At 41.3% G+C, this 71,236-nt stretch overlaps 4 protein-coding genes across 5 annotated transcripts; 2 read left to right on the plus strand and 2 right to left on the minus strand.

The window, feature by feature from the left end:
• Nucleotides 1-1,537: 1,537 nt before the first annotated feature.
• Nucleotides 1,538-11,238, minus strand: selenoi (selenoprotein I). 2 transcript variants are annotated; one of them, XM_030720972.1, is made up of 10 exons: nt 11,033-11,238; nt 8,963-9,031; nt 8,494-8,602; nt 7,772-7,846; nt 6,722-6,984; nt 6,531-6,639; nt 6,402-6,450; nt 6,127-6,307; nt 5,388-5,567; nt 1,538-4,758 (listed from the first exon to the last, which is right to left on the minus strand). In XM_030720972.1, exons 1-10 carry the CDS (start codon nt 11,087-11,089, stop codon nt 4,651-4,653), a joined length of 1,200 nt encoding a protein of 399 aa, XP_030576832.1. In that variant the 5' UTR covers nt 11,090-11,238; the 3' UTR covers nt 1,538-4,650. The 2 variants fall into 2 exon arrangements, with proteins under 2 accessions (XP_030576832.1, XP_030576833.1); XM_030720973.1 differs by having other exon boundaries at nt 4,693-4,758; nt 11,033-11,170.
• Nucleotides 11,239-11,251: 13 nt separating this feature from the next.
• Nucleotides 11,252-12,740, plus strand: ost4 (oligosaccharyltransferase complex subunit 4 (non-catalytic)). Its single transcript, XM_030720974.1, has 4 exons — nt 11,252-11,370; nt 11,484-11,609; nt 12,314-12,451; nt 12,615-12,740. Exon 3 carries the CDS (start codon nt 12,315-12,317, stop codon nt 12,426-12,428), a length of 114 nt encoding a protein of 37 aa, XP_030576834.1. The 5' UTR covers nt 11,252-11,370; nt 11,484-11,609; nt 12,314; the 3' UTR covers nt 12,429-12,451; nt 12,615-12,740.
• A 32-nt stretch (nt 12,741-12,772) lies between these two features.
• On the minus strand, nt 12,773-32,616 carry agbl5 (AGBL carboxypeptidase 5). Its single transcript, XM_030720971.1, is given in 18 exon segments — nt 12,773-14,206; nt 14,318-14,451; nt 15,789-15,976; nt 16,101-16,153; nt 16,286-16,428; nt 21,916-22,064; nt 22,066-22,096; nt 23,276-23,469; nt 23,566-23,783; nt 25,601-25,736; nt 26,018-26,187; nt 26,350-26,881; nt 28,154-28,332; nt 29,451-29,628; nt 29,794-29,960; nt 30,096-30,267; nt 30,364-30,648; nt 32,530-32,616. Coding segments are annotated over 17 exon segments (2,934 nt in total). The 5' UTR covers nt 30,579-30,648; nt 32,530-32,616; the 3' UTR covers nt 12,773-14,131.
• A 1,266-nt stretch (nt 32,617-33,882) lies between these two features.
• On the plus strand, nt 33,883-40,372 carry LOC115774644 (poly(A) polymerase beta-like). Its single transcript, XM_030722001.1, has 14 exons — nt 33,883-34,005; nt 35,207-35,288; nt 35,471-35,580; nt 35,655-35,708; nt 35,816-35,927; nt 36,355-36,484; nt 36,611-36,683; nt 36,795-36,915; nt 37,147-37,231; nt 38,365-38,418; nt 38,589-38,705; nt 38,799-38,902; nt 38,988-39,155; nt 39,944-40,372. The coding sequence occupies exons 2-13, from the start codon at nt 35,222-35,224 to the stop codon at nt 39,152-39,154; spliced, it is 1,194 nt and encodes a 397-aa protein (XP_030577861.1). The 5' UTR covers nt 33,883-34,005; nt 35,207-35,221; the 3' UTR covers nt 39,155; nt 39,944-40,372.
• Nucleotides 40,373-71,236: the final 30,864 nt, after the last annotated feature.

A 71,236-nucleotide genomic window follows, 5' to 3' on the forward strand; every position in this document is an offset into this window, starting at 1 on the left:
GGCCGTGGCGCATTTCTTCTGCAGGCAGCATTTCCTCACAGAGCCGTCTTCTTTTCACTCCTGCACAGAAGCTACTGCTCTCGCTTGGCTCAGCATCAACCTCGACACATTTTCTTTTGTCGGGACGAGTGGATTGTTGGTTAGTGGAATCGTCACTGAACCCTAAAAATGGTATCTCGACGGCCTCCATCATTTCCTCTGATGATGAGGAGTTCAGGGACGTTTCCTCTAAGTTTTTGCTGAAATAATACCCAAACTCAGTCTTGGAGCTCTGACTGTTGCTGTGTGTTCACAAATGACTTCTGCGTTCAGTGTTGGCTTTGATTAGAATTAGAATGACGCCACAAAGTATGTTACCAGTCTGTTACATGGTAACTGAGTTTGTTTTGGTTTAAAACCTGCCAGCGAGCAGGTTAGGGTCGCAGAGTCTGTTACCATGGTAACTGAGTCAAGTCTCCCGTTTTGACGGGAAATTCCCGTATTTTACCCCTCTGTCCCGGCGTCATCCCGTATTTTTACTTTCCCGCATTTTTCCCGTATTTTCAGTTTTCAATTTTCAACTTTTTTTTTTAAAGCATTCCTGTGCCGCTCCAAACTAAATTGTCACGATCACTAGGTTAGTGTCAACAGCCGGAACAACCCCGTAAAAACAACTGGACCTCAGTGCGCGCTTTTCACAGAGTTCGGTGACGTGTTTCCGGTTTAGTTTAGCAGGGCTCAGCGTTTTTGTTTTTTGTTTTTTTTGCCCCATAAAGCGACAGCAAAAATCTCCGCTGTCACCATGTTTTGTGTACATAAAGCCTTCTTACTGTGTCCCTTCGTACGCTTTGTCATCGCCCACACCTCACTTTGTCTCCACCCTCCGAACCTCACTTAAACGCCTGCCCACCCTCCGCTCCCATCCCCGGTCCTCGCTTCGGCTTTTATCAACCTTTGAGACAGGCGACAGCGAGTTTTCTTACACAAGTTGGCAACAGTGGCCCAGATAAAGGAGGAGGGTTGAATGTAGTTAGCAGTCTCACCCCACAGTGTTTTCGTTAAATTTGATATTCCAACATTAAACAATACGGGAAAAAAATTGATCTAGGTAATGTGGGTCTAGGCAAAGCATTAAAGTTATTAAGTTATTTCATAAAGTTTATTTGTAGTTCTAAACATATTTATGGTGGGTTTTTTCTTCACTTTTTGTCTCCAAAGATGTTTTTCCTCTCTTCTGCAGCCTCGATTACAACTACAGTACATTCAAATGAACAATTATGCAAATTAGGTGATGACGCCATATAGAGACCTCTATTTTCAATAATTTCCCGTACTTTTAAATACAAAACTTGACAGGTATGGTCTATAATAAGTGGACTTGGCAACACTGAACCAAGATCCAGTTGTTGTTCCGGGAACACTGAATTCTGTCACTAAGCCTCTTGAAATGAGTAAATGCCAAATCCACCAGAAGCTGCTCTCTGCTACCCTCAGGACACTAAAGAAATGATTGTGGTTACCCAGCCCTCCTAATCAAGTTCAAACTTCAATGAACAGTAAAATATTAAAGAAAATCTATTTTTATTTGTTTCCGGACAGTCCTCCTTTCACTGGTTAAGTACAACATCACAAAAAGCCACACTGAGGCTCTGGAGTGTTTGCCAGAGCAGCATTATACAACAGCTTGGTTCATCAATCTGCAGGGTGGGTGTGGGTAATTAAGACTCGTGTCTCCTTGAAGGTGGCGAGTGAAGCCGAGCAACCCGGAGTGGATTGTAAAGAAACTAAGGAAGCAGCATGATGAATGTTTTGCTCGCTTCTTTGAATGGCAAAGTTGTTTTTTTCCTTCCCAGGAAACATTTTCTCTGATATGAATGAATGAATGAATGAATTCCCTGTTAGCATTAAGCATTGAGCCTGCGGTGTCTGCAACCTGGAGAGGAGGTCCTACTGCTCCTTTCCAAACGATCCCAAAGAAAAGAACTGAAAGTGATTCAATCATTTGATAAACCAGCAAAAAACAAACAAAATAAAAAAAACACCCAAGATTGACACGTTTAAACGCTGCCCCATAAACCATTTTGTGTTTTGTACTGCTGACTGGCATCACACTCTGCTCATCTAATGTGCCATGCAGACAACAATCCCATTTGTAGTTGAAAAAAATAAATAAATAAAAAAAATTAAGAAACAACAATATGTATTTACAGAGATATTCATACACACAGCGTATACACCCATACTTGAACAGAGATGTACCAGTGGAGCTGTACATACCCACACAGTGCATAAACCCAGAAACACAGTTAACTCACTGTGCCGGGGCTTAAATCAGTCACAGTTGTTGCCACGTCACTACAATCTACTTTGTCACAGAGTGGAGCTTAATTAAAAAAAAAAAATAATGCAATCAGTTTCAACTGTTATAACATGCTTACGACTGGAAACAGGGTTTCCCCAGCTGTGTATTACAGCAGATACAGTTACTTTTTTATTCCTCCCAGACATACAGGGACACTGCTGGGTTGTGCCTGTGGTCTCAGTGTTCAGTGATGCTCAATAACAGTTTAAATACAAAACTTCTGCACAAGTGGTAAAAATGCAGAGAGGACGTCAGCTTGTCCTATTCATCCCCAGCACCTCTAATGTTTCCTATGTATACTTTAACTATAGATGACTGTATAAGAGATGATTATAACTATGACTGGATATTCACATTCATCCAGATAACTAATAAACATCAACTCCAAACTGGACTGGCCATTCCTAAGGCAAGTCCAAGGTTTTCCTACAATTCATATTCAGTGATGATCCTTATGTTTGTTGTTGTTTTTACAGCTTATTGGTTCCACCTGTTCCACTTCAAGATGAACAGTGAGGTATCCCAGAGCTTTACATCATCACAATGTTTTTCTTCTGGTGTGGCTGGGTTTAAAACAGACTGGTGGAAGAATAATTTGAGCTGAACTTGTCACCTTTCAACCACAAGGCCAAAAGAGGATTCAAAAGGATCAACACACGACTACAACAAGCCCGCCCCTTTCTTCTTCGGCCTTGCTTTGAAAACCAGGTTGATGATAATCTAAATAGTGCAGCCATGATTGAATGTCCTTCACATGGGAGACATAGTTGGAATCACATCAAGATGAACAGTGTTTACCGGACTGGGAAAAGCAACGAGACAAATTATCCGACACACAGCTGAAAAAGGTGTGATAATACCTGTGCGAGGAGAGCGTGGCGCCAGGCGGCGTTGTGGCGTTTGCGGTGTCCTGTGCGACGACTTGTTCCCTCAGAGTGAGCCCGCTCCGTTAGCGGTTTTTGGACCCACTCTTCATTCAAGTGCGACGCAACTTAACCACACACCGTTTGCCATGGCAGCAGTTGAACAAAAAAACCCCAAAAACAAACCAAACAAAAAAAAAAAAAAAACATGTTAATGAAAAATTCAACAAAAAACATTTAATAAAAAAAAAAAAAAAAAAGAACGAATCAGCATGAAGACGCGACACTTCTGATAGTAGGGAGAGCTGGGAAGTCAGTGCTCAGACAAGAGTCAAAGTGGAAAGTTAGTAAAGGTCACCCTAGTCAGTCAATAATCAACTCTGTTCAAGACAACAGAGCAGAGTGTGAAATTCAGAGGGAAATTTGTACAATGTTTTACAATTTCATTTAGTTAGAAAAAAGATGCCCCTAATCCCCGAACACATACCATTTGTATATATATATCTATTAACATATATCACAGAGATCCAACCGCAAACCATCTGATTAAAAATAAAAAAAGTGACTGAACCTTTAAACGCTGGACCTGGCTGTAACTGTGGGAGCCACACGCAGCCAGAGTTTAATGGCTTGGTCAAGTTAAACAACAGCACTACTTGAGGCATTCCTGTTAATAAAATAATAATAATAAAACTCAAATGGCATTTCCCCAAGGCATATTATACATTCATAATACTTGTGTGTACACGTGTGTGTCTCTGTGGCTGTGTTTAGAATGAGATACCGGCCACAAAATATTATTCATCTGCATTAAAGCAGAATATGTTTTCTTTTCCTGGTAATTAGCTTGTACGTCTATCTTTGTGAAGACCTTGGGAGTTGGGGGGGTGGGGTTGTATTTCTGCCTTTCCTGACTTTGGGTCAGACCGCACATGTCAGGCTGTGTGAGGGTGGAGGCTTAGAATAGAAACAGGTGTGGTTAAGGGTTAGGCATTGACTTGTGATGGGTAATATAAGGGGATCTGGGGATTGCTCTGAGACAATGAGGGTCCCCACGAAGATAGCAGTACAAACAATAGAAGTGTTTGTCTTTGCACGGTTCGTCTGGGCTCCTGTCCTCGCGACCGAAGCACATTTCCCTAGGAAACAATTGCACCTCATTGGCTCAACCAAGTTAGCCAATCAATGACGGAAGCCAGAGCCCCTTGGCCCACCTCATCACTGACACCAGTTTGGTTGGTTGATGGGTTAGGGAATGTGTTAGTGTGTATGTTCAGAGTGAATGTGTGTGTGTGTGTGTGTGTGTGCATTTGTGTTTGAAGATAACGGAAAAAGGAGCCCTAGTCCATTCCACTTGCAGTGTCCTTATGGATGGAGGGGAGGGGAGGGGATGCGGTTTCCGTGGTGATGAACGTGAAGTGTCGGTAAGTCGAGGAGGACAGAAGCCTAAACTTCTGCTCCTTTCAAGCCGATTCGTTCCTCCTCCTGTCAGTCACTGTTAGGCTTCTTGAGGGAAAAGGCAAAGATGCCGAAGTGGTTACTGAGCTGTTTTACCTAGCAATGAAGACAAAAAAAAAAAAGTAGTTAATTCCCATTCAAAGACTGATTTAATTAACAATTCTGTGTAATCTCCAATGTGGGATTTTGCAACAGTTGACAGCACAGGACCGAAGTATCATCAGAGTGTTATCACCTGCACACCTTCAAATATCACGTTAGTCAGTCACGTTTGGGATTACTGTATATACTAAATGCATTGTTTCAGGTCTGCTGAACACTAAACTGAGAAAAATCACTCGTCCCCTCAAGGTTCAAGTCTTGGGTTGCTGCTGTTAAACATGCACATGCTCTCTCCAGGTCAAATCATACATGACAGAAGCATTGCTCATCACAGCTATGCAGGCCACACAGTAAAGGGGTACTATCTATAAAAATGGCTACATAAATAAAACTCTTATCCATTTCAGCATTTTAATTTCACTGCAAACTTTGATCTAATTTAACGGCATCTTCTTTGCCTCAGCGGGTTGTGTGTGACTGCGACTGCCACAACTCCAACTGCTGACTATACTGATAATAAACCACAACGCAGAGCTAGAGCAATTAACACCTTTGTCTTTAGAATAGCTGCAAACTCTTTGCACAGAAGAAAATCAAACATGCTTTTGTACGTGTGCTCTTACCACTGACACGCCGTAGTGTATATGCGCTAATACGACAGCAGCTGTCCACAAATAAAGCAGAAGCGTCTCGTTGGTGAACACCCTGGTGATGACTAACACCACCACCACTGTCATGGGCAGCAACAGGATGCTCAGCGGCTGGCAGCGTGTGTTACTCATCTGGCACACAATCAGCTTACACTGAAAGACAACGAAATGTGCAAAAACATGAAAAAGCATTCGTGCACATTAGGCATGTCACCACAGCCAATATTTATGTTATCTTATGACACCAAAGTTCTGAAAACACAACAGTACTTGTTTTTTTTAGTACCTGAGGTACCAAATGCAGTACCAAATAGTATGTACCAAGTAGGGCTAATAAAGAAAAGAAATAAATCAGAAAAGTCCCAGATTGAAGCTAAAAAAAAAAAAAAAAAAAGTACCAGCATTCAGACAGAAATCGTGACAGTCTACGTCAACGACTCTGATCAGCAAGGGAATATGCTGCCAATTCATCAGAAGCACAGGAAAAACAGGACTATAGCTGAAAACATTTCCACCAGTATTATACTAATCGTTTGTTTAAAAAATAAAAAATGAACTCTTATCCCCCCCAGTATAGAAAATGTGTCGGGCATTTTCCTGGGTACAGAGTTTGAAATTCTAGTGTCGTGACAACCCTAATGTACGTACAAGTGAGGAAACTGTGTCCAAGAGGTTGTTAAAAGTGTAGAAAAAACAAAAAACAGACACTTACTGTGACATTGGCAAAAGCTGTCCCCACCATGAGGTAGAAGAGCCTGGGCTGCAGCTCAACGATGTTGGATGGAGAGTAGATCACCCAAACAGTGGACAGGACAAACAGAAGGAATGGAGAAAGGAAAGGCAGTAAACCTTCATACAGGCTGCTGTGCTTCAGAGTGTTATTCCTGTAAGCCCTGCAAAACCGCAGAGGGAGAACAGTTCACAACACTGGGTAAAAGACAATTAGCAAGGTAAAAAAAAAAAGTAGCTGATATAAGTTGCGCTTACTTCAGAACATTGTAGAGGCTCATAGGTAAAGTCACACTGAAGGAACAAGCTGGAAATCAGCAAACATTAAGTTTAGCACCCGTCTTGGTGAGTGAATGAATGTATTGAGAGTAATCAAACACAGCTTACCAATGATCATAAAGGTGAAAAGGTCTCTGTAGAGAAGGTTAAAAACAATTGGTTTGTACCAGGTTTCCACACCCACTGCAGCAGTGACCAAGTAAACAAGGGAGATAGTCTGCAAGGACACAGGACATAAGACAGGTCCTTAGAAGTCTAGCGTGTTACACTGACCATCACCTAAACTCCCAAAACCTTACCACTTGGCTGATGTCGTATCCCCAAGGCAGAAACAAGATGCCAGTGTTATATTTCTCCCAGTGAGACAGTATGAAGGAGAACAGCACCACCCACAATATGTAATAAAGCGTGACCACACCGACGCCGCTCTCCCCGCGCCCAAATATAGAGTATACGGTGGCCACAAAGAAGATGCAGGCCCAGCTGTCCAGACCGTGGTCAAAAAGCTCCCCTAGTGGCGTGGAGGAGTTGGTGCGACGTGCCTGTTTGCCATCAACACCATCTATCAAAAGACACAGAGTATACAGAGTACATATTTATAGGGATATCTATATGTGAACATATAAAAACATGTCTCACATCTCCACTCAGCTAAGGCTGCTGATCACACTCACACAACTGGTCAAAGTCAGCCATATAATATTTGTCACAAACTGCAAAGAAGAAGCAAAAACCGAGTATGCCCGCTGATGAGAGGCTTTGTTCATGTCCAAACATTCACACGTAACATTACACGCAGTGATTACTGAGGCTGATGCATCAGACATGCATCCTGCTTTAAATGCCTCCAACTATCACACCAAATCTTGCACATTTAACTCTAAACTAACTGTCCTCAAGTAGTCACGGCTTGTGTTTAGAACTTCAGTGAAAGCATTTCAAGATGCTGTAGTGCAAATGCTGCAGTGTGATCCTACTCCACAATCAGAGAATGAAACGGTTGGCTCAAAGCCAATTACTGTATGCTGTAGCTATTAAGTGGGTGGCCAGTATCTACTGCAATCCATTTCCCCAACCAAATTTTTCAGCCTGGATTCTCAAACCTTGTTTCCTGTCTGATAATACTTCTCTTTTTCTGAAACCTTGGCAGCCACAGGTCATACTGCACATCTTAAAAATCTTTTTTTAAATTTTTTTTCCTTTTAAAAAGCAGCTGTGTACATATCTATAAAGTAAATATCCAACACAAAATAATGCTTCTCTTCTCACCCCACGAGTCAGGAAAAAAAAAAAAAGAATACAATAAAAATAAAAACAAGCCACATGGAGCTGCAGAGGTCAGAACTCACCAAGTGTATAGGCTAAGAAGTTGAAGATCCCCGCAGCAACCCAGACCCAACTAGGCACGTGTTCATGTCCTGCAGCTGAGACACAGACAATGTGAGTATACGGCACACCACATGGACATTGTGAAAAACTGAAAGACCGATTTTCCACTTTTCTAATTCCAATGACTAGCCCAAAGGCATCCAATCTAAGAAAATCCAAACAATATTTTAGGAGAACTATTAATACATGTGTACTGTTTGGTTTAGCTATTCATGTAAGGTCTCACTACTGACAGGAAAAATCCTTGTGAGGTCAATTTGTCTGGCCTTCATACTGACTGTAGAGGTCAGAGTGAGCATTTTGTCTGCTTGAGTGTTTCATTTTCTGTCTCCCTGTGTGCAAAAAGTAAGCAGCTGGATTTTAGCTTTGCTTCAGCAACAAACATGCTGGACCAAAGCATCTTAGCAGAGCACTTGCGTTATAGAGATGCAGTCTGGGCACATTAACAGGAACAGCTCACTGGGTGTTGTGCCTCTATGAATGGTGTATTAGGTTAGTGATTACCCTGAGCCACCATAGGCAGTCGAGTGATGGACTTTGCCTTCCATAAACAAACTTACACGTGTCTGAATCACTCTACTCTAGAACGTGGCGGTGGATTCAACTCATGTATAGCATGTTTCAGGACAAAAAAAAACAAACTGAGCAACCCTCAATTTGCAAGACAAAGTGAATGACCTACACGATGCATTGAAGTCAAAGTCGTAGAAGGCCAACATAAGGAAGTTCAACACAAGGAACATAAAGCCTGTAAACGTAATGAGGTTTGGTGCCAACCATGTTGGTAGAAACTGTTGAGAAAGAAAACAACAATTCATTAGCATGTCACTCAGCTCCTGCATAGTTTTCTCATCATAGTAATGGCATACTGAATAGCTGGAGTTTAATTACTGTTGCCACATGGACAAGTAAATAGCTCTTGTGTGGAGGATATTAGGGACAGGAATATGAACTTCTTCAAATTAATCTCAGGTTGCCTGACAGCATTAAAACCATTAAATTCAGTGACTGGTGTGTTCTGACACTGGCAGAGAAATGAGCGCTGCTAGGGCATCACGTTGTGTCGTTACTGTATCACAGCAGACGGCTGGAAATCTCATTAATGATGTAGTTCGCACACAGACACATTAAGCTGGACAGGTCTTCCTCACCTTCACAACAAAGTTCCAGAAAGGATGCATGACGTAGATGGACAGGGGATTCGAGTCCACAGCGCTGTACTGGAAAAAGACACAGAGGTGTGATCACAAAAAGGTCTCCTTTTTTAAAATTTGACACTGTATTTCATATCACTGCAGGCAAAGCAAAGCAACTGCCCCCACGTGTAGCTTGTTAACTGGATCATACTGGTACTAGATAAAAACAAAACTGATTCCTGTGTGTAACTTTATCTAGGCGCGCCAGACATGTGATGCACTTAATCAAAGGCTTTCCTATTAAGAGTAAATGTTGACTCTTTGATATCAATCTTTTGGCAGAGCCATCTCCTGTGATAGACTTTGATCTCAGTGTCACTCCCAGACACTTGCAAGAGGACTGGGATCTTCATTTTCAGGGGATTAGAGAAAGGCTAACTACTGATTATTTTTTATTACACTGTTCTTACAAGAGCTGCGGACTCCTCAGTGTTCACTTCTGAGTTTACAGTAAACACAGTGTAATGCCTAGTACTGCAGCAGCCAGTGAAGGACAAAGGCTAATTTTACTATGCAATGCTCTTGCTCATATGTACCAAGCCTGCACAATCAATTATCTAACCCAGTATGAAAAAATTTAACCTACTACCGCCACATCGACAGTATTAGAATTAAAGTGTCCATTGTGGATAATGATAATTGTACTACGTCACATCAAAATAGTTTATAAAGTAAACAAGATAACCAGTGTGATTATTCATAACCACATGTGCAAAAACAGGCACTATAATCATAATTTTGCACCTTCATCTTGTGCAAATTATAACTGCACAAATTAAAAGCACATGCATACATTAACACAGAGGTAAGTCAATTTCACACCCACTAAGGCAGCCTGGCAGTCTGTGAAGTGTTACAAAAGAATGTGAGAAGCAGAGAGAAAGCGAAAAAAAACAAAAAAAACCAAAAAGATGATCAGCTGAGCAATCTTCAAGCTTTCATGTGCTTCCCATTTGAAGCTTGTGTATATGCATGTTTAATTCACCTTTTCAGAAAGAAACCTGTTTTCAAGGAGAGCCACAGTCCCTCCATTTGCTCTCATTCGTCCTGCTTTGCTGTCTGCTAGAAACCAATGCTTGAGCTACGGTTGTTATTAGACAGAGGAAGCCACTTATAAAGCAATTACTGGAAAAAAAATGGTTTCTTGTGATACTGGAGGAGTGTTTCACACAGCAGTAAAAGCAAGAGGTGTTAGGAAGGAGCCTGACGACCCATGCACCCTAGGTTTTTAAAGGATAAAGACCATGACTGAAATAAAAGAAAATATATAGAAGGTCCTGTACATGTTATAGCACGTTAACTAAATGAGGATCTTTTAGAATCACATTTATTTGTAATAACGGTCACTCCACACCTTCCATACCCTGAAAATGAGAGCATCAGCACTGAAGCTCATCTTTATGGGAATTAACTAATGACAGGTTTAGGTGGCAAGCACAAAAGGGGATTCCGTTTAAAACCCATCAAAACACAATTTCGTGTTCCCCAGACTGCTTATGAGATTGCCTTTAAATGTTTTTGATTCTTTTGTCTTTATTTCCCGTGCCCTAGTGGATTCAGTTGAATGGTTCCCCCACTACATTACCACTGCAGCAGTTCGTTAGCATTTCTCCCCTTATAGTGGCTACAATAATAATAAAAAAACAAACAAACAAAAAAAAAAACAGCTGGAGTTATATTAAACAGGAAACATATAAAGTGTCTCTTAATTGTAAGGTAAAAGCAATGAAGCCTTATTTCAAATCCAGCATAGGCAGAGAAAGAGTCGCTAGCTATTAGCGCATATGCGTCAATGTAAAGTACACCACAGAAAGCAATTACACTTCCGGGCATAACTTTCAAAAAAAAAAAAAGTACTATTCCTCAATACGAGACAAGCGACTTCCCGGCTTTTATTTTCAACAGGAACATGGCAAACATCCGGTACCGCATCGTAAACTCTTACCTTCACACATTTTTCAGGAAAGCACCCCGCAGATCGTGACAGCTAGCTGCTAGCATGTCATTATAATCTATAAATCATACCTTGTATTTATCGAAACCCGCGAGCTGCTCCTGAGTGACATATTCGTAAAGAGCCATGGTGGTACGGTCTGGTTCAAAGACGAGATAAATAAATATCTCTTCCTTTGCAACTGCAAATCCCCAATGTTAGCTGCCGTGTCCAAGTACCATCTAGCTTGGTCGCCTTCGTTTACGCCGGGTGAGGCGATGTCGAACCATAGGAGCCACTCCTACAGAGCGCAGCCCCCTTCCCAGTTAACGGTAACCATAGCTCACTAGCGCCACGCAGGCCTGTATGACCGTCACGCCACAAAACATCACAGGCTTCTGTTGACTGGGGCGAAATTACACGGTGTTTGGTGAGTATTGTGTTACTTGAGAAAAAAAATACGAAACTAACTTTAAAAGTTCCGGGAATATGTTTTATTTCTGATAATTGCTCATCAATAAAACCGTTTCCATGGCGTTCTAGATGTGACGTGGCTTTCCTCTTTGGCCGGAAGAGACGTCACTGTCTTTGCTTGCTTGCTGCTGGAGAGCTGAAGCATTGCTCGAACCGGGAGTAAAAACTGAACAAAACGTCAATTTAAAATAAAATGTAAGTGGTAACATTTGCTAAACTTTATTGCAGTTTGATTAAAAATTTGTAATTTTGTTAAAACATAATATGTAACGTTGCTTATTTTACCTAGTTCAGCCGGTGTGGCTTTTACTAGTTAGCATGCTTAGCATTTCTAATGTTACGTTGATTGTCCACTAAACATAATTTACAGTAAGATTGTTGGTAGATTGTTTTACAACCATACAAACACTGATGTCTATTGATTCCTTTAAAAATCGTAATATGCAAATTTAGGAACTTGCAAAATGTTACCATTATGTGGTTTAGTCTCTGTCATTTAGCTGCTTTATGGTAATAATGCAAACAGCTGTGCGTGATCTCACTACCACCCCCCCTTCTTGAAATGCTGTTCCTACCTCCTTAAGTACAGGTAAATTGTATAAATGACATGCAGAGACTTTAAACCGAAATATCTGAAAATATTTGCAGTTATTACATCGACAGCACGTTCGTTGTTGCTATGTTTTTAAAATCGCTAATGAGGGAGAATAACATTAATTTGAACAAGTGAAAGATCCTGAAAAGCAATCAGATATCTGACATAGCTTTAAAAATCAACACATACAGAATTAACTTTATCTTAAATTTTTGAAAATGCCTTTTTCTCTCATCATCCACTAACACATTTTTTTTTTCTTCATCCCAGCATTTACCTGATTTTGACTCTGTATCCTTTGCAGAATGGTGACAGATGTGCAGCTGGCCATATTTGCCAACATGCTTGGCGTCTCCTTATTCCTGCTGGTAGTGTTATATCACTATGTTGCTGTGAATAACCCCAAGAAGCAGGAGTAGAGTTGTACAATATGACTGCAGAGGTCAGTGCATTTACACTTGGTCGCTGTGCATTAGCAACAATTGGGAAGAATGGCTAAATGTTTTGTGATTTCACGTTTTGTAGTACAGTGGCCTACAAACAGGACCTTTCAAGGTTTAACAACTGTGAAACCAATGAGGCTTTTTTCCCCCCCCTCCCCACAGGTGAGATGGCAGTCAAAGCCACCACATTGGACACAGCATTCCCCCCTATCCTGGCTTCTTTCCAAGAGATGGAATTTCTTTGTTTGCACAATAACCTTTTTTTCTAATAAACATGTTTGAATTTCATTACAGTCTCAGTCATTTCCCCCCATATGCTTTATAAATGCTTGTGTTTTATTTAACTTTAAAATACATGGAATTGAATACAAGTTATTCATACTTCAAGTTTCAACAGTTTTGTCCACTAGTCTTTTTGGCAGAAAACACCAAATCACGAAACACTACAGGAATATGAATATAAATATGTGTGTACGCGAGAGGATATGTATAATAAGTGATCTGATCACACTGGTGCTTATGAAGGACCATGACAGGAAAAGTATTCACTACAACTTTGTGCCTATTTAAGTATTCATTCATAGACCTTGTCATGTTTTATGTTGACTCAAGTGATGTTACACACTCAGCCCAAACAAATCACAGTAAAACTTAGACACGATTGGCAACGATTAGTCTACAAGTTTAGGCCCATGTGAACCTTTTGCCACATGGAACTGACTTAAAGTACATGTAGAAAATGAATACTCTTGTTGGATGCATCATATTTTCCTTGATAACCTCAGAGTATTGCAGCATTAATTTGACCCTCTACTTGTATAAGCCTCACACAAAGTTTATTTCAATCTAGTGTGACTCTCCTAGAAACCACTTACAGCTGTGATAATTTAGGTTTCTTGTACACATAATACATTATTTAACACATGCACTCAGGATAATTTTATAATGTAACATTTGCTGTTTTGGTGAATAAAATTACAAAATAAAAACTGAAAAAGTCCAAGTAGGTGAAAACCTTTTTGTAAACACTATGTGCAAAGCACAGAAAGAATAAAGCACAGTCTTAAGTCACATTTGTTAAATATTCACAATAGATATGAGGTTATAAAGGTGCTGTTGTGCTTATGAGGCTAAATAAAATTCAACTCTTTGCTGTAGTAGTACAAGTGGCTTGCTAAGAAAATATTTACCAGTGCATAACAGTTATTGGTCAGTAACTGGGGGAAGCAGAAAGAACAACGTGACTTAAATCAAAAGAACACAAAATGTGAGGTACAATTACAGTAGGGATGTTTCAAGTCTGGATTCTTGAGCAGCTGGAGAACTTTGGAAAGTTTGAACCACTCCCCCCCCATACAGCTACTAATGTAATGTCACAGGGCAAGGCACTTAACCCTCAGCTATTCTAGTAAAAGGAATAGCTGCTCAGTGGTTGTAATGGGTGGCTCTGGGTTCCTAATGTTGCACAAGGATTAAAAAAAAAAAAAAAAAGTTATATGCTTGCTCAAGAAATGTAATAAATACACATAAAAGATTTGTATTGCACATCATGATTGGCCAAATAATCATCCACCGATGACAATGCCCCCTCTTATTTTGAAGTTTTCATCTGTTTATATGGAATTTTAGGCTCTCAGTAAGTAGAAGGGACACGAGGGTTTTGTTGTTCTGTGCAGTTCCTAAGCTTCTCCACACAAGGTCACTGTCTCACACATGTTCACAGTGTCGGGCACAGTCACCGGTGTTTTCTCCACCTTCAGAGACAACATAATACAGCCTAGTCATGTTTTAGTCATTCACATTCAACAAGTTTCCCTCAAAATGTACATTAATGTTTCACATGAAGCATGCACATCAGTTTTCACCTGTGGTTGTGTTCCCGTGGTCTCTGTTGCAGTTTCTACGATAGTGCTTTCTTTGTATTTGATATTCCTGTCTGTGCTTTTCTTCATTAGAGCTTTAGAGGCCAGGTGTATGGCACCTTCTTTCTCAGATACACCTGTAGAACGAAATAACACGGGGGTGTCAGTTAAGAACACGTGAGGTGTCCTTCATAATGCTCAGCCCCTTGTATGGGAAATGTGAGTATTAAGTCGGAGTCGATGGTGAGTGTAGATTTGAGGACTAGTACTTTAGAAATCGTTACATTTCAATGGTCCCAAAAATGTACAGTGTAGTTATAAAACCCTGCAGCAGGAGGCAGTTTTGGAGATCAATCACTTTACGATTAAGAGTCTGTGTTTCAACTGTTTTTTTTCTACTCTTGTTTGGTTGATGTGAATGAGAGGATTTCAGTATATGGCCACAGAAAGTGCTGGTCCCTGGATTTAAAGAGAACCTGTTGTGGTCATTTCAGCTCCACATTTCAAAGTTTTAAAGCTGAAATTAATCTTTATCTCATACTGGGCCTTGGAACAGCCCTTCAAGCCTTTCACTCAATCAGTGAAACCAGTTCTTCCCACTCTCCTTAAGCTGACTTTCTTCTGATTGGCTGCCCATTGCAAACAAAAGATATGAACAGTAAGAGGATCTGGCTGCTGTGCTCAGAGCCAGTGTTGTGTGCCTGGGATGACCATATTAAACATATCCATTCTGTAAGAGGTTATATAGAACCAAAAGCTTAGGCTTTTGATAACTTCTACATAGATAACTTATACATACACAGGCCTAAGAGAAAGTTTTGCCCATATTTAATATAAGCATTCAGCACTGTAACAGTAAAACATATTTTCTAAGATGGATAAAATAAATGACTGTGTCAAAGCTGGTATCATTCAAAGCTATCCCGGCAAAGTTGAAGAATAAAATCATGAAGCTGGACATGTGCATGACAGGTCCACTTTGAAGTGTCACTATGCTAATGTATGCTAATTACCATTAAAATAACCACTACATTTGCGGCTCAAATTTTCTTTCAAAGATGGATTCAGATGACAAACCACAGTAATTAGAAGGGGGAAATGAACGCCTGCATCCAAAACAGCTGTTGAAATATTTCACTAAAAACCAAAAAAGGCCACCTCATTTTAGCTAGAGTACAGTTCAGGGGATGGCTGAAGTCAACACTTGGGGATCCTGAATTTGTGTACACGATTTAGTGCTGGTCCTTCATGTGGATGTACAGTTTTGAGCTTCAAAAGTGCTAGCGGAAAAGTCAGGGGGAGTCTCTGGGTGTAGGTCAAAGTCATGTCATTACAGTTTATATATTCTGGGGAAACAAAACTGTGGTCATATGTACAAATAAGCCCAATCAAGATCCCTATTTTAACTGCTCATTGGTCTCTGTAGTCTAGGCTATAAATGGCTAATACCAAAGCAACAAGCAAGTGTACATGCCTGACAATGACAGGTGTCTGTGGAGGCCAGGTCTGAGCAGCTTCCACACCTTCATGGTAGCAGACACCTCTTTACCTCCAGGTGGGTTATTGCTAGACGGAGATGCTTTAGTGTTGTGTATGGGAGGTGTGTCAGTTGACCCCATCCTTCGGATGGGAATGCGGCTCACATGTGGCTGCAGTTCACACCTGGGCGGGCAACAGAGAGGTGAACATTTTCACTACTCATGAAAGAAAATGTAGATTTCATTCCATTCTGCAGACGCCAATCTTTGTTGACTGTTTTGGATTAAAGAAGAAAAACTGGGCTTACTTGCTAAATTTGATGGAGGAAAGAATGTGTTCAGCCCCCTGGTCTTTAGCAGTCTGTGACACATGGAGACATTACAACAAGACATTATAAACTAAGTGTATATTAATATGGAATATCTTATTCAAAAACTGCTAATAATGGTAATGTAAATTTGCTCAATGACTGAGCTAGCAAGATAAGCTAACCTCTCTACAGGCTTCTGTGGGGGGATGAGTGATTGTAAGATTTCGGCACCCTCTCCCTATGTGGCCAGGACGTATAGGTACAGGCATTCTGGACCAGACCGCAGAACTGGGTCCACCAGTCTCAAAGTCCGGGCAGCTAAGGCCTGTCAACCAGATGAAGAGACATAAATACACGGAACAGAGAGAAGAAAGGAGAAACAGAGAGTGGAAGATGAAACACTAGTAAAGCTCATAATCCACATCAGCTGTTAACTAAGTGTAAGCAGTTGTTTTTCATGCGGCTTTGGTCTGTTCCTCGACATGAAAGTTGAAAAAATAAAGATCAAGAAACAGAAACAAGAAGAGAGCAAAGGACCCACACACAGTAACTGCTTCACAAAGGGATAGTTTTTATTCCAGAGGTTAAACAGAGAGGCGCTAAAAGACAGCAGCACATTCAAGAAAGTTGACATTTGTAGAGACATTACAGGGACAAACACATAACTGTAGTCTGGTATAGAAGGTTAGCACCACATTGAAGGAAACGGCACAATTCTCGTAAGGAGTAGAAAGCCAAAAGTCCTACTGAGAATGTGACTATGCATACAGTGTTTCCACCTAAAGCTGTTTGTGTCATTTCGGATGAAGATGTATAAGTTTTAGGGTTGAAACAACTGGGGTACAGGACGTACATCATAGTTCACAGTGAGAAAGCAGGAAAGAAAAAACAAAAAAAGAACCTACAGCACACTCCTCTAACATGAGAAATCAAACTCCATCCTTTCCACTCTGCTAAATGCAGTGGGTACAAGCTACATCAAAAACTTTAGCATGGTAATCTTAGATAAAACTAATATCCAATCAGCACCAGACAGCCATCAGATTTCCAGGTTTTCTCAACTACCTCTAACTTACTGATTTGTTCTCAAAGATCTGAAATTTGAAGCTAATGCTGTGTTCAGACTATATGATACCAGCCTGATTGTGGCCAGATCTGAATCACATAAGGGTTGAGAACAAAAAAAAAAAGAAATAGGTGCAGTGGATGACAATAGGGTCTCATAATGGACAAAAAGCTATGCTGCCTCTGGGACAACTCACAATGTCCTGACAAAAAGAGTAGCATATAAGGTAGGTGTACTATTGCATACATTAACAAAACAAAATGGGAATAACGTTTCCAATATAGTTAGGAAGAATTGTGAAAAGTAGTAACACAAGACAACCAGTATCATACACACTCCTTTGTTTGCTGTTGTCTGTTTATGTTCTTTTCCTGGAAATCACCTACACCTCATTCCCAATGATATCACACTCCTTATGAAAGAAGAGATGAAGCAAGATAACTCATAAACACCTAATCTGACACAGTGACCACTGTGACACAATGAGGTATTCATGTAGTCTGAGCCCAGCATAAGTATGAAAGGCTGTTTCTATAAGAGAATAACTGGTATAATTATTATTTTTTTTGCCTAACATTGCTTGAATTTGGAGGAGATTTATGTTGTCAGATCAATGCAACTTAGGTGAGCTGCGCTGAATATGAAAGACAGATGAAGACGGAGGATAGATACCCTATAAGACCACAATATGAGCAGAGCCTTCAAAATCTACTGTATACAACAAAGCAAGGCACAGCTTAACTACAATGCGTAACAGCGCTGGACCAGACAGTAGCTACAGTGAGCAAAGGCCAGATGCTCTGAAAGCTATTTTGATCCCTTAATGATCTGGCTTATTTGCTCCTCCCGAAAACCCCATGAGGTCACAGATATCCTACCTCTGCATCTTCAGTGCAACTAAAATGGCCAGTCCTAAAATACAGACCATCATCAAGTACTTGGATAACAGCACGCAAAAATGAATTACAGACAAATTACTATAATCCAACATTAGCTGAGTAAGGTTTACATAAATTCTGAGACAACATGGTAACTTCTCATGACTGCTTACCACAAGATATATTAAACTAACCATCAACAGCCTAGCACATACCTGCCAAGTTTGATTTACACAAGGAACGTGTTTATCTGAATAAATAATGATCAATATTTTCTTCATTAGTTTAAAGGAAACATGTAATAGAAAAAAAACAAACCAAAAACCTCTACATCATATTTACACCAAACCCAGAGTTAGAATCCCATTAGAAAACAATAAACACCTGCCAGTCAAACTGGTGGGACCATGAGCCAAACAATTTCTTTTCATATCATATTACTTGCTAGCAAACAGCCCCACAAAGCAACCCTAATTATCCCAAAAAACTATAAGACTCCAAGACCCATAAAGAGGTGTCCACACAGCAAGTGAGTACCAATGAAATACTGACCAAAGTAGTAAAGTAAGTAGTAAAGTCATTGACATTCAGTGATAATAGACAAAATAGCCATTAGTGATGCAAAGTGGGTGGGTCCCGAAATAGACTTCTTCAACTTTGAGACAAGAAACTGCAGCTACCACCAATGATAGTGAAGGATACCGTTTGACACCTGTTGACATGATGGTAAATACACTAAATTGCCAAAAGTATTCATCTGCCTTCACACACATTAACTTGAGTGACATCCCATTCTTAATCCATAGGGTTTAATATTGTGCCAGCCCACCCTTTGCAGCTACAACAGCTTCAACGTTTCTGGGAAGGCTTTCCACAAGGTTAGGAGTGTGTTCATGAGAATTTCTGACCATTCTTCCAGAAGTGCAGACAGACACCAAACTGACTTATCCGTGTCTTTATGGACCTGCTTTGTGCACTGGTGTGCAGTCATGTTGGAACAGGAAGGGGCCATCCCCAAACTGTTCCCACATACCAAGACATTTTGGACAAAATGTCTTGGTATGTTGAAACATTAAGAGTTCCTTTCACTGGAACTAAGGGGCCAAGCTCAACTCCTGGAAAAACAACCCCACACCATAATCCCCCCTCCACCAAACTTTACACTTGGTACAATGCAGTCAGACAAGTACTGTTGTCCTGGCAACTGCCAAACCCAGATTCGTCCATCAGATCGACAGACAGAAATGTGATTCATCACTCCAGAGAACACGTCTCCACTGCTCTCGAGTATAGGGGCAGCGTGCTTTACACCACTGCATCCAACACTTTGCATTGTGCTTGGTGATCTAAGGCTTGGATGCAGCTGCTTGGCCATGGAAACCCCTTCCATGAAGCTCTCTACACACTGTACCTGAAGAACACATGAAGTCTGGAGGAAATTCACAATTGGACTTGTTGCACATGTGGCATCTTATCACGGTACCACGCTGGAATTCACTGATCTCCTGAGAGTGACCCATTCTTTCACGAATGTTTGTAGAAGCAGTCTACATGCCTAGGTGCTTGGTTTATACACCTGTTGCAGTGGAAGTGATTGGAACACCTGAATTCAATGATTTGGATGGGCCAGTGATTACTTTTGGCAATACAGTGCACACTAGAAGGTTACCAAGTAATGAGCCACAAAACAATTACTGTGTGGATGCCCCTTAAGGACTTAAACTAATGAGGGTACACAGTTTCTGGCAGCAGGCTATTCTGTGATCATAATGTCATGACCAATGTTAGTCTGACATTGGAATGACGCTGTTTTTAATAGCAATTAGATAATTAATCGATGACTTGCGTACAAAAATTTGAAAACAAACCTTTAAAATGTTACTTTCAATCACAAGAAGTGGAATAAAAGCCATTTTGAATGTTTATCCCTACTTTAAACCAACTCCAAATATGGCATAATGTGATCAGCCTGTGACTCACATTGTTTTACAAATTAACATTAGAGTGCAACCCAAAAACAACAGCAATAAACAACAGAACAGAAAGTGCTTTGGATGGTTTTACAGAAACTGAAGTCTATGTTCAGTCTATAAAAATAGTTCTCAAAAATCAAATAAATATTTCAAAAATTAAATGCAACATTTGTACTACAGCTGATAATGAACAACAGCAACTGTGTGAAAAGAAGAAAAACTCCTGGCTACTTTCAGATGAGCACAGTAATGTGGTAATTCATTTTAGCTTATTACTTGTATACACAAAAAGCTTGCTCTGGATGTAATCCATATTATAATATTATGGTGTCTACAGATAATAACTACTGTATGCTCTGAAAGTCCTACAGAGCAGCAGATGTTAGATAGCCAAGCAAATGTCCCTATTTACTAGACTTCCACATTCACTCACTAACCAGTCTGCTATGTTTATTAAAGATGATTCCCAGAACTGTGCCAGAGGACAGTCTGACAGCTAGCACTTGATTCAAGGTTGGTGGGAAAAAGCATTTCAGTTATAGTTAAAATCTGAGGAACACTTTCACTTTCAAGTGAATATACCATTTACCTTAACCCTCTGTACCCCATAGTGGCTGTGGCCGGCCGCCTTGCATTTCCCCCTAATGGCTGTTTTTCTACTACTGTCAGTGTATAAAAATGCTTTTGTGCCCGCTATATTTTAATAATATCAACACTTCGCAATAAATAGATGGATATATAACAATTCAATATTTTGTGATATTTTAAGTTTTTACTCTCAAGTCACACCGACATTCATCTAGTGAGTGCAGGCTGTGATCACTGCCTCATAATGCAGCGTGTGGAGAGTTCACTTTTATTTACACTGGAGGAGGCTGTAAAGCTCTGTGAAAGGTGCCTGATACAGGTTGATGAGTTGGTGAAGTGCACCTCTGTCAGATGACAGTGATACTGAGGTGAGTTGTAGAGGATTTCCAGATTATCCATCGGTAAGTGCTGTTATTCAAGTAAGCGCTGCTGTTTTGGGCGCTGTTAGTCTGTGTTACTGAAACTTTCTTCGAGGTGGATCTAATGGTGTTAATGGCCCCTTATACAATGTGACAATGTAATCAAACTGTTTATCAAAGGGAAAGTGTGAAATCAAAGGGAAAGCCTAACATTAGCTAGTATACTACTAGCTTATAACCAGCTGTTGTTGTTGATTAACTGGCTCTTTGTCAGCTGTCTGTAAATGGGAAGGTTGCATGTCTGATCTGCTGAAAATCTGTAGTTGGGACAATATTGGGAATAAATACGCATCTTTAAACACATTTTCATGTATTAGAGCCCTGACTTCAGTTCAGGAGATGAGGCTTGAGGTGAGGAGGAAGTGGATGAGATGGAGATGTGGGAGGACAAAGGGCAGTGGTGGAGGAGGCAGATGAAGAAGAGGAGGAGAAAGACATAACGATAGAATGCTCAGGAATCTGGAGCATTCTAATATAATTCTATTGGGGTACAGAGGGTCAAGGTGCTAATACTGTAGCCATGTAATTATCAGGTATGTGCAGAAAGAAAAAAATATACTAGCACCAGTGATGTTTTGCACGCCCGCCCACCCGCACGCACGCGTGCGTGCGCGCGCACACACACACACACACACTTTGACCTACATGGAGCACCAGGCAGGTTTCTGAAAAGACAGTCTTGCTCAATCATCTCGCACAAACACACAGGCCCAGTGTCTCACGGTTTAGGTCATATTCAGTCCGGAGTGGGCCCAGTTGGACTGCTGGCGGCCGGCGGTAAGCTCTGAAGGAGCAGAGGACTCAGTTTGGAGAGCAGCCCAGGGCGGGGCAGAGCCTGCAGGGATGGGAGCAAGGTGGAGAGGCTGGGGGGCTGGAGGGAGTACAGACCTGTCATACTGACGGAGGCTGGGAGGGGACAGGAGCCTGCTGCACACACTGAGGAAGATGAAGAGGAAGAGGAGGAAGGGGGTGAGAGTGGGGGGCGGGCAGGTGTGTGGCTGTTGCTGGGAGACCGTAGGATGGAACGGTGATGATGGGGGGGGGCGTCTCTTCTCCTGGGGCTTAGTGTCTACAGAGAGGGAGACACACACACCTGCTCAGAGACATGCAGGGACTGTGAGGATCTATAAAAGTGGCTGAAATGACCCAGCATGCACTGAGACCAAAGTTATTACAGTTAATGCGAAGCAAGTCCAAAAAACAAAGCAAAAGGATATTGTGCACCCCCCCCAATTTTTTTTTTATTATTATTATTATTATTTTATATATATATTAGGGGTGGGACTCGATTAAAAAAATTAATGGAATTAATTACAAGCTTTGTAATTAATTAATTGAAATTAATCGCTAACTGTGCAGCGGCACTGTCTGAATAGTGGAGCTGTGTATGCATACAGGAGGCATGAAAGTAAAATGTCTATATGCCAGCTGGAGAGCACCAAACCTTATTTAACCCTATTTACATAAAGTTAGGAAGGATATAGCTTACTTTGATTAGTGGACATAAGTGGATGGATACACGTAAAACAGCATTAAGTCATAACATTTGCCTGGTTCTTTAATGCCTTTTTTTAAACCCTTTTCTAGCATTTTTTAAGGGTTAACAGGAATAGTAGGTATAATAAAATACAAATAAAAGAAAAAAAAATCTATAATAATCCTAACTGAGACACACATCATGTTAAATAAGTTAATAATAATGTATCCATCTGTACAAAATTTGGGAGTTTTGCACCAAAACATGCTTCTTTTGGTTTTAATGTTTTTGAAAACAAATTTAAAAAAATAAATTAAAGAGGGTCATGAAGCTTAAATGTCATTTTGAGACTCTAAGAATAAAGTTGGAGGTCACGAAAAGAATGCAGAAACAGCAGCGGGAGGAGAGGTCATGCAGAGGTCATGCAGGGGTAATGCAGATGTTAAATTTTGTTAACATCCATGACAGGAAGTCAATCCCACACCTGGGCCAGTTTTATATCACCATCACAGCAAACGAGAAGCTGTCACACAGACAATGACACATCAACCAGCCATGAGCCTTTCTGAACAGATCCAATACCAACAACAATGAAAGGATGGAGATGAAGGGAGAGAGCCAGAGAGAGAGAGAGAAAAAAAAGACAGAGACCACAAGACAGAACATGTGATACTGAGAGTCAAAGAGAAGAGGGCAGAGGGCCACCAAAGGAGAAGTGAAAAAAAAAATGGCAGCCAGCAGGACAGAGAGATAGTCGGGAGCTCAACTTACCCCTGACTGGACCGAGTGTTTTGTTCCCTCCTCGTCCGCTGCTGTTGTGCAGTGTGTGAGTTCGGGGTGGGGGGCAGCCGAAAGTAAAACTCGGGGAATTGTGCATCTTCGGGGAAGGTGTCTGGCTGCTGCTACTTTGGCTGTTGCAGCGGACGCGGCTGAGGGTGTTCTCCGATACCGATCCAGATAGACAGCTTCTCAGAAAAAAAATTAAGAAATCACAGAAACACCATGACCCAGCTGTTACCTGTGGAGAAACTATTTAAGGTAAGAGATGTGTGTGAACTCACTTGTTAAAGCTCTTTGGTGGTGACACTTTGCTGCCATTGTGGTGTATTCTTGGAGGAGGGTTGGCATGGATGTGTGTGTTCAGTCCTTTGGTGTTGCGGACGTGCTTGAGGATCCAGGCTCGGAGATTTGTCAGGCACGTATGCTCAGACAGCACCAGTCGCGGCCAAGGGTTACACTCTGCCATGTCCAGGGCAGAGATAGCCACAGCACGTCCCACCTGGTGATAACCAAATTTACTTTAAAAATGATATAGATGGATATCTGTTGCCTCTGTTATGTGTAGATAAAATACTGTTTCATCCCTTGAAGTAGGAGCCTTTGTATGCTTTAATGATTCATAGGTCAGTGTTAAGTGGTTTAACAAAACTAAAACATTCATCTGAAAATGGTCAGGTACAAGGACTGGACTGAAAATGAGTTAAAAAACAAACAAACAAAAAAGCCAATGTCCACAGTACTGTATGCACGCTACTTCAAATTTGCTTGACGAGAACACAAGAAAGTGACAGCGAAGTCCAAACTGGGCCCAGGACAGAAACAACTACCCTATTCTAACACAACATGAAAACTCTTCAAGCACGCTGCAACGGCACCACAAAGCTCATAATAAAAGAGTGACACTCAAGCCCAGCATAGAACGACCCTGATGAAGCAGTTAAAGTTTGATTTTCATTAGATAACAAAAGTAGCTGTGAAAAGCATGTTTCTACATGCACCCTTTTCACAGCCAAGATGCAGTTTAGTGTTATATATTAACTAGCAATTATGTGAGAATGCAACTCGGGGGATGTTGCAAAGACCAAGGCAATGCAGCATTTCCCATTGATTTAGGGGGGGGCTTTTGCATACAAGTGATTTTTCCAGTCATTAACAATACAGTTTCTCCTCTGTAAATTTAAACGGATTTGCCAAATATTTGTAAAAATAATTAAGTAATCTATAATCTGCTCTCCAGTAAGTTTGTCATCCTGCCGATTCCATCAGACCGCAGGACAAAGGCCTCTTTGGGGAAGCAGCTGAATGACAGTGAGGGTTGCCACAACAACAACCTGGCTGGTGAGCCAGTTGATCAGTAAAACTAGAAATGGGAAGCACCAGGGTTAGCTCTTCAGCAGCGTCTAAACTTTCAAAATAAGAGCAAGTAGGCTTGTCCACTAGTAAATTGATAGCAATGCTGTTGTTCTCACAGATGATGAGTGCCAGGCACAACAAACTCCAACCACCGGCAATGTTTTAGCTGATATGAACGTCGTCCGTCTCACAGATGTGTCACTCTCCAAACATTAAATAGAGATAACACGTAGGTCCTATTGTCCACGCCCATAATTTTCCAAAATTAAGGTTAATCTTGTTTGTTGATTTTATATATATTCTTTTCTTAATAGTGTAAATTATTATATCTTTATTTATATTTATAATAACTGCGGCTGCTGTTACACCCAAATTTCCCCTCTGTGGGACAATAAAGGCTGTTTCTTCTTCTTCTTCTTCTTCTTCTTCTTTTACCTTTACCTTGAGGTCAAGATTGTGAAGATTCAAACTCGTCCGAGATTTTTAGTAGATGCCTTTATCGTGTGAATCTGAACATCCTAGGTGACATCATTCTTGAATTATCGCGTTCGCAAATTTTTCATAAAAATGTGACCTCTGGCTTTGACCCAGTTATGGCACGAATTTAATCAGGTGATCTAGGGGTCACTGACCATCTTTTGTGATTTTGCTATAAATTGGTCTGGTAGTTTTGCTGTAATATTGTTAACAAACAGAAAATATAACAAAAACAATACCCCGTTCCCCCCTCCAGGGGTGGGGTAATAATAGAAAATGCTAAAATGAGGTGACGGGGGGGGGGGGGGGGGGGGGGGGGGGGTAAAATTCTACGCGATGGACACATAATGTAAAGAGTAGTGGAACAAATCACTTCCTATGGAGAGTAAATAGCTAAACAAGGGCTACACATACCTTTATCAATAATAACCACAACACCGATATATATGTATAATATATTTGTGCGTTATATATGTGTCTTCTTACCTGCTCAAATATTTCTGGAGTGTATTTTGGAGGGAAGGATGGTGGTGGAGGGGGGGTGGCTCGTCCATTGTCATGGCAGGCAGGTGGGATTGTGTTCATGGTTTTTCCTGTGTTATAGTTGCACTCCAGAGTGTAGCTGGTGGGTACCCAATTGCAGAACCATGACACAATATAGAGTTAAAACACAAAAGCACGGCTGTGTTTCTGAAGCTTTTTGCAACTTAATTTGTACTGGACCGAGATAATCTGTGCTTGGATATTGGGGCTGATTCAAAACTGAGTAAAAAACACTGAAAATCACATCTCCGAAAAAAGCTTTAAAAATCCCAAAAGTTCAAAATTAAAAAAAAGAAACATTTCTGTGAACTTACTACACCAAAAATAAACTTCAGTAATGTCATAAATCTGATGTCTGACCTGTGAAGGAGCCCTATTGCCTTGTGAATGGCAACCCGGCCACTGCCTTCTTTAGACTGGCCGTCTCTCTTGTCTCGCGCATACATGTTTTTCTCAGAGAAGTTACAGCCCAGAAAATCAAAGTGTGCAGAATTCACCGCAATCAGCCTTGGATACAGCATGTTCTCGACCTACAACGACAAGTTCTCAGCAATTTAGACGCATGGGACAAAAACTACAAGTCAACTTTAAATCTTACAAAAATGAAAGAAGCCCAAAAACAAAATTTGCATTTTTTTAAATAATTTTGCAAAAGTACTGCAAAGGAATGGATAAAACGCAATCATTTTCACCTGCTGGCTCTCGTCAGGAAGGCTATTCCCATACATGAAACACCCGCGTTTAGAGGCGTGCCCATGCAAGTCAACATAATATGCCACACACCCCTCCTGTGGCGGCACTGACTCCTGTTCCTCCACCTGTGGTACTGCTACATCTCCAGCACCATGAGCTACAGTCTCTGAGGAGCTCGATGAGCTGTTCTGGTCTCCCTTCCCCATCTCTGTTGTAGCCCAGGCGTTTTCCTCCATCATCATGGGGACCTCCGGCTGTGCAGGGTTTGCATCTTTCTCTGCATTCCGCTGGTTTAAGGTGACTTCGAGGGCAGTGAGAGGAGGTGCTTCATGCTGGCTTGCAGGTTTAATGTTGAGCGGAGGGGGTTCTGTGTGGGTGGCGCTGTTAGAATGAGTGCTGGACTGCGTTTTGTGCAAGCGGTTGTGTGTGTGGTGGTAGAGCAACAGTGTTTTGGCTGCATAGATGGAAGGGTGTAGCTCAGGGCTGGGGTTCAAGTATTGTCTATTCAGGTTCACACCCCTGGAGTCCGTCCTTTTTAAAAGAGAAAGCAAAGAACCTTTTATTATTGACACGCCTAAACCCAAAAGAGTCTTCTGTTCACTTCACCTCTACTCAGGGTTTCTGGCATTGTATTACAAATGGTGTCATCTTAAAAGATAATTTTTATTTATTTAACAAAAGTCATGAAGTTAGATAATAAATCTTATTAGTGTACTGTGCTCAAGTATCACACATGGAACATCTCAAAACTGGGGAAAAAAAAAAGTTTAAATATTAATGACGAACCAAGCAAAAACCAGATTGTGACTTAACACCATTTTACCTGCACAGCAGATTGGCTCCTATGTCCAGGTTAACTGTGATTTGGTGCACTCTCATTGGTATAGCCTACATTATTGCTGGAATTGTGAAATAAACTCCCCACTGTCTCTCTGACTCTCCCTCCCCCTGTCTCAGCACAAAAGTAAGGAAAATTGAAACCTATAAAGCTCCACCGCATTATAGCAGATAGCAGGTGGGCAGCTTCACATTAACTGGGTGCAAATGCAGCTGCACTAAATTGCATTTCACTTCTGAGTTAGCAGTAGCCACTGGGCCTAAAATTTTTTCTAGTGAAAACTGCATATGGACTTAAAGAAACCTCATTTTCCAGCTTGATTTCTCCTATAAACAAGCCGATTCGCTGGCCACACACGTGCATAAATTTAGGTCTTACATACTTTTTAAATGTATGCACATGTTAGCAGAGACCTTTAGCTGAAAATGTGAAGGCAACACCACAGGATAATAGGAAGAAATGCTCATAGTTATACAAAACGTAATAAATATTTTGAAAATTCAGACACATTTCCACCATAAGGAAAAACAGTGTGTCATCAATGTAGTTTACAAATATCATATGCCATATCCCAATGACATTGTAAGGTCACCTGGTCTCAGCACTGCACTTCCGTAGAAATTAAAATTTCACTGAGTTGGCAAAAGACAAAGGGTACTTATTTTTAATGGAATATATCCAGGTGTAATTACAATACATGTGGGTCTACAGTGGTAAGGCTTCCTATGTCCAAAAACACAGTTGATCATCTTACGTTACTGTTAACTGCTGTGTAGCCTTTTAACAGGCTCATCATCAAACTGGCTTTGTGTCAATAATGGCAGAACAATGCAGTATGACAATACATGATGTCACAAACCCTATTTATAACGCGTTTCAAAAACAGCCGAGTCCTGATTATTACTGACAGAAAACTCTCATATCTCATCTAAGGCTGTGCACATACATGGGTGTGAAACTCTTACCTGTAGTGTCCGCGGACAACACCGTCTGGGTTCAGCATGGGAATGAGCTTGAACACAAACATGTTACGCAGTGCGTGTGCACGTGGGTCATCTCTTCTTAGGATGAAGTTAAGGAAACCGTTAAACACAAAGGATGAGGGAGTCTCCCCAGGGTGTACCCGACTGCTGAGAAAAAACACCTGGGAACACACACACAGACACACAAATGGCAAGCACTAAATTCCCTGTTTTAGCTGTTATTAACGTCACAATAACCTCAAGAGTTTTATATAGTTATGTATCATTAAACGGTCTCATAATCTGCCATTATAAACCATTAACACAGGAGGGTGTATTAAAGTTAATATTTCACTGTCATTCTGTTGTCTGACAAAAGGATGAAAATGAGAATAGATTTATCAGAATTTTGGCTCTATTAAAAATGAGTGAGTGTAGCTGTAAATGGCAAAGCTTACATCCACACTGGACGCGATTCACAGCGAAGTGGCAACGATAGACCACAGAAAGTAAAGGACATTCAGGGACTTCAAGCAGCTACAGGCAAAACAACCACTGGCGATGCAAAGTGGGTGAAACCCGAGATAAACCTTTCTCAAATCCTAGGCGGGTGACTGAAGGATACTACTGATTGACATATGACCTGTTACTAAATACATTAGAAGGTTACCTAGGCAGCCAGAGCCTGGAATGTCTGCAGGTGACCAGCAGTCAGCTTCAAAGTGACAGATTCGCTTCCAGTGTGGACGCAGCTTAACAGAAAGCCAACTAAGTTTAGCTGCACTAAAGCACATAAAGTGAATAAGTATAAACAGAGTGTAACTCAAATCCAGTTACTTCACTATTGGTCACAAATTGGCTCTTAAAATTTCCAAAATTGATGCTTCTCCCTCAGCAATACATTTTTTCCCAGGGCTCTGACATACAATCTGTGCTAATAATTACGCGACATTAGCCCTGCTAAGCAAAAACAGGATTGTCATATTCCTGTTGGGATACTATCATATAAAGTAATTAATTGGGTTTTCAGTTCTTTAGGTGATGAGAAAATGTAAGTGTTAGTTTGGTGACTTAGGCTATATGTATTTCCATTGCTTTACTTGTGGTCAAGCAGCCCTTTCTGTAAAGCTGGGAGGTGGGATTGTTACCAGGGGGCCTGAAAGATCGCCTGTAGTTTTCACGGCTCATACTTTACACCTAAAAACTTATAAAAACTCTCATAATGCTGTAAAAACAAATTTTCACGATAGGGGATCTTTAAAGGATAGTTATTGTGCTTTTATGTATGATCAAGTGATACCCTTTTGCCAGCGAAGCGGTGTGGTCTTGGAGTGTTGGTGTCAGGAAACAGCTTAGGCAGACGGGCTTCTCTCTCATCCTGCATCCCGCTGCAGTTGGTCACAGTGAGAAGGTCCACCCTGTTGCCATCTAGAGAGTGGCACAGCAACTCCCTATGATAATACACAGTGCCTGGAGTACTAGCAGCAGGAGCAGTGAAGGAAAGAGTTTGGGGAAAAATCTTTTTAGAAAACTGTACTCATTTAAGTGGCAGGCAAATAAACAACCAATTAAGGTACTTTTTTTCATGTAGAAGAGATTCAAGATTTGTGTGTGTACGTAATCATATCATTTGTGTGTTTTACCTGCTCGGACTGAGCTGAGCAGCATTGGGGTAGCTCTCATCCAACTGCTGCAGCATCTCCTGGCACTCAGTGTAAGAGAATGGGTAGCAGAAGGAGAAGTAGGTGGTAGCCCCTCTCACCTCCAATAGCCGGTGAGTGAATGAAAGGATGAACTGGTTATCTACAATCTGGAAAGCAGCAGAAGAAATGAAGAAGAGGCATATTTTTAGACAGCTAATAATAGCCTGACAGGAAGTACTCTGCCTCATAGGCTCCTTTTGCCCGCACCCTCTCCCTGATAGGCTCAGAGAGTGTATATCTACCTCAGATGTTGGTCTGTCTCGTATCCTTTCCCACCGAGTTTTGCCCGGTAAAGTGCGAACAAGGGGAGCCATGCCTTGGCTGTAAAGCTTCCTCTGGTTGTTCATGTTCATGACATTGATCTTCAGTAATTTCCCAGGTGCTGCCCCCTTCACACTGAAGTAAAACCACGATCTGAAAAACCACAACATAACACAGGATACGTTAAGCCATCTAATGCAGTCAGGTTTGTGTGGTTTAAAAAAAAAAAAATAACGAAGTTTTGTTTACCTGTTTCCATTCTCGTTCTCAGTGCCAGCACAGTCTGGCTGCGTCCACACATTAAACTCATAATCAGGGGTGAGGTTTGACCCAGAGGAGGAGCTCCCACTAGAAGCTGTGTCAGAAGAAGGGCTGGAGTTGCCCTTCTCCACCTTCTCCACACGAGCCAGGTTCCCTGAGTCAAACCTGGAGCTAAACACAATATTCCCAAAGCGAGCCTCCATAGCTCTGAACTCTGGCCTCTTTCACTTTTCTTATTTGTGAAGTGCCTGTCAGAAGTCTGACATAGATCACCTGTCACATAATCAGAAAAACAAAAATATACTTACTCTGAGAAAAGATGAAAGGGGAAAGAGGTATAACAGGCTACAATATGGGTTATATATACATATGGAACCAAAAGAACACACAAACAGAAACTTAGCAAGAAGCTATACACCAATCAAGCACAACACTATAACCACCTGCCTAATATTGTGTTGGTCCCCTTTTTGCTGCCAAAACAGCCCAGACCCATTGAGGCATGGACTCCACTAGACTGCTGAAGGTGTGCTGGGGTATCTCTGGCAGCAAGATGCTAGCAGGAGATCCTTTAAGTTCTGCAAGTTGTGAGGTGAGCCTCCATGGACTGAGATCTGGGGAATTTGAAGGCCAAGTCAACACCTCAAACTCATTGTGCTCCTCAAACCATTCCTGAACCATTTCTGCTTTGTGGCAGGGCGCATTATCCTGCTGAAAGAGGCCACTGTATTCCCATTAGGGAATACAGTTTCCATGAATGGGTGTAGATAGCCTGCAACAAAGCTTAGGTAGGTGGTATGTGTTAAAGTAACATCCACATGGATGGCAGGACCCAAGTTCTCCCAACAGAACATCGCCCAAAGCCTCACACTGTCTACACTGGCTTGACTTCCTCCCATAGTGCATCCTGGTGCCAGGTGTTCCCCAGGTTAAGTGATGCGCACACACTTGGCCATCCATGTGATGTAAAAGACAATGTGATTCATCAGACCAGGCCATCTTTTTCCATTGCTCCATGTTCCAATTCTGATGCTCACATGCCCATTGTTGGTGCTTTTGCTGGGTGACAGGGGTCAGCATGGGCACCCTGACTAGCGTGAGGCTATACAGCCCCATACACAACAAACTGCATTGCATTGTGCATTCTGATACCTTCCTATCAGAACCAGCATTAACGTTTTTTGGCTTGTCTGTTGTTTTGGACCACACAGGCCAGCCTTCACTCTCCATGTGCATCAGTGAGCCTTGGCCAGCCATGAGCCTGTCTTTGGTTCACCACTGTCCCTTTCTTGGACCACTTTTGATAGATCCTGACCACTGCAGACCGGGAACAGCCCACAAAAGCTGCAGTTTTGGAGATGCTCTGACCCAGTTGTCTAGCCATCACAATTTAGCCCTTATGCTTGCCCATTTTTCTCCTTCTATCACATCAACTTTACGGACAAAATGTTCACTTGCTCCCTAATATATCCCACCCACTAGCAGGCGCCGTGATGAAGAGATAATGAGTCTTATTCACTTCACCAGTTAGTGGTCACAACGCTTGATTGATGTATAGCTATGGCAAACCATAATGTCAGTTTTAGATATACACAACTAAACAGCGACATCCCGAGGCCATTGCAGAAACTAAAACCATGGCCACAACCAACAACGTAAAACATTTTCTACAATTACGAGCCAATGTCAGCTTTATTCATGTAGCCAGGCGCTGTGTCGTAGCTACGCTGCTGCTTCTTTATTACATCATTAACAAAAACTGTCCATCAAGATAAGATAACGTTTCAGTGTATCAACAACAAGCAATAACAACAACAGCTGACCGTGAAATCGAGGACAGCGTAAAAGGGGGAGTGAACTAATGGCTGCGAGCATTACAGTCGGTTCATAAAATCATTTCACATGATTTAAGCCAAATTAGCGACCGCTAGCTAACATCAACTACATAGCTAATCGTCGGTGCCCTACCTTTAATGTTGCACACAGCTAGCATACGTTTCTAAGCTACCGAGGCTAACTTAGCAACGGAACTAGCAGTCATTGCTGTGAACGGACACTTTTTTTAAAATTATTGTACATATTTTGTCTGTATAGCATCCCGACACTTAAACTGCGCTAGCGTCTTTACGTGAAAATATGACCTGTCTGTCTTACCAGGTTATTTTTGATCGATGTCCATTTTTGTTTCACCGTCTTTCTCGACCCTCAATTCATCGCTCTGGATGCTGCGTTCAGGGTTCTCCGTAGAAATGACGGTGCCTGGAAATTTCCTTGCGTCTTATCCTAACAATTTGCTAGATATATTTTTGTTATTTTCATTGTGGCGAGAAGTGTTATTTTTAAAACGAGTTATAAAGTTTTACAAAGAAGTCCTGGGCCCAAGGTTTAAATGTGGTTGATTTTACTGGAGACACGATTGCAAAACACCAATCAGCGCTTATTTAATCTTGATAAGAAAAAGTTCGCAAAACTCCAACATTTTGCTGCACATGCTAAAGGGTCTCAGCTTCCTTAGGAAATAGAGCCTGCTATTTCCCTTTTTCCATTTCAGCCTGTTGTTGATGTGGACACCCAGGTACTTGTACTTCTCCATCCTGTCCCAGGATAGACATGGGTCGTTTAGCTGTCCCCTGATGCTGTGCTCCCATCACAGCATCAGGTCTTATTTATCTGAGCTTATTTACATTCAGAAGCAGAAGATTTCTCCCATAAAATTATCCTCTAGTGCTCTTTACTCCTCCTCCTACCCATCACTAACACATCCTATAATTGCTGAAGTGTCAGAGCATTTCTGTAGGTGGTGTGACCTGGCGTTGTACTAAAAATCTGAGGTGTACAAGGTGATGAGGAATGCAGACAGCGCAGTCCCCTGTGGAGCTTTTGTATTGCACATCACCAAATCAGACAGAGCACTGCCCAGTCTCACATAATACATATCTTCTCTCTTAGTAGCAGCACTGGGATAGTCTTAAATATGCTTGAGATATCTATCTAGATGGGAGTCATTCTGCAGCATGTAGATGTTTTTGCATCATCCGCCAAATTTGGAACATATGCAAAGTGCACAGGTATATTAACTCAGGTCATAAATGTGACTTGCAAATGGTTAGCAAGTCACTTGGGGGAACTTGGGGGTGATGCCATCAGAGCTAGCAGCCTTGCTCTAGTGTAGTTTTTCCAGATATCTTCCAACCTGACCAGAAGTCACCAAGCAGGGGTGTATGGGATCCACAGAGCGTAATTGGGTGGAAGAAGGGGAGAAGGGCAGCAACAATGCAAGGTACATACACTTTTGTTATTTTGGGATGTTGGAATTAGAATGGTTTATATTATTCTATTTTGTCATATCTGATTAAAAACAAGCAAAAAGAACAAAAACAAAAAAAAAAAACAATAGGTGTTTGCAAATAAACAAACTTGATATAGTTTGAAAAAGTGCAAATATGTTCTAAAAGCATTCCAACTAAATTAAAAAAAAAAAAAAACAGTTACAGAAAAGATAACAAATAGCTTCACTACGAGTGTGCTAGCATTGCCATTTTTCGCTGTTACTTTGAGAAAGTAATATATTCCCGGCTCATATAAAGAAACAGGTGCAAAAAATATTTAGCTAAAACAACCCGGACATTGGTGAGTTCTCTTATATGTCTATATGTCTTGTATTTAGTTTTATTTTTAATTATTTAATTATTAATTGTCTGCAGCGATGCGGACGCTGCACCGGTCTGTCGTGGTGTAGAGGGAGCTGAGTGTAAAAGCGAAGCTCTCCATTTACCGGTCGATCTACGTCCTTCCCTCACCTATGGTCATGAGCTTTGGGTAGTGACCGAAAGAATAAGATCGCGAATTACAAGCGGTAGAAATGAGTTTCCTTTGAAGGGTGGCTGGCCTCTCTCTTAGAGATAAGAGTGAGAAATGCAGCCATTCGGGAGGCGCTCAGAATAGAGCCGCTACTCCTCCACATCGAGTGGAGCCAGTTGAGGGGGTTAGGGAATCTGATTCCTGGGCGCCTCTTGGGTGAGGTGTTCCGGGCATGTCCCACCGAGGAGGCCTCGGGGTAGACCCAGGACACGCTGGAGAGATTATATCTCTCAGCTGGCCTGGGAACGGATGAGCTGGTGGAGGTGGCTGGGGAGAGGGAAGCCTGGGCTTCTCTGCTTAGGCTGCTGCCCCCGTGACCCTGACCTGGATAAGCGGAAGAGAGTGGAGGGATGGATGGATTTAATTATTTCTTCTTTTAAGGTTTCCCAGTAGTGCACTAACATTCAAATTTCCCATTTTAGGCCAAACAGGAGCCAAGCTCCCACACTATCAGTCATGCTTCCATGGTATGGCATCACTACTCCTATCAGCTGGGATCGACCTCAAGAGGACCACTTGATACAGACAGCAAAACTGCTAGACACGATGAAGTCATATAGTGTATATGAAAGCAGCTTACAATAGAATAGAATAGAATAGAATGCCTTTATTGTCATTATACAGGATGTACAATGAGATTGCACTTACAGGTATTATACATCTCTTTTTAAAAATTATTATTCAGCCCTGTTTTACATTGTATCACTTTGAGAAAAAAGTCAATAGCATCCCTTGCTTCCTTGAGAAATGTCAAAATGCTCTGTTTTATCTGCAGAGAGAGGGCTGTTAAAAGACTGGGGTTGCTCTTTAGGAAGTGGCTCAAAGAAATTTCCAAAGAAATGGGGAGAAATGACAAAGCACTGTTTAAAAAAGGGTCTCCAAATATGATAACAATAATAATGATAAAAAAACATAAAACACAGAGTTGCATTGAGAGTACATTTCAATGGTTAATGCCGTGTGATTTTAGAATGTGTCTGACATAATGATAGACAAGGTTGGAGGCAAGATCTTCCCATTTGGCTCCTATCATCTGGGGGTTCACTCAAAAGGTAATTACCCTGACCTTATCTAATGTTCTTGTACGATTAGATTTTGGGTTTCTTTGTGATTATACAGCATCTTTCAGTGGTAACTTTCTGAAGGAATATGGTGAAAATGATAGCCTAGGGCAGGACTGCAGTTAGCGATTTCGGTGGCTTTTCTTTTATCTGAAATTGTGGTGTTTGGGCAGATGCTGATATAAATGCTCTGTGCGTCGGACCTGGATTTCTTGAGAGAAAAGCCTTCTTCACCTCCTTCTTTAAAAAGTTGAAAGCTCAGAAGGAGGTCAAAGACATACAGGTCAGTCACATCAGTAATTCACTGCGTAGAGGTTGAATGACATTTTGCTCCCTTGACAGTATTGTTGTCCTCAGGCCAATGAAGAAGCATACGTCCCTGTCATCAAACTGTCCTGGGAAGGGATAGAGGTAATTTGGCTGGAGAACAAATTCAAAAAGCTTTCTGCAGTATGATTCAGTTAAAGCGTTTTTGCATGTGTCTTAATCATTGTTTTTGTGTTCCTCTTACTTTCCAGATTGGCCTTGTCTTGGCCCTGGTGACTCAGAGTAGTGTTGCTGATGATCTGGACCTTCTCAATGACAGCATAGTGAAGGACATGGATGAACGCTGTGTCAGAAGTCTCGATGGCAAGTGTCAGATTAAAAGTTTGCTAATTAATCTTCTTGGCCTGGTCCCCCCCCCCCCCCCCCCCCCCCCCCACCATTTTAATATTGATAATTTTTTTCCCCCAAATTCTGTTTCTTGTTTGTAGGCTACAGAGTTACAGAAGAGATCCCCAGGCTTGTGCCTAATGTTTATAGCTTCAAGACTGCTCTGAGAGCCATCAGATGGGCCAAACATGAGTTAAACAAGCAAAGCTTTGAACTCGCATGATAATAACACATTTACACTCATATTGCTGACCCGTGTTGATATACCTTCAAAGTGTTGGTATACCTTCAAAGCAGGATTACTTTGAAATCCCTCAGTTGGCAGTGGGTCTTAATAATAGTGTAGCTGATAATGCAGATGCTGAGGTCTGATGGTTCCTCTTGTTCTCTCATTTCCCTTCAGGGCGTTACATTTACTCCAACAAGATGGGCTTCTTGGGCGGTGTATCGTGGGCCATAATGGTAGCCCGAATTTGTCAGGTGTACCCAAATGCTGCGGCTTCTACCCTGGTGATCAAGTTCTTCTCCATTTGGTGAGTTGTCTCACTGCTTCTGCTGTCCTTGTTGAAAAAAAATTTTTTAAATTAAGCATCAACACATAATGCAAATGAGGATCAGTTGCTTTGAAAATCAAAGTTTTTTGGGTTTTTTTGTCTCAGGGTGTGGCCAGTCCCAATTCGCTTGAAAGTGGTAGAAAACTGCTACTACAACCTTCCTTTCTGGAATCCCGGGGTATGTCCACATATTCATTGTGGTTTTAGGCTAAGAAAAAAAAAAGCCATTAGACATTTAATTCATTTAAATTCTCAAAAGCACGATTAAAATGCGCTTCTACATTTCCAGGTTAATGTAAGCGACTGCTATCACCTAATGCCCGTCATCAGCCCGGCATACCCGCAGCAGAACACTTCAGCCAATGTTTCTCTGTCCACTTTTGCCATCATAAATAAGGAGATCCGTCGAGGTTAGAGCTGATAGCCACTGTAAATACAAGCATAATTTAATAGTCTCTGAACCTTTCTGTTTGCCCAGTGTATAATCAGTCGGTCAGATGATGGCATTCAGACTAATCCTAGACTAAGTTAGCACTGTTCAGACTGTGTTGCACTCACAGCATCGGGGATGTTCTTCTGTAAACAAAGTGAAGGGGTTTTATTATCCTTTAACCAGCTTTTCCTTCCTTCCTTATCCACAGGTCATGCAATCTGCCAAGAAATAGAGCAGAAAAAAGCAAACTGGCGCAAACTCTTTGAAGAAATGGACTTTTTTGATAAGTACCAGTATGTACTAAGCCACGTAAAGATGTAAATTAACATTGCCATGTACAGAATGCTGCACGCTTGTCGCCCCTGCTTTCTCAATATTTTACCACACACACTGGTCGCAATGATAAAACTAAGCTGTTCGTTTTCACTATCAAATGTTTGATGGTTCATTTGTACTTTCACAAAAGCAAGGACACAAAACACAGAAGGACTGTGTTTTGTGTCTATAACACACTGTTTGGAATGCCAATTGTAAGTACACTGCTGCTATTAAATTAATGTAAGCGAAGCCTGATTAAATACACCGAAAAATTGTATCATCTTTTGTTTGTCACTGTAATGAATTTACGTTTGCACCTGACTTCACTGAATCGCGGTTGTTTAAGGACACGTTTTGCTGTTTGCTGTCATTAATTGAAAAATGTTGAGTGAAGTTTGTTCAAGTGATTTCACATGCCTCTACCAAATCTTTGATTTGCTGTGTAATCTCTCGGTATGCTGCTTCAGCTCTCACGTTTGCGTAATGCTTGAATACTAGTCGTGTTAATAGGTTTGTCGTCCAGATTTTTGCTGTTTTATGTTAACGATTCGAAATACGGACTGAAACCCAGGGAAGTATTTGAAGCTGTTGGATGAATTATTTTTGAGCTCTTGATGTTCTCTGCTTCTTTATTGATTTCACTAAACTCTCATGGAGTCTGGAGTTTCTGTGAGCTTTGTTGCATTTATGATATTGTACTGTCTGAGTAAATCCACCAGCTGTTCTGATCTCTTGATTTTCTGGCTTATTTAACAGAACTGCGACTAAAACATCAGAAAAGGCCAAATATTTGACATGGTTAATGATGTAATTACCAGCGGCTGCTTTAAAACTTGGTCGTTGAGCTTTCAGTCTTTAAGATTGATTTATTTTGAGGCCTTATTTTGAGGTGTAATGAAGAGAAAACCATGAATACGTGAATATTATATCTGTTATGTACGCTAGCTTTTCCCTGGGTGTAGGGTTATTACCCATTGTCCTGTTATATTGCCTGACTAGCTTTAAATATTGATTAGACAACAGGAAGTATGATTAATGTAAGATTCGAGTATGTGTGCTGCCTGTTGACATTTCTTTCTTTTTTTTTTTTTTTGCCTCATGTTTCAAGGCACTACGTTATGTTGGAAGCACCTTATTCTACAGAAAAGCAGCGTACTGAATGGTGAGTACACAGCGCAAAGCAAAACTGGAACATCTCATGTCTTTGAGTATGAATATTTCTTATGTCTTCCAGTGCTTCTCTTTAAGGCTGAAAACAGTTTTAATATTTCATTCCCAGCTGCCGTAGCGCTGTCCTCTTTCTGAAAACTCTTGTGTTGTTCGCTCTGGCAGGGTTTGCCTCGTGGAGTCGAAAATCGGCCTCCTGGTGGCAAGTTTGGAGAGAAATGTGGTTTCCTTGGTCCATGTTCACCTACGTTCCTTTCCTAGACCCAGAAGAGCAAATAAAGAGTAAATACAAGTGATGATCTGGTTCCATTTAAGCTGTCTTTGTGAGTGGTGTTGTCTTTGTCAACTCACACAGCGTGTTCCTCTCTGGTTTAGAGATGGAAAGAGCACAGTGTGGCTGGTTGGACTTGCCTTTAATCCAGAGGGGTTTCAAATATGGATAAATCTCAACACCATCTTCCAAACCTTCGCTAATACCAGTAAGTTTTTTTTTCTTCTTTTTAAAATTAGGTTAAAAAAAAAAAAAAGGCTGAAATTCTAAAATATATTTTTATTTTGTTGCAGTCAACAGCCTGGCCAAGCGCTCTAACTTATATGAAAAGGGGAAGTTCTTTACAGCTGCATACATGCAGAAGGAAGAACTTGTTTGCACCTTGTCACATCCCACCTGTCAGCTCCGGGGGAAACGAGACCACAGCTCCGCAAATCCAAGATGCCAGCCACGAAATTGAGGTTTGCTCAACCACTCCATCCAAATTGCTGTAAATATCTTAGATATTGCTTTTTTTAAGTAGTAAAAAAGTAAAATTGTAAAATAAATAAATAAATAAATAATTATAATAATGAAAGTTTGTTTGATGGTGGATTAGGCACCGGGCTAGTTCTACGCTAGTCACTGTCACTTCCTCGAGTGCCCACTAGGTCCCTGTCAGCCTCATTGCAATGACTTGACTTAAGGAAGGTTCTGCACTAAACCAGTACAAAGTGTGGCACTGGCAAATCTCTACTGTACAAATTTACTGCCTGACTTCCTTTGGCAGTCACAGTCACCTGTGCTAGCCATTTCCTTTTGTTTCCTGTCTTTTTACCCTGAGCTAAGCTGCAGTAAACATGCACCTAAAGATATCAGACTCTTATCAGTTTTTACTATTTCCTCTTCTCTACCGCCATTGGTATTTGTGTCCAATCCAGCTTCACACGCCATGCCTCCACAGGCTACAAAGAGATCTTGTTTTCCCCATTCAGAGACTTCACCTAAGAAGTTGAAAGCTGCTCAAAAGAACAAAAAAAAAAGCTCAGTCTAAAAAGCCCCCTAAAGGTGTCTTGCTCAGTAAAAGTCCATCTTGCAGTGCAAAAAACAGCAAGAGACTTCCTGAGATGAAACACTGATGAAGAAATTAGACCCTGACTTTGTATGCTGTCCTCAAAGGTGTTAAACTGCCTTGCACTGTTGTAGATCTAGAAATCAAAAGACATTAATTTGCTGTGAATAAGTCAAATGTCTGTTCCTTGTCAAGCAGAATCCACCTGCTGTCACGCTGCCCAGCTTACCTCCCGGTGGCCACCTCGCCGAACCTTCTGCATTTGCGAAGCCTGCCACCAACCTTCAGCTCCCCAGGTACAGAAGAACATTATGAATAGAAACCTCTCCTAGTTCTCCTCTTCTCCACGCCAGACATCCTCACATGCAGCTTTTGTGAGATTCAAGGAGGTCCCGCTGAAAGCTAGACTCCGACTTTGATGAATTTAATCTTTTAACCAGAAGAGGGCAATGAAGCCTTTCTGCTCAACCGCAGTGCAGCAGTGTGTGCACAGATCAGCTTCTCACACACCAGTCACTGGCTGATAGCAAAAAAATTGCTGCAGATTAGAGTTGTGGGAGCAGCTTTAGATTCAGTTATCTCTTTCAAATATTCTGGACTCTGAGGAAGGAAATTAAAGAATTTGAATGCTTACATTTTTTCACTTTAGCGTGTTGATTTGGAGACCAGATAATAGTAGTGAGGTGCTAATTAATACGTTGGGGTGATGATCTATTATGTTGCGCATTTAAAAATAATTGATCTTTTCTTTCTTTTTCCTGGAAGCCTTGCTCCCAGATAATAGTTTTTTTGTCTGCTGACCTCTTCCAGCTCTTTGCTGAGTGGTGCTTTTAAGTCATCTGCTGTCTTTGATTAACTGCAATTAATGACAGGGACAAACAAACATCACTTATTACTGGGCTGTAATCTATTTGGATAAAGAGGCTAATAGGAACTCTGCTTAAGATTTTAGTATTACCAAAAGAAAAAAGAAAACAAAAAGCTAAAACTGACTGGACGGACTCTGTTATAGTCCCTTATAGAAAATGTGAATAACATATTCAGAGGAAAGTAACAGAATTCCCCATTGCCTTATGAGTTTCATATTTTCACTTGCTTTGAATAGATTTCCTCACTCAGTGTTAGCTTTGTGTGTTTTCTTCACTAAATGTAACATTTGTGGCATTCAGTAATCCTGCAATGCCCAGTCACTACTCCGATCCTCTTATTAATGAAACCACTCACACCCAGGACTTCCTTAATGCACCTCAGCGATCAGCGTTGTGTCATCAGCTGATGATGTGAAACACACTGAGGGGGAACAGAGCTTAAAAGGCCAGGCTGACCACTTTAACAGTGCAAAGTACCCACTGTGTGACAACTTGTTAAAAATGTTTTAAAAGAGAGCTCAAAAGGTACTTTCATTCTTTTTTTGACATTTAGTCTTGGCGGATATTGGAGCATTAATTATATGATTTGTAATCATTCAAGTAAGAATGTGAACAAAACTAAAACGGGGTTGAGATTTGATTTAGCAAAATACCACAGGCTGGCTCGTATTCTCTTTACTGTGTTTTGTTGATATGCAATATGTATCATTTGGGGAAGATTTGTGCCAGGCGAGACGCTGAGATGCTCAGCCATAGGGAGCTGTCTCATAACATGGCCTAGTTAAAGGTTTTCTGTTGTTTGCATCCCAAGCCGGGCAAAATTTCCCAAGATATGGCTTGTAAGAGTGTGTATGTTGTTGCTAAGGAACAGTTTTTTTGCACTCTCAGTAGGTGGTCTCTTTATGAATATCATTACATATCCTTATTCAGGGGAGGCAAGACATGTTTAGTCTTTGCAGACCATGTTTATCACTATTTTCATGTTAAAATTTGAGGGCTCTGAATGGTCAGTGTTTAGTCTTTATGTATTTCCTGATAGATAAAATTGTGATCAGACTAATTGCTGACAAACGGATATATATAAGGAGATATTTTTAAACAGGTATCTGTTTAGAAAAAGCATTTTTTCCCCACTTACATTTGTCTCTAATTAATCAAGGACAACATTAGGACTCAATCCAGAGGTGTATCCACAGGAGGTCCGGTTTAAGGTCTGGGGCTCCCCTGTAGTTGTGGCCGTGCTTATTCCTGCCGCGTGCACTCTGTGTGGGGCTTAGGCTCAGGGCATGGCCCCCTGTCTTCCTGCTGGGCCTCCATCTGCTGTGGTGGTGGTTAGGTCCCTGGATTGATGGCAATACAATGATTTTATGACAAGTGTCGCAGTGAGTGACAGAGGGTCTCATCCTAACCGGGCCTCCTGACGACCACGGTTCTCACATTTGTAGTCGGCACTGTGCCAAGGCTAATGGGAGGAGTGATCCTCCTGCTGTGGAATGGGACTTGTAGTTTACAGCTGGCTGGTAATTCAGGACAAGGAGTAAATCTCTCTGGCTTGTCTCTTTGCTGGCACCAGCATGTTTTTTGAAAAGTCATCTGTGGTAAAATCAGCTATCCTTAGAAACTACCCTTCAGTGCTACCTTCTGATTGGTGCAGGAGTGTTGAGAGTTGCTCTTCTGCCAGTAAGCCTATGCCTCCCCCGCCTCCTGTGAGAGAGTTTGTTAAGCCTTCTAAACTGGTCTCTGAAGTTCCCCAGTTGACCCAGCAGTACTCCTTTCACACACCTGTCAACACGCTGTTTCTTTCCACTTTGGTGGGTCCAAGTTAAAAAGAAATTCTTTCCTTCATCTCCCACTACTCTCCTCCTTGCCCAAAAACAGGATGATAAAAGCTAAGAAAGAGTTTCACATCTGAGCAACAGCAACAACGCTACTGTACCTTCAAAGGGGGAAGATGCCACATTGTGAGATGACAGGGTATTGATATGAAAGTGTTGTCTCCTTCCTGGGAGAGATCAGAGGAGGCCTGGTAGATGTGCGCTGTTACGTTGCTCTGAGTGATCTGACCAGTGTGGTGGAAGAAAAGTGCCATTCACTGGGATATGTGGCTGTGTCAGTTTTTCCTTGACAGGATCCAGGAGAGTACTTTGGCAACTCATCCGACTGATTCTCTCTCTCTCTCTTTTTTTCTTCTTTTGTTGAAAAAAATGAAATGAATTGACTTTGTTGTTAATCACTATAAATTACTTCTAATTTCTGAAACTGTGACATTTCTGGAGAAGATAACACAGTTAATACCATTAATGAAGATTTTTTTTAAAAATCTGTTCCACACATTTTAGTTTTTACTTTATATACAAGTTATTTATTAAATCTTCATCTTGTCTGTGGTACTTCTACTTCCTATTTTAATGGCACTCGTGGATGATTGGGGGTGGGTGGGGGTGTGTGTGTGCTGTTATAGGCTTTACCACTAAGTTCTGTTTCTCTTACAGCCCGTCCAGTCGATTGCCATCAGATAGATCGTCTTCTTCTTGCAAAATAAGTATATAAAATACCTTGTTTTCTTCAGCAGCCTAATTTTTTTTTCTCTTTATTGTGTGTTTAGTCTACACTGTATTGAAACTGTGGAATAAGTTTTCATCCACAAATGCATCACTGCATGTAGAACAAAGCAAGCGAGCACATAAATCAGCCTGCCCGAGCATGCGAGAGCTTCTGCTCCAGAAACTGAAGTCTGCTTGTGCTAATTGACTGACTTTTGGCCGTTATGGGGAGGAAACCGATTGAGGAACTGGCCTTCCTTTGATGGTCACTTTTCAAGCAACGGCAGGCATGCAACCTTCGTGACTGACAGCTTCAGTTAACCGGGTTATGGTGAGCTACAAAAAGGCAGAAAAATGACTTTATATTTGTATTTGCTCAGTTAACTGAAGCTGTCAGTCAAGTGGGTTGCGTGCATGTTACTGCTTTAAAGGTGATCACTGATAAGAGGGTCAGTGCCCTTCCCCGCCAAACAAAGCAGCAGTTACCTGTAAAAGCATACATATCTAGAAACTCTCACACACCTGGTGGCTGCTTAATTCTACACAAGCAGTTGCTGAGTTTGTGCACAAATGCTTCTACTACGCTCATGATCGACACCTTAGGAGACAAATGTAAATAAGCAATTTTTAATTTGCATATGAAAACCTTTATTGAATGAAAACATAACTGTGAAGAGTGCAATTGTTTTTTTTATTTTGTGCTGCAGCATTTGAGCGGTTAATTTCAGGAGAATTTATTACAGCAGCCATTCAAGAACTATACAGTTACAAAGTGTAAATGTAATGCCTTACAGGAGCCTATTAAAGTTTGGACTAAAGCAACATTTTCAACACCAAAGAAAGTCAATTAATGAAGTACTTAATAATTTATTTAAATGCAAACTCCCCAAAGTCTCAGTACTCTTTACAGGAAGAAAATGAAGCCATAAAACACAGTGCCATGAATAACATATATTCCAGAATGATGCTAATCCAGCCTTTTCAGTTTTTGATCACAGTGTGCCTCTAATTCACATAAGGCTGAGTCTTTCATATAAGAAATATCTATTTCATGTCTGTCCCCTAAATGTCCCTAAACACCTTCCCTGCCTGGTCAGCAAAGTGCAGGACAGTGCAGGAAACCTGGTTAGATTAAAGCATAAAAGCACTTGGCTGTTTGTTTACGGATTGTAGTTTTTAAGTTAATGAGAGCAGATAACAGCTTAGTGACTCTGACAGTCAAAATATTGGGTTTTTGTAAAAATGTGACCTGCTTATGCTCCAAAATGAAGACAAGAGTGTTAATAATAGACTGATATCAGGATGTACTGTAGTCATTTATCTAAATTGCTCTGACAGTTATTTGGAAATTTTTGGAATTTGGGAAGAAAATTGAATATCTGTGACTCCGTTTAACAAAAACTGTCCTAAAAGCAAAGAAAACACTAAATTTCTGCTTTGCAGCCTAGCCTAACGTAGTCTGGATGAATGGGGATCTTCTAAATTAGTCACAGCCGGTGAACGTATCGGTTACAACCTCCTCTCTGCAGAATGTAAGGGACACAGGGAGTATAACAACGAACCAGCAGACCAAAACACGACTGAGTCACTGGGTAAGATGGCTGTGCAATTAAAAAGTATTCATTTACAATTAACTATTTACACTATTTACAATTACCTAATGCTATGAAAGAAAAAAAAAAAACAAGAAGGGTCAGCCTCAGGGTCTCCAAGGCCAAAGGAAAACAAAACCGCACTCTTGCTGCTGGAGCTATATATGCAGTCTCATAAATACTGTTGAGCTGTGGCAATCAGGTGTTGGGAGACCTGGAGCAGAGAGGAAGGGAAAGAGCAGCTCTCTTTCAGGAAGAGGCCACAGAGGTCAGTGAACGTAACAGTGTGTCAAACAAAATTCTTGACAACGGGAATGCTAAATCAGCAAAATTAGATTCGAAAGTGGACGGAGAAGTCAAAATGTTAATGTTATTGAAATGCTGGTGACGTCTGCTACAAAGCTCCATTTAGACATATTTTTCAAGACTGCTTAATAATATTGACAGTAAGCATTTTTCACATTTCGGCCGCACGTTCAGCTGCAAATAAATGCAGCCTATGACTAAATGGGGATATTTTTTTGATCAACAAATGGCAATAACTGACCTTATTTACTATTTTCTTTTTTGGTGAAATTTTTCTTTAATATTATGTCATCGTGCAAATACTGGTACAGTAATTTCGTCTGGCATTGTGGAGAGGAATCCTGGCACTAAACAAGCCAAAGTAAAGAGCTCAGGATTTAAAGTTCCAAACATGACCTTTGACTCCTTTGACATCACGGTCTGGTGTTGGTAGCTCACCAGCACCAAGGGACACCCTGTGCTTTTGTCGTATTTGACGCCCTGGGATGAGAATGTGTTTAAAATTCTGTGCTACACCTTTTCGCAGAACAGATCTGCAAAGACTCGTTGATGTTTGTACCTGTAACTATAATTGGTTGAAATGACCATGTTTAACCACAGCTGAAAGAAAATAATTGCACCTTTTCAAAGCAGCCATGCTTATAAAGACTTCCAGTAGAATGAAGCTCAAATCTGATGGTGGTCAGAAGTAAAACAGTATAAATACATGTAAAAACTGTCAGGTACCTCCGCCGGAGTTCATTTCAGTTAATGCAGCCCTTTTGTTTCTGCAATGAGACAACTTTACCACCAAATTAAAACAAACCTTATAGCCAAGTTACCAGCGGGGGCAATGAAGTGGTAACTGAGGTCAATGTCAAGCTCTGAAATGTGTAAGGAGAAAAAGTTAAGCTCAGAGCGAGGCACTGAACCCACTGGGATTCTCTCGACTCAAAAGCAACCTGAAGGATGTAATTGAGGCCTACGGACACCATAAGCACAACATGGAAGAGCACCTGTTCCTGGATGGCACCCTGCCATTGCTCGCTGTCTGCCTGCTGTGGAGGCTAGCTACCCACTGATAAGGAATTAGAAAGTCATTAAGGAACACAAATAGCAGGATGGCACAGTCGCAACCAACTCCAGACTAAATTTGTGTCTTCATTTGTAGACTTATGAGAGGAAAAAAAAAAAAGACCTCTTTTTTTTCTCTATTCATTATTAATTACATTTTCATTTCTAATTCAGATGGGCTCATCAGCTTTGGCCTTTTTATTAAATTTCACCTTGAGATCTTTTTCAAATTGCCAAACAAGTTTAATTTAATATTTGTTTTTGCTTGCTTTTAAAACGGTCACCATGACACACAGTACTGAAAAACTCCTAAGGCAGTGTACCCTGCTTCTTTTTGGTCATTCATTTGCAAGATTACCAATAATATAAAAAAAAAAACAAGCTTCCTGAGTTTCAGCTCCAAAGTTATTCCAATGCCCTACTCCAGGGTCTTATATGAAAGGTACCAGGGTGTGAGTGCTCTGCAAAGTAGCTGAGCACAGTAATGCCTTTAGTTTTGTAGAAATTTAATGATAAACCAAAATGCTGGATAAGCGGAAATTTTGAACAGGTGTTCCCATGTCTGGACTCTGAAATTTGACCTGGAGGTTGGGCTGGGCTTCGAAAAAGTCTCTTTAAAGGTTTGCCTGGAGATAGATGAATTGTGCGTGAGAGAAGAGTGGTAAAAGTGAATTCTTGTCAGTTATAGCCTCTGGACCAGCTGTTAAAATGTGACACAGTTAAACAGAACTATTTAAATATCCAACGGCTACTTTAAAGTTTTCCTCTGGCCCTGCGTTTTTGAAGTCTTTGAGGTTGAGATGATTTACATCCGTAAACAAAACAGCGTCTCCTGTCACTTTGTGAACTACTTCCAAAACTGAGTCTGTTGCTTTGTTTCTTATAATTATGGACGCAAATCTCCCTTTCTTTGTGCGTGCATGCACACAAATATTCCCCGAGGACTTTTTAATCCAATACGCCAAAACTGCAGTATTGTAGCTCCTTTTGGTTAGTTAATGTATCACTCATGTCATCATCCACTTAAAGAGACTTTATGTTCAAATCCCACAGGTAGCTAATGGTGTTTATTTATTTTATTTGACTTTTAGCTTTAAACTTTAGTATTTTCATTCACTGTTTACCAGCCTTATTACCCTGGACTGCTAAATGTCATGGGGGGGGGAAACAAGTTAATTGCCGCCCATGTACAGGAACAAATACACTGCATTTCATTACTAGTTCAGGTTTTTCCCAAGCAGCATCCTTCAGGGCCAAGAATGAAGCCAGCTGAGATATAAGCAGAGATATAAGCATGGGCTGAATAATATTATTGAAAAAGAATATAAACGTTCAGGTAGGTAATCACACATAACTCTATGGAGTCTTTTTAGCATCTTTTAGCATGTTTTGGTTTTCTAGCATGCAACTATTTAGTTGTTCTCATTAACCTTTTTTTTTTCTTAATGCTGCAGTTTGTGGGGAAAAGTTCTGAAAAAACTCAGCACCTGTACTCTGTACTCCTACCTGTCAATCAGCAAAAACATGCCAGAAACGTGTACACAGAAGAATGCTAATCCTGCTGTAGGTGTGCTGGATGTGGAAACGCCGGAGGCAAAACTTACGAGGGGCCAATTTTAAGTTCACAGCTTAATAAGTAACTAAAATAAAATACACAAATGAAAGACTTTCCAAATACTGTAAGAGTCTCTGTATGCAGCATTGAGCTATATATAGGATAAATGAGAGAGAATTTGTGTCTGACCTTTGCGCGGAGACAGCTGCATGCGCAGACTTGATTGCTACCACCAGTCACTTCTGCATGTGCAGGTTTAAAACTGGGGCTTTAAACGTCACTATTTTGGCTCGACAATAGCTCAGTGACTCGAATGGACCACATGTCCAGTAACTTCAGCAGACTGTGTCTGATGACTATGAGATGAATGTCTGTTTCACTGAGGTCCTCAAATGCGTCAAGTGCACTAAAGCCCATTTCAGGCCGCACTGCTTGAGAGGTCAAGGCATATGGGAATCTGACAGATATCATGAACATGGCAATAACTCCTATCTTTTGCACTTAAATTCTGGAGCCATAATGCATTGTACTTTGAGAGTTACCCCAAGGCTCACTAGCCGTGTGAGTCATTGACACACCAGTGACTCTGACTGCACAGTCAATTACCCATCTACCTTTCATGGGACAGGAGTAGAAGACAGGGAATGAGTTCATCCATGCATTCAACCTACAGCAGCCATGCCTCTACCAGAGGTGAAACCCATATGCAGACTGGAGAGACAAGAGGATATTGGGTTAGTTTTTTTTTCTAAGTGGAGAATAAAGGTTAATAACAGTCCTTTTCTGTGTCATATTTGACATGACCAGTCATCGCAGTAATTACAATCATTACACTCCAAAGGATGTCTAGTTATCCCTCTTAAACACAGGCCGCACAAAGGAAATCAATTATTCAATCAGAGCACTCCCATTCATCCCTGCCTGAGTTCACTTAATTTTGGGCCTGGGTGAATCTGCCGCAAATAAACCCCACGACCAGAGAAGAAAAGACGAACAGGCCCCTAATTTGTACCCTTTCAGGCGGTCAATCACTTTTCAAAGGAATGCAAGCTTATTCTGACAATCAGGCCGACGTGAATGGGAATGGGTTTCATCTGCTACTTTACATAAGTTATCTGGTGATAAAGAGGGCAGAAGAAGAGAGGGAGGGGTGAGCTTTCTGTCTACAAGTGCAGCCTGTGGCCCCCTCCGCTTTCACTCTCAGCCCCCTCTCTTCTTTCTCTCATCCCCCTTTCACCTCATCTCTCACCCATCCTCCGCTCCTCATCTTGCCCGTGCCCACTAGGATTGGCAGCATGTAATTTAAGAGCATGGGCACAAAGACCAAATGCCAAGCCCATAATGGAAGCTGGATGTGTTCTGATTTAAATGGGCTTCTCTGCACAGGGCCCAGGGCCTGTAATTAAGATCAATGGGACAAAGGCGAGGAGACAGTTTCACAATGCAGTCGGGACCTGGTTGAAGACGAGGGAGTGAAAATATCAGCTCCTTGCACCAAAAATGGAAAAGAAGTTTTTTTTTTTTTTAATGGACACTTGAGTAGTTCAAAGAGGAGAAGAAAGTTAAGGCTAAAGTTAAAATCAGTAAGATGTGGCTACAGATGCTGTCTGTTTGTTATTACTTTCTTGCAATGATCTGATAAATGCACTTGTGCCGCTGCTGTCCATTCATTAAAATGACAACTTGGACGTGCAGTCGGCGAACTTTCAAGGATCCACCACAGTACATGCATCTCTTTGATTGCTTATGGAGCATGTCACGTTGCAAAGAGCAGCTTAACTTCACAGAGAATTACTATTACCAAGCACTGGCTCCATCAGCATTCCTGTAGGGGTATTTGATCAATCTGAATGATGAAAAGACTACGAGAGGCCTTCATATCCGGATAGAGGGTTGGAAGTCTCGTCCTCCATAGCCATACAGCCTCCATCACTCTCTCCTGAGCGTTTTTTTGTTCCCGAGGACACACTCTAGCTCCTGGTGCTCTGGGTGGTTGTGTGTTCAGACCTTTTTCCGTTTAATTAGATTTGTTAAAACAATTTTTGGAGTGCTTTATTCGGTAAAAGCTCTCAGGGGTTAATATCCGCAGAACACTTCTGTTCAGCTTCTTTTCACCAATGGAGCATAAATTATTTAAATTATTCAGAATTGTGCGACCTTTTATCTCACCCCCTTTGAAGGCAGCAAATTAAAAATGCAAATGGGCTAACTAATTAATATGCAAATGCATTCATTCCCAGTTAACAATTAGCAATTAAACCTGCAGTGTCTAGAAAGAGCACTGACAAAATTAGCAACTTATTTTTTCATTTGAAAAATAGTCTGTTCGAAAAAAAAAAAAAATTGATTGACGAAATGACTTTTACTGACAACCACCTGCCTCGATATAAACAAAATTAATAGGATGTCATGTTGGAGACACAGAAATCTGAGTAGAGTCATGTCACAAACAACAAAAATGTGTGTCATTTTTTTCATAGTTTGGTTCCAAGTCTTGTATATTTCATAACTCAATCAACATTAATTGAAACATTAGAGTGTGAAAGGGATTCTCTATGTGTGTGTGTGTGTGTGTGTGTGTGTGTGTGACCAGTTTCTTTAAGGGCATTCAGATGAAAAGTCAGATAATAACAAAGGTCTGAGTTACCACATTGCATAACACAAATTACTGCAGGTCCTGGTTTTTACAGCTTTAGTCCAGAGCAACGAAAGACCAACACGAAACCATAAAACACCAAAAGCTGTCAAATAGTTTCCCATTTCCTTCAGCATGCTCATACGCTATCTTACACTTCACACTATCTTCTGTGTTACACTTTATGATAGCTAATGTTACAAACTCGACATCAATCATGCATGCCAAGCCCCGACTGTCTCTCCAGTGTCTGAATTTAACCACATCCAGATCCTTTGATGTGATAGCAGGAAGGTGCGGGGGCCGGGAGGCGTGAACTGCACCTCCTGTAAAGGTTATCTGTGATACACAGACCCGGGGGCACCTGCCTCATGCAGAGTATGCGCACATTCAGCGGGGGAACTTAGAAAGTGATGTATGTGTGCAGATCACTGTCAGCTGTGAAGCTATGACAATAGAGGTCAGTCAGCCAGTCAATCAGGAACTGAGAAAATCATTTGTCCTTTTTTTTTTTTTTCCTTGCAAGACCTTCTTAAGCTTATATCCTAATAATTACTGTCAGTGTTCGACTTGATCTCTTGTCAGCCGGCAACTTCTGCCAGAGGGCTCAGCAACGCGATCATCACCTTTCAACAAATGCTCAGTGATTGCCGAGCCTTTAAACGCGATTCTTGTGTTTCATTAACTTGCATTAAGTGCCCACGTCCCCTGATAGTTGAATGCTATATTGCCAAAGAAGGTTCATATTTTATTTATTTGAGTTTAATATTGTTTTTGAATATTTGTGGTGCCTTTAGGCCTGCCTTGCAGTCACATTATGTTCTTTAATTTCTCTTTGGAATTGACTTTCCGTTGCTCGGAGTGACATGTGATTAAAAACATTTTCTTGCATAAAAATGTAAAAGGAACGTGAAGTTGGTCTCCATACTGCAGCTGTTTGCTACAATATCCTTAGATTACGCCCACATCTTTATTTAAAGCACTTTTTAATTGGGCTGTTTTTTTGTTTATGCTGCACAAACTAGACTGAGCCACTTAAGAACAACTCACCTTGCTGACCATTTATGCCGATGACAACCTCTAATTCATTTGCCGGTTTTCATATACATGCTGGTAATATACTAGCAACTGCATAATTACTGCACTCAACACAAGACACTCCACATGCATCTCTTTATCCACTCATTCGTGGAATAAATAGAACTAAAACACAAGAAATGCAGCAAAGAGCCTCTTTCAAGCAAATAGGCTGGGGGTGGGGTAGATAATTAATTCTGAGATTAATGTACTGTAGCAGTGGTGTGTTATTAAAACGCTATTTTTAAATTACAGCTCAGAAAGCACCCCCTTGGGATTAAGAGTGTTAGCCACTGATCTCTGCTTAAGTTATGGATAGAAAAGGAGGGGTGGTCTATTTTACATGCCCAGGTCTCATCTTATGGCTCATGCTGTGGGCTGACACTGAAAATCTTTTTGGTGTTTGTTCGCCTCAGTGAGTTGCTGAAAAGCCTCTAGTCCCTTTATCAATGGAGTTAGAACTTGTGCTTTTCAATAAGTATTTAGAGTGTTTGATAGGCGAGGGCCACTGCTGGCTTACAAGTGGCATTTGATTAATGGATCTTGCTGTGCCTATTGTAAACCACTTGTTTGCGGAGCAGGGGAATGTTGGGAGGTTGCTGTAAGATAGAGGACAAAGCCTGTGGTAATATGGCACTTAAAAGGTACCCAATTCGGCACAGGACCCGTATAGATTAAAGGACAATGGCAGCCAAACACAGACATGATTTTATTTTTTACAGTTTGTTATAAAAGCTGTCTTTATGCCTGCATTATTGAGATATTGAGTGTCACTGTAAAGAGGTTTTTAGGGGAGAAAAAAAATAATTTAATTATTATAGGTTGCAACCTGTGGTTTAGATCAGCTGAACCAGTTTATTTTGAGATTAAAATTAAACCCATGAACTATATATCACATTGAAATGGAAACAATGTACTCATACAGCTATGGCAAATACAGTATATGTCAATATTAGCAAGAAGATTTGCATAGTTTGTTTAGGGCAAACCGTCTTTTTATGTTTTCCTTTTTTTTTTGCTTGGGAACAATAGTGTTAGCTAAAATGACAAAACTGGATACATATTCATATCATTGATGTGTTGTTGCTGACAGGTGTTTGTCTTTTAAACATGAGTAACATTTGCAGTGTTCCTCTAAGTATCCTGGCTCTACTATGTTCACCAATTAGTCTCTAACATTGTCTTTGTGCTGCTCGGTGCTGACCTGGTAGCCAGTAGCTTTATCAGTTTTTATTTTTTATGTAACACAACTACATTCAGAACTCACATCACAGTTACAGCTACGTTGTTACTTATGTTACAGAGGTTCTTCATTTATCTGAAGGATGAGCTGAAAAAAAAGCAAAAGCATTCCTTTTTTTCCCCAGCTCACTTAGGCTGCGTGTAGCTGATTTTAGCTCATGTGTAGGGACGAGGAAAGTGGCGGAGCGCTCTACAGCTAGAAATGAACATTACTTTTATTTTTATTGTTTGAAAGGACGTGAGACCGACAGTAAAAAGCAAACCGTGTCCAGAACAGAAACAGCTGTACTACTGCTAAAACAACAGGAACCTTTTACTAACATCTGTGCAGACAGCATGCCAGCACAATGCTAGCAAAGGACTCAGAGTGATGTAATGAAGCTGCGTGTATGCTCAATGTTTTTGTTTGCAAAACTGCAACTATTGAATTGAGCTAACCTTACCAAAAAAAAAAAAAAATCCCAAGCCAAAAAAACAAGAATAGCCAACCCTACCTAATACAGGAGAAAACACCTACAATAAGAAGAGAAATCCAGTGCTACATAATAAATTGCAGTTCACCCCTAAAAACGTCTTCAGACTGACAAGCAGAGCAACAGCGACAGGTAGAAAGATGCAGGGGAACAATGAATGAAGGGCAGACCTGAGACCTGTACTATGAAGCAGGATCTGGGTGTACCCAGGTATGTCCAAGGTTAACCCTGGGTTTTCAGTATCATGAAGGTGGTTTGCTTCTTACTGGGGTACTTTGCCATGGCAACTTATGTTGGAGATCTAACCTGCTCTGGAGGAGGTTACGTTATAGATTAGAAATCAGCAGATATGAAATCACTTCCTACTGACCAGTCAGTTCCTTGGAAAATAGCATTACCATTACTGGAAAATCCCTGAGACCTCTATATGATGGTAAGATAGCAAGAGGAGAAAGGGGAGAGTTTTTTTTTAAAGAGCGTTTAAATTGATTTTCCCTGATGACCATCTGTAATAAAAATAGATTCTTAGTTGCAAGTTTATTCTTTGATTTCTTTTTTTCCCTGTTGGCTGCTAAAACCTCCACAGTTTTATTGTTGTATAAGTACTGATACACGATCCTAAAACAGGACATTTACTTGCTCTTGTTGACCTTATATCAAATTTGCTCATAGGTCGTTTTATATTCATTCTTTTTCTTTGTCTCAGACTCTTAAACACCACCAGAGCTGCAGCTGAAAGAATCAAAACTAAAACCATCCTAAGCACAACTAAATATTAATTTAATGGAATAACACAATCCATCAGATTCTCTTGTGTCTTAATGATAGAGCTGTAATACTGATAAGTCTGTTAACTCACACCGTCAGCATTTTTTCCAGCTTTGCTTCCTGACTTTAAATAGGCTGAACTTCATTAATATACTAGACCTTGTCCAGTGTTACTGACCAAAGTGCTTAAAGTGCACACACATTCACACAGTGCTTTTAATATTATACCACTGTACTTTTCATATAACAGACTCACACTGCTGATTTGTCTGGAACAGCTGTGTTACTTTCAGCTTTAATTGCTTATATTTTAATATAATTATAGCTTTATCTTCTTTTGTAACCTCAGTCACTCAGCTATAGTAGATTTATCCATGTTTGTGAGCGGTCACTTGCTGCTGATGCTAACCTTTTCACGTGAGCGTGCTTATAGCTAGACAGTGAAACCCTGGGTTTACTTATCGTGCTAAGGCTTATCGAGCTAAGGCTTGTGATAAGCGGTCACCACTTTCAGGTGACGGCTTAGCATGTTTGCCAGTGTTAGGATAAGTGAAGCCAGATAACAGAAAGATCTCCTGGGTATGTTGAACTTACTTTCATACGCAGCTGTGGACATCTTGGCTCTTTATGCCCATGACCAGGTACCTGCATATTTCAGTTAGCGTACACACTCATTCATATCTAGAACACATCATGCAGACATTTTTTATAACAGGAAAGAAACCGACCAGATAAACACATGTCAAAAATATAACAGCAGTCTTAACACACAGTGTGGCAAACCTCAAAAAAATAAAGTAGTTTAACTCTGTAACCCTCCAAAAGCTAGCTGGCAGTTTTTTTAAATTTAGTTTTGCTGTTTTAATCTTTGTTTATGTCCAAAGTGAATGCAGTCAGGTTCACCAATATCATCATCATGCAAACTAGCTAGCTTGCTTATTGTTGACATAATATAACCTCAATCAACTTAATTCAGTAAATCTTTTTTCATGCATGAACGCATGCTCCACTCATTTTTAAGAAATAGGAGAAAAGTTTCAAAGTAACATGTTACTGTAATAATCTTGCATTTTTCAACAACATAGCAATGTAACAAGTTGCGGTACTAAATTCAGCAGTAACATTATAGTTGCGATTCTGTTGATACGTGTGTTACAAAGGTTCTTAAGTTATCTGTACGCCAGACGATAAAAAGAAATAAAAACATCAAAAGTGCCTTTTTCTTCCCCTCCTGCGCCCCAATCAGCTGATTCAGTTTGTATGCTGGGAGGACAATTTTAGAGGTAACTTTTAAGGAGGGGAGATTTGGACATTATGGACAAGAGCGCAAACTTCATAAAGGACAGAAATGGCTGCACAACACAACTAACACAACATCAGCTCTTTGTAAGCATCTGGACAGACTGCATGCTAACACAAAACTAGCAAAAAAAACCCCCCAGAGTGATGTTAAAGCTGAGTGAATGCTGACCCCAGCCCAGCAGCCAGAGCCTGATCTTCAACGGGTAACAAAAGCTATGATGAGTAGCCAGACTTGTAGTATTGTAGCCTCCATTTATACCAGTTTCTGTAACACAATCGCAGTCATGATTGCTTTGAAATCTCTTTGGGCTGATTTTCAATTTGTGTTGTCGGCTTTGTGTTCAAACTTAAACACAAAGAGAAACATGTATGCATGTGCTTATTAGGATAGGGATTTGCATCCGCACGTGGGACTGTAGCCTCAGGTTTACATTGTTACGTGGTAAATATGTGACAATGCAGGTGTCAGGTCATGGAATCTCTGGGGAGTAATTCAGTAACTCGCTACATTATTTTTAAGAAAAGTAACAATACATTACTTTCTCGACTAACGACCCCAACACTGATGATGAACACAATAGATAAATACAATACAAATAGTATAAGCTTTAGAACAGTCTCTAAAGGTATGAAAGTAGATTATAGCAAGCACAAACACTGAAGAAATGATAAACACTGTGTGCAGTAGCGGCAAGCATATCGCTCTCCTGCGTTATCAAGTGATAAATGCCGAACAGCATTTTAAATTCTAACAAATATGTTAAAAAAAAAAAAAAAAGACAGTGGTGTAGCTATCTGCCCGAGATGACCACAACATGAGAGAGTTAATATTGCTGTCTGCATGTGTATGTTTGTCAGGCCCTGTGTTTGTGTGTGTGTGTGCGTGTGTAATGTTCTGTTTTTAACATTGGCAGTGAGTGCTTTGCACCTGTGGCTGCTGGCAGACCATCCGGTGTGTTGCAGCTCCGGAGGGACCTTGAAGCCCGTCGCAGTGGGAGAGAGGAGTCTGTCCTGCTAACCGTAATTAGCACAGGCCTGTTGATTCACTGATAATGAGAGGGAGTTCATTAGCGCCACGCTAATTGCTGCCTACTTCACCACCGCCGCCACCACCGCAACCATGCCAGCCCCAAACCCCTTGCACTCAAAAAAGTTTGCCCGTCTATCACATTAGTAATGAGAGAAAAAAAAAAAAAAAAGCCTAAAAATCTGGAACTTTTCAGGACATTGAAGTGGAAGCAGATGGAAGATAGCCTTTGAATTAGTTTTGACTTATTTTTGTACATATGTGATGAAGTAGAGCAAAACCTAGTTAGAGGATTGTGTTGGTTGTGAAATTTCACTGCGATAAGCATTCGGAGTGTTCTCCGGAGGCACAAATGCATGTAGGTAGGACAGTTCTGTCCAAGGACATGATGGCAGTTCAAAAGCTAATTGCAAGAGCAAGCAAACAAGAAAAAGCACAGCTTGCTGATTCAGCTTAAAGATGACTTCAGCTGTGCCTGCATTATATAACAAGTGTGTCACAGGCATACTTTAGTCCAGTCTTGCAAAGAGTTTTACTTACGAACCGCAATTACCAGGGACAACTCTAAGAAGATGAATGTATGCTTACGCCCAACACTGATGTAATTCAGGTAAATAAATCAAGCTGAGCGTCCTTGATGCAGTTACTTAAATTTTAAAATAAATCTCCATGGTTGTGTATATGTTATAGCATGATCTTATGGGAGATTTAAGGCAAACTGGAATTCCAAGTCATACATGTGATACTTTTAAAACATGCAAATTAAAAAAAAAACAAAAAAAAACTGTATTGCAAACACTCAAACACACATATTCAGAACTTAGCACCCATAGCTGTTGTCCTCTGATCTGTTTTTACAGATCTGTGCTAATAGTTTATTTATAATATCTGTAATTTTCAGATAATCTGTAGTACCTTATGATGATTACTGTCAACAGTAGCACTCGAGCTGCTGACAGTGACTGTAGCTGTTGAGACAATTGTTTTGTTCTGTGATCTTTCATTTGCTTGCCATTTGCATCTGATGTTGCTGTAAGCCCTATATACACGGCCCCAGCTGAACTAGAAAACATCTGTTTGTCCCGTAAAGCAGCCTACTGTATGTAAGCAAGCAGTTTTCTGACAAAAGCTGTTGGCACACATTGTAAAACACTAGGCTTAAGGCTGGTAAGGCTGTTCCCTACAGATCTGGAGTTATGGGCAGCCGTGGGAATTTGGCCCTCCTTAGAGAACTCAGATACCTTTGGACCAGATGGCAAATATGCATCTTTTAGCAGCCCTTCTTTCAGCCTTCATCTTGAAGGTTTCAGCAGTTTACTCCTGAAAAGGTAGAGGATGCAATCACACACATTTGTGTAACTTGTTTTCCTGAATAGTCTTCCAGCTTGTATGATGAGTAGAGCTGTTCATGGTGATGGAGCAGCTGACCCGATGGTGCTGTTGAGGTAGCTTTTGCATGTATAGGTGGCTGATGCCTCATACTGTTCATGTATAAGGTTTAATAGTGCTGTGACTAGACAGCAGACGCATACTTTGCTGTTCTTTGACAGGCTACGCACATTCACGTTTAAGTCTTATCAGCTGAACCAAACTGAGCCACAATAAAACACGGGGTTAAATGAGTATTTCATTTCATGGTCTTTTAAGATACCAATACTGAACTATTTATTTAATTGTTGAAATTCTATAGAGGATGGCCAGAGCTTTAGGGTCTAAAAAATGGAGAAAAATGGCGTAAGAGCATTCACCAGCAGGGGGCGACTCCTCTGGCTGCAAAAAGACTTCCGGTCGTATAGAAGTCTAAGGGGAAAATGGCCCTTGGCTCTCTTGCTCTACGACTTCAGTCAGCAATTTCTATATAACTATTTGGACTAAACTGCTAGTTTTAGTTTATACTGAATAAAATGCGAAGTTTTTATTTTGTAAATTATGGTCACTGTTACTGAGTTGCTAGGGTGATTTTATAAGTTGTTAGCCAATGAGCATGCAGAGTCCTCAGTTTGACAGTCAGATCCGCCCCCTGTTCTGCATTTTCAGAACACGAGGATGCTGACGGCACAAATAATTTTTAACAGGACTTCACCAACCACATCAAGACGGCCAGGCCCAGCTTTTATACTGCCTTTGTGCCTAATCTCTTCCCTCTGGCACTCAGACTGCTGCTTCTTATTGCTTTTAGTATTTCCAAGTCACACTACCTGCGTAGCCTAAAATACAGATAAAGCTAACAGCTAGCTGTTAAACATAGCAGAGCATTTAGCAACTAAAGATGCTAAACGACCTCAGACACCTGTCCCCCCTGTTTGTTTCTGTTGTTTGTATTTCTCTTGGATGGGTATTCTGGAATGCAAATTTCGTTATATGTTTACATATAATGACAGATAAAGTCTTCTTCTTCTTCTTCTTCTTGATATTCCCCTCAGGAGCTGAACAAGGCACGCAGCGGTAAAAGGAGAGTCAGTGTTGGTGAACTGACTGAATGCTACTGTTTTTCCTGTCTGTATATGCCCAGCTTTAACCAGTATCAGTTCACAAAGAAACAGTTCACTTTATCAGTGCTTTATTTGATTATATTTAATGTCACCCATATCCACTGGAAAATAATCAGTGAATGTAGGCTGGAAGTATGTATCCTTATGTATGGAAGGCTAATGTTGGAAGTTAACATGCTAACATAGTATTAAAGGGAACCAGAGGCCTCATGTATTTCAATTTTAAGGGCTACATGTGACTATGTGCTCGAAATATCTAATCATATTTAAAATGGGCCTTTGTAATTCTAAACTTGGATGTTTTTGTAAAGCTGGATACTCTTCCCTCAAAACTTTTCTCCTAATTGTGACGCTTTAATCTCTGAAGCCGTCTGCAGCGTATGGTCCCCTGAGAACACTTCATATTCAAGCACGGGTAATGTCAGAATAGATGGATGCAGCTATGGCTGGAGGATGGAGGGATGACTAACCAGTCCGAAAGTGCCATGGTAATATCCGTCAGTGTTGTGTATTTCTACATAACAAGTGTCCATCCATGAGGCAATCTCACCTCAAGAGAGTGATCTGTCTCTCCTCTCCTCTCACTAAGAGGCTGAGGCTTTATCAGTGAGGCCATGATGAATTCTCAGCAGACACCCACTCCGTATGGGCCCTGAGTGAGCATGCATTTAAATGAACCCTCTCTTCCTCTGCCGCGTACTACACAAGAATTTCTAAACTCTATCTTGTCAAGCACTACATCAAACACAATAACAACAACCGTCCTAGCCCACCTTCATCCCCTCCCCTCCATTTTCTACTTCCTTCTTTAAGTCATTTTCTTCTCTTGACATTTTTCTTTCTTGGTCCACATCACCAAAGACTCCTTTCATCTGCTTTTCATGATGGACTCATTTACATTTTTTTAAAGCACTTTACGTCATATCCGAGTTTGTTGCTGCTCTCAATCAAACCACAAAGAGTCGGAAGCCATCACTCTTAGCCACCTTGTTTCTTGTCTTTCTTTTTTTTTTTTTTTTTCCTTCTCCCCAGGTTTTGAACCATAAGGTGAGAGAGGTAGCGTACTGGTGATCAGAGCATCAAAGCTGCCAGTCAGCCCCAAGGCTGGTGCATCATTCTCGAGGTGAGTTGCAGCACTATGAGAGCCCTTTTGTCCATGACCACTGCTGTTTCAGGCACAGCACGTCAACCGCTGGCCTAATTACTGTGAAGACACCCCGGTCTTACCTGGTCCTCCATTTCAAAGACTGGTTATATTTTGGCAGAACTTTCCTTGAACCAGCAGTTTGGTAATTTGGTGCAAAGCTTGTACCGATTGTGTTTGTCGGCGCAGCTCTGTCAAAGGTGCCTTTAAAAAAACAAATTTCCAAAGCATCTGCAAAGTACACCTACTGGTCAAATATTTAATATTGTGCAGACACATATCATGAGACAGTGTGGTTTAACCTGCTTCCAGGATAGCGCTGAGGGGTATTTACTGGCTAGCTTAACTCCTGATGCGTTCACATGCCAGACAAAGAAAACTAGGTTATTTCTGAATGTCAGCCTATTGGCTGTTAAGCATGCTAGGTAAGAATGATGTTTTTTGGAGTTAACTCTCTACACAGGTTCAACCTGTGAAGACAATGATTTCTGGATTATGTATTTTTAAGACTTAACATTAGCAGTTTTTCCCACTGGTATGTTGTTGTTTTTTTCAGCCAGAAGTGAGCATACTTGGCTGCTAAGTCAACTAACAGTATTGAGCTTGGTTAGCAAGCTGCATCCATAAACTGTACAGGCCAAATGGAAAGGTACAGATACCCACTAATAATAGATTAACTACTTGAAATACTTAAAATAAACTTAGTCTGTATCACAGAGCAAGCCATATTGTTTGTCAGATAATTCCATTAAAAATGCTCTGAAAGGCAACCTACACCACAAACAAAGCCGAGCGGTACAGATCAATGGACAGCTATTGGCTACAGCTGCCTGTGTTGACAACCTGTTAATTAAAACAGCCACGTCCCTAATTTTAAGCATTAAGCCTTGATTACAGTTTTCACATCTGCGAGGCTGCCAGAGACTGCTCAGGTTTGAGTGACATAAATTCTCAGACAGTGATCATAAGGGTCTGCGCGGATGTCCGCATGCCTGCCTGTCCGCATGCCTGCCTGTCCTTTGTGACAGCGCGGATCCTGTCCGTGAAGAGTTTGCATTACGATGCACCAACTACACGTGCACCAGTCGGCCGACTTCTAAGTGTGACAGGAATGACTTCTCTGCTGAGGTGTCTGCAGCTGTCCGTTTTCACAATAGAGTATAACTGGGGCTTTATCAGCTCAGGAGGAAGAGGAGGTCACCTACTAACTGGAAGGTTGGTGGTTCGATCCCTGGCTGCTCCAGTCAGCATGCCAAAGTATCCTCGAGCAAGATACTGAACCCCAAGTTGCTCTCCGATGTGTGTGAATCTTAGATATTAAGCACTTAAGCTCAGCAAGAAGTGTGTGTGAATGGGTGAATGAGGCATGTTGTGAAAAGTGCTCTCTTTAGGGTTCTGGCCTCAAGTGGTCATTCCACTTGAGGCCACTCGCTCCATTTTTCAACCCCAGAGGCTGCTGCTTGGTTCACCTGCAGCTCCATGACTAAGCTAATCCACACCAGACAAGTGTTTCCACCAAACATTTTGAAGCCACACTGATAATCCCCATGTTATAAGTATAACTTGCAGGGAAGCGTTACTTGGGATTTATCCATTGGGTTACTTGTTACTGAAAAAAAAAAAAGGTAATCTCATTTCTTTAAAGTGCTCATGTGCAGTGCTGCTGACAAACAATGCTTGCAGCAGACTGACTTTACAATTTTGTAAAATGTTATGAATAAATGACAGAATGCTGAAAAAAAAGAAAGATTAAAGAAAGATAACAGAACATTAAATTTGAGGGGAAAAAAACATGAGCATGCTTGTTACTACCTACTCCTTCCTGTCCACTGATTCAGCATATAAAACTGCTTGTTGGTAGCTCCAACATCGAGCCACTAAAACAGTAACTTCATGGCGCGTTTGGATTTTCCTCAATTAAACCACTGAAGTCATTGTTTCCTCGAAAAAAAATTGAGGAAAGTTCCAGAAAAACGTGCAGTAATTATTCATAATCCCAACAATTTGAGTGCAGCTACCTCATTTGGCTCAGTAATTTTGGCTTTTCTGAAAATTTCTTGCATACATTTGCACATTAATGTGGCCTGTTGTATGTGGAGAGGGCTGCGTTTTCCTGTGTGATGTCTCCCACAGTGGTGCGGCCCAGTCGGGAGGCAGGGCCAGCTGAGACACAAAGATTGGTTTTGTTCTCCTTTCGCTGTGGAGCACTTTAACACATTCAGCGTTATTGCCTCTTGTCAGTGGTGTTGTGATGGTAAACAAACACCTTTGTGGGGCGTGTGTATGCAGGTGTGTGTGTGTGTATGTGTGTTCTCTTCCATGAGACTCTCTGGGTTGTGCCAGAAAACTATTACACACAAAAAAAAAAAATCTATCTTTTTGTCATTGCTTCTCTCACTCATTAATTGTTGCTTTGCACGCACCGCTTAATCAAAGCACCTCGTGCATCTTTGAAATACAGAAAAACAGCTCGCCAAGTCCCTTTACACTGTACACCTATCTATAACATTCATACATTTTATTTACCATAAGCTCTATATTTCTTAATCTCCTTGACTTTGTCACTCCAATCCTCCTCTTGCCACTCGGTCCACATCTTTCATGTTTTCCACATTTTTCCAACTATTTTTTTTTTTTTTTTTTGTGCTGGTGGCGAGATATGGCCACCGGTGTCTGTGGCCGGCTCTGTGTTGTGCTGTGACTGTCTCCCTGAGATTTGCATAAATAAGCTCCTAGTCCCAGCATGCCCACGCTGTTGCCCAGGTGCAAGGACATTTGCATATAGAGCTGTGATAGGGCTCCCCTGGGTCCCCTCGGCAACTGCTGAGCGGGTAGGGGGCCGGCAGCACCACAAATGAGTTCTGAATTGGAACCTCACTGCTGCCCTCCATTTTATGTGTGTGGAGGCACGGAGCACAGCAGAGAATGACCAGAGAGAGAGAGCAAGGGAGAGAAAAAGAAGAGATAAAAAGGGAGTGAGAAAAAGATAGACACAGGGAGATGGGTAGCATATGGCAGACAGCAACAACAGCAGCAACATAGGCTGCCGGTTAGATACAAATAACCTGTATTTGATCTGTAACTTGGTTTGTTGCTGAATTTTGACACCAGGGTGAATAAATCAGTTGTTTATGCACCTCATATAATGAATCCCATAATGACTATCAACAGCTCTCCAGATATATTACCTCATATTATGTCAGACGCCAACTAAAGCTATATCAGCTGCGATATTTCTCGACTTTCTCTGATTCCCATCATGCTCTTCCATTACCACAGAGCCTCAGTGGCCTTTTGAATCAGCAGAATAGGGTTTGGGAAGCAGGGAGCTGAGCCCAGGCCTGATTAGTCACATGCCACTCCTCTGACAGTGCTCTCGCCGTCTGAGCACCATCGAGCCGTCGCTCCTTCAAGAGAGGAGTTCTGATGGGACAACAGCCAAAGGAGCCTTATGGGATCTGCAAGGAGATCCTGCAAAGAACATGTGCAAATAATCATAAAAAAAGCACAAATATTATACAAAAAAATATATATAGCTCATTATGAAGGTGCTGTCACTATGGCTGCAGGTATTTTAGATAAAAATTAAGAACCACAACTTTCTTTGTCTCTTTCTTCCTTATGTTGGGCTATTCAAGAGCAGATACGTGTATCTGCATGCAATGTACAGCAGCTATTTTGTATACTTAATAATGAATAGAATACAATCATAATGGGAATGACCAGGCAGGAGCGGGGCAGAAGCAAAAAACAACCTCCTGCAAATTACATTCACACTCTAAAAGGCTATTGCACCTGGTCATCACATATGAGATGAAAGAAATATCAGCGCAAAATCAACACATAGTACAATGTCTACCATCACGATGACATTTTGACCCCAATTACCAGAGGACGTCTGGCTAAACAAGCGAGTGAGAACTCAAGGCCAAACAATGAGGTGGTACTGTCGTCAAAGATGCTCAGAGGTCAGTGCAAACTCTCATTAACAGTTTCTTTATTCTGGACTGTGAATGTTTTACACTTAAAACACTGGTGCAAAGAAATGAAGACGACCCCTCCAATCTAAATACGGCTGGGGGTCGCACACACAGTGAAATGCTGTATCGTAAAGAGACGACACAATAAATCACCCGCCGACAAAAAAAACAAAAACAGAAAGAGCGGCGAGATGTTTGATCGAGCCACAAAAAAAAAAAAATTGTAAAATGCTGTGCAGTCCAGCAGACTGCGTAACTGACTGTGACCTCGGTGCTCTAATTGAATTAACACCTCTGCAAGATTATGAACAAAAAAGTGAAGGTTACAGGCATCAAACCTTTTTTGTGTGTTGGTGTAGACTGTACAGCTGTACCCAATAAAGTTCTGACTGAGTTCATTTAAATATGGAGAAATTTTTTTTGAAAAGTTTTCAAGTAAGGAAGCGAGCACGACGCCAAGAAAACAAAACTGCATCGATTTTACTGGATTATGGGATGCAGCATTCTTGTATGCAACAAGCGCGAGATCACCTGCATCCGTCTCTGCTGTAAACTGTGCGGGTTTGCTTAGAAAAGAACTGCAGCACTCTAAACGTGGTTAAGTGAGTTTTTGTATTGTATGTATTTTACAGCAGCACTAAATTTACACAGTAAATTAAGTGAAACCAATGATAATAATGTAGAAATGTGTATAACGTCATGGCTGACCATGCATGGTTAGTGTGTCCGGTCAGGGGGAGGCATAAAGAGATGCTGATGGCTCTCCATTCAGATTTTGATGCCGGTTCGATACTCCGAAGCGCTGCTTTCCATGTGTCTGTGAATAATTTTTTTTTCAACCCACTGAAAACCTTCTCCCGGACGTTGAATATGCACAACTGAAAAATAAAAAAATAAAGATACAGTCAAAATTGAAAATGTAAATAAAAACATCACAAAGTTGAATAATCTGTTACATCAGGACTGTGTGTATTTGTTTAATCATGTTTGATTGAGAGTGGCAGGCGGCATGAGTGCATAAATAAACAACCCTGCGTCTGGGGTAAAATGTTGATTGGAGTGTGATTGGTGTGTGAAATCAATATTTTTGGACCGAAGGCAAAAATGACAACACTGTTTAAACTGTATAACAATGTGGTCATGTAAGACCCCGCTGCTAATTTGAGTTTTGAAAATTCCTCAGAAGTACACACGCACACACGCAAAGGCATATGAACATTTGAATGTATTTTCCTGTCTTTAATTTCCTTTTTATATTTGTCTATTATATTTTATATTATCAGGGGTATCCAGCTCTCTTGAGGCCTCTGTGATGAAGGGAATGTGCTAATCACTACCATACACTGCACATAAAAGTTGGATGTAGCTTGTGGGTCGAAAAAGTGAATGCAGAAGCGTCTTAAACCTGCATTCTTGCTAAAGGCCAGCAGAGGGCGACTGCTCTGATTACAGAAAGAAATCTGATGGGAAAGTGGTTTTAGGCTCTGTTGCTCTGTGGCCTTAAGAACCGCTTTGCTGGTTCGCTGTAGTTTCACTCGTCCAGTCCTGTTCAGAACATTAAGATGTTATAGACTGCTCAACTCAAGGGTTCAAGATAGCAATAGGTGATGTCACAGTGACTACATGCCTCTTTTTTATACAGTCTATTATGGACTGGTACTTATATGGCACTTTTCTGCTGTAATTGGGCACTTAAGCCCCCTTTCACCCATTCACCCTCATGCACAATCTATGTTTAAATGCCTTATTTATCTTGTCATTCATGCACGCACTCACACTCTTATGAATGCATCGGGGGCAACTTGGGGTTCAGCATCTTGTCCAAGGATACTTAGAAATGTATGCTGGAGGATCAAACCACTGAAATTCTGATTAGTGGATGGCCCACTCCACTGCCAGACTGGGCTGCTCCTCAGCCACAGCCACCCCACAGCACAGATGTGTTGATTACAACTCCCCTAACAGCCACATCTCTGCAGTTCATCTTAACTGAAATTAAGATCACAGGTTAAGAGCAAAGTATTGAATGATTACGTTTTTACCACAGGAATCAGATGAATTCATGCTTCCTCATTGTTTCCCTTCATAAAACTCCGTTGTTTGATAGCTGTTTGTGTTCACTATGCACATTTTCTAGGATTAGCTGGAAGGGTTTTACATAAAACGGTCAACTGTGTATGATTAATCAATTTACTGTGCATGATTGATACAGTATGTTTTGTTTTGTTGTTGTGTTCCAATGTGACAACAGGCTGAAAATCGCTGGTTTAAAGGACACCAGAAGCTCTGCTATTGATGTGTCTGTGCGGCTGGCATGACCTCCACTCCAAATCTATTCAGGGCCTTTTGTTTGCTTCTTTGTCTGGCTCCAGGCTCTAATGGCGATCAAAAGGGACGTGGCGGCCTTTCTCAGTCCTCAGCACTAATGACATTGGCACAGAGGCACAGAGACAGCGTTCATCCTATCTGCTGGCCTCCCAACACGGTCTCATCGCCATATACACCGAGCCTTTGCGGAGTCTCTTCGGAGAGCTCCCATTTAGCCATTCTCTGTGATTTCCCTCTCAGGAAACAACCAAATCATTTTCTCGTAGACACGCTCATTAGCTGACAGCCCGTTCTCTGCCAGTTTCAACATTTGAATATTCCCGTGTGGACCTCAGCAAACATCGGAGGTCTCATCGTTTCCAACCAAAGCCAGAGCCGACTTGCCAGCAATGCACTCCAAGGGAAAAGATCTAGATGCCAAAGCAATAAGATGAGGTAGAAAGAAATAATGGCTCAAATGTTATGATACTCAATTACATGATGCAAATATGTCAGAATGTAATTAGACATTTGGTTGGTAAACCAATGAAAACGCCGGATGATAGGCTACCGTGAAGAGTCCCCTAAACCTGATGATATTACTGTGTTTAACAACATTTAGGGAAAAGCCTTTAGTTCAGTCGTGCACAGATAGACACACAGACCCTCACTTGCATACCGTCAGTATCACAGAGTTTTAGTGCCTGAGACTGATTTTTATTTCCCTAATATGTTCTGCAGTAAATCTGCATTGTCTGTGGCTATTGAAATACAGAGAAAGAGAGATCAATATAATAGGTTTGGCACCTGGCCAAAATCATCCCTGACAATGTGCGAGGCAGGCATTTGAAATCATCGGTGCATATCCACGTGTTTGGGGGATAAAAATAATTCCTCGCCTCTTTGCCAGGGAGCGAGAGGCACAATGCCCAGGTCTGAAGGGAAGGGTGCCACATGGGTCTGCAAATTGGCTCAGGCGATCAGACACGGGCATCTCATTTTGTAGAGGAGAAGAAGAAGGAGGAGGGGTGGGGGGGTAGGAAGAAGGAGGAGGAGAGGGAGATGAAGATGGGAGGCGTGTGTGTATGTGGGGTGGGGGGGGGGGGGGGGGGGGGGGGTAAACAATTCCAATGATTTCCCCAACCTGGCACAGTCCAGGATGTGGATGGCTGCACAGGAGAGGAACTGCAACGGGTTTATTTGGCTCTCTGTTTGTTTCTTTATTGGGAGAAGAGAGAGGGAGAGAGCGAGAGAGAGTAAAAAGAATAAGGAGGAGGAGGAGGAGGGTGTCTGTTTCTTGTCAGAGCAGTTAGATGAGGGAGGATGTTCAGAACAAATTATTTCATTCAGATGAACTAAAAATCATTCTTTCACATTTGCAAACATTTGCTGTCGGAGTTGCCAGTCCCGAGTATAAACTGCATTTATGAACGCGCAAACCTGAATGTCGGGGAAGTCATTTGCTTTGTGGAGGCTGACTGATAACATTAACCTCTGGTGTGATGTCAATTTTAATGTCAACCATTTTAACTTGAGGCAATTACCGCATAGTTACGAAACAAATTCCAGATTTAAACACCCCGATAGCGCCGAATGACTGCACATAAACACCCGCGCGCAGCCGCACGCACGCGTGCACGCGTGCGAAGAGGTATCAGTTGTCTTACACGTGTCGGCTTTCGTGCGCACGCGCCGACGCGTGCTCGGCTATCTCGACGCACGTTCGCACAGGCAACGCAATGCGCACGTGCACACGCACGCCCACGTGCTTCCCGCGCAGGTACCTTTGGCACCCTACAGACTAGACTGCTCCCGAAGAAGTCTCAGCGGGAGTGCTAGATTAAAAATGACAATCACTCGGGGTGCACGGCAAACACCACAGGAAACGCAGGTGCCTTTGTTAAGAGACACCCAGCGCTCTAAAGGGCCTAATTATCTGCTGTTATTTTGGCAGTTATCAGGCAGAGAATAACTCCCCTGCTCAGACTCAGACTCACACAGCGAAAAATTACTCACTCGCTCACTGTGAGGTATTATATTTCACCACTGACAAGGTATGAATATTATATACCGTGTAGGAATTTCACTAGAATTTTCACAATAGAGTGGGGTTGTTTCCTGTTTTGAAGGGAAAGAAAATTATTAGTATCACCCCCGATCATTAAAAAAAAAAAACAAAAAAAAAAACTTAAATGTAATGACTTTGAATTGCATGCAGCATATTTTCCAAAACAACTGCCAGGTGTATGAGATGAAAATTTGGCACAAAATTTGTCTGAAACCCCCCCCAAATAAGAGTGACTTTCCTCGTGGATCATAAAAATGAAATGCAGAAACAAGAGGGAGATATTAAAAACTGCTCCCCTCTGCTCTCAGGGGCTAGGTGGCACTGTTGGGCATGCTTTCAGACACATGCATACATATCCTGCCCTCAGCTCATGAACAGATAATTGGACAGTTTTATGGAGGATATGAACTCTGAAGGGGAACTTAAGCCATCTAATCATTGGCATTCAGCGTATGCTATTCATATGCATAAATACAAATAAAACACATTCTCTGTGTGCACAAAGAGAAGACTTACTGAAAAGGAAGTCACACTGCAAAACAGCCATATTTCTTTGAAATTGAGCCAAAGATTATAGGAAGTAAATGACTTCAGGTAGAAGAACCTCTAAATATCGTTTTCCCTTCCAAAGGATGTCTGAGTTGGAGATTAATCAATACAATATGTGATCCATAAAGACATAAAATCTCAATCTTTTTTTTTTTTTTTTTGTACTGAACAAAAGAAGCGCAACATTGCTCTGATGGCAATTTGTGTGTGCGTGCGTGTGTATAAGTTTTCTGCACGTGTGTTTTCAAGCAGCAGCAGCAGCAGCACACAATTCATATAAGAGTCGCATTCTGCAAAGCATTTACACCTGAAGTGTTTGCGTTCATAAATCAAAAACATTTTGGGATCTCAAATGTATTTAAATTTGGTTTCATATATTTCAAGCACTGCTACTGGGTGCTACTCGAATCCAGAACAAGGTGCATCAATTGCAGCACAACATAAATGAAACATTTCTATAGTAGTTTTCGAGATGCACTAAACCAATTAGGTTTTTGTTTTTTTTGTTTTTTTTTTTAAATCTGCTGTTTACGTGTTTACATCATCACATAAGCTTCTTTCACCTTTCAGCTAAGACTTCCTGCCTGTTTCCCCACATGCTCTAAACACTAATGTAACCAGCTCCATATAATATGCAGATAATGGAGCATCAGCGTGTCTCCTCCGTGTCGCCCTCGCTGCGTTACAGTGGATCACACGACACGGCCTTGCCCTGCAGGAATACAAGCCCCTTGTAATTGAAATGAATCAGAGAGGGAGGAACATGCCGACAGAGAGCCCAAACTTCTTGCTCTCTCGTCAGTATATTCAGTGGGGATCCAGCTTTCAGCTGGCACCGCCAGTCTCAGCGGCTCTGTCGTGGGGGCTGAGGCTCGTCAGTGTGGCTGATCGGAAGTGGCACGGTCGAGGAGAGGAGCTCTCAGCGTGGGGTGCAGGAATGGGGACAGTCCCCTACGGTCTCCTGCTCCCTCTCCCCCTCTTTCCTTTCTGTCTCTCTCGTGTGCAAATGCATATCCATCTCTTATGATCTTTCGGTCTTCTTCTTTTCCCTCGCTATGATCTCCCTCTTCCTGTTTCCCTCCCACTCTCTCGCTCCCTCAATCTTTCCTTGTATCTTTGTTTCTCTTACTCTCTCCTTCCCGACGGCCCGTCCTCCTTCATCTTAATCCCTCTTCCTCCTTGAGTTTTCAACTTTCTGTTTTTTTTTTTTCTTTTTGTTTTTTTGAAAGTTCAGTTTCACAATCATAAGGAAAGAAAAAGTAGCCCCAATGTGGGTATTGCAGCACCTGTTAAACTCACTGCACTTTGTAGAAAGAGTAATTCTCATCTTTTATCCCTCATGCTTGTTTTGGACACATGCAAAACTCCTTATCCTATTTTTTCTAAACTTTTCTTCCTCTGCTTGCTGAAGTTTTAATATTACACTCTGACATTTTTACATTTATTTTCCATTCCACATGAGATGTGCTCTTAAGTCATATGCTTGAGGTTTACTGCAAAAGCAAAAAAAAGCAAAAAAAAAAGATGCACATACGGTAGTTCATGCACCCATGGCACACACTTGCTCCCCGCTTCTTCCACACACCCGCCTCTTGCCTCTTTACACTTCACCCATCTGCGTGGGGGCAATTATGTGCCCCCCCCCTCATCCCAGGGAAGCCACACACACTCAGCAAAACCACATTCATCCCTCAGTGCACCTGCATCCCTCATGTTTCTAACAGTCCCACAATGCCCTCCGTCTACCGGCCTACAATGCCCCGTGTTCCTGTGAGAGCAGCTCATTGCCATCTTTCTCTTCTATCTTTCTATCCACTCCCCACTTTGGTGACATGCACATTATTTATTTTATGACTGAGAACTCAATTTAAATCCCCTTTCTCCATCAGTCACATGCCACACAATTGCTTTCTCCTTATCTACTGGAGTGTCCTTTTTACAACACATCAGGGCACCATAACACAACAATAAATTCTACTGTTTCTGTATTGTTACCTACCGAAACCTGCGGTTTAAACTCATCTGGAAGGGGGGGGGGGGTGGCTATGAAAAAATATTACAGTTTGCTCCTCTGTATGTCAGTGACATAGTTGTAAACAAGTAGCTCCTCCTCAACTTTCATTCTTTTCTTTGTAAGTTTTGTAAGGCTTCCCGCTGGAGCGAATAAACAAGCTGATTATTTTTTTCCTTGTTATTCGGGAGCCTACTCGCTAACTTTGCCAGCGCAGAGGACAAACGTGTACACGAGTCTGGGTGACATTGCTGACCATGTCCAGCGGCCCAATTACCTCTCTCCAAATATGGCGTACAAAAGCGGGGCCGGTGTATCTGTACACATGGTGTCTGTTACTCCCCAATTATTCCTGCATAAGCAGATTGTGTGGAACATCAAACTGGGGATGTGATGGCTCGTGTGCGGGCTGCCTCCAGCAGAGTGCTCTTTCTTTCCTATCATTTGATCTCGTATTGTAATCCCAGGTGCTTTGAATAATTTATAGGATACAGCTTC

The sequence above is a fragment of the Archocentrus centrarchus genome, chromosome 24 (genome assembly GCF_007364275.1).
Source record: "Archocentrus centrarchus isolate MPI-CPG fArcCen1 chromosome 24, fArcCen1, whole genome shotgun sequence".
NCBI classification, from domain to species: Eukaryota; Metazoa; Chordata; class Actinopteri; order Cichliformes; family Cichlidae; genus Archocentrus; species Archocentrus centrarchus.

What these genes read in the sequence shown, in the direction of transcription:
- selenoi (XM_030720973.1), bottom strand. Translation starts at nt 11,089, where the DNA reads ATGGCTCTTTACGAATATGTCACTCAGGAGCAGCTCGCGGGTTTCGAT. An exon ending in CGGGTTTCGATAAATACAAG is followed by an intron (nt 9,032 to 11,032) that starts GTATGATTTATA and finishes GTCTTTTTCCAG; the next exon opens with TACAGCGCTGTGGACTCGAA. An exon ending in GATACGACATCAGCCAAGTG is followed by an intron (nt 6,640 to 6,721) that starts GTAAGGTTTTGG and finishes GTGTCCTTGCAG; the next exon opens with ACTATCTCCCTTGTTTACTT.
- ost4 (XM_030720974.1), top strand. Translation starts at nt 12,315, where the DNA reads ATGGTGACAGATGTGCAGCTGGCCATATTTGCCAACATGCTTGGCGTC.
- LOC115774644 (XM_030722001.1), top strand. Translation starts at nt 35,222, where the DNA reads ATGATAGACAAGGTTGGAGGCAAGATCTTCCCATTTGGCTCCTATCAT. An exon ending in GACTTTTTTGATAAGTACCA is followed by an intron (nt 37,232 to 38,364) that starts GTATGTACTAAG and finishes TCATGTTTCAAG; the next exon opens with GCACTACGTTATGTTGGAAG. An exon ending in GAAAAGCAGCGTACTGAATG is followed by an intron (nt 38,419 to 38,588) that starts GTGAGTACACAG and finishes TCGCTCTGGCAG; the next exon opens with GGTTTGCCTCGTGGAGTCGA.